Source organism: Anolis carolinensis, unplaced genomic scaffold, assembly GCF_035594765.1.
Source record: "Anolis carolinensis isolate JA03-04 unplaced genomic scaffold, rAnoCar3.1.pri scaffold_10, whole genome shotgun sequence".
Classification (NCBI taxonomy): Eukaryota; Metazoa; Chordata; class Lepidosauria; order Squamata; family Dactyloidae; genus Anolis; species Anolis carolinensis.
The window spans coordinates 12239461-12311549 of record NW_026943821.1 but is presented as its reverse complement, the minus strand read 5'-3'; the positions used below and the strand labels follow the sequence as shown (position 1 = coordinate 12311549).

Here is a 72089-nt window from a genome sequence, read left to right as displayed (position 1 = left end):
AATTCCGATGGTCAGTATGAACTTCGATAGGGAAATTGGCCCCCTCTAGCCAATGTCTCCAATTTTCAAAAGCTGCCTTTATGGCCAAGGGTTCCTTTTCCCAGATGGTGTAATTCCTCTCCAGAGCTGTCAGTTGACATGAGTAATAGGCACATGGGTGGAGATGTTCTCCCACTGTTTGCATCAGTACAGCCCCCACCGCCACATCAGAGGCATCCGCCTGGACAACGAAAGGAGTTTTAGGGTCAGGGTGCTGTAAAATTGACTGGGTCGTGAATAATCGCTTTAGCTGCTGGAATCCTTTCTTGGCTTGTTCTGTCCAGCGGAAAGGCTGTTTTCCTCAGATGCAGCTGGTGATTGGGTCAGACCAGCAGGCGAAATCTGGGATGAACTTGCGGTAGTAGTTTGCAAATCCCAAGAAGTGCTGCACTTCCTTTTTGTTAGTTGGCGTCCGCCATTCCAATACGGCTGAAACTTTTGCCGGGTCCATGGATAACCCCAGAGGCGAGACACGGTATCCCAGGAAGTCTACTTCTTGCAAATCGAAAGCGCATTTTTCTAACTTGGCGTATAGTCCATGGTCCCGCAAACGTTGTAGCACCAGTCGGACGTGCTGGTCATGCTCCTTTTGTGATTTTGAAAATATTAAAAAATCGTCCAAATATATCAACAAGAAGCGGTCGAGATAGACTTGAAAAATATCGTTGACAAAATGCTGGAATGTTGCGGGCGCGTTGGACAAACCTAAATTCATGACTAATGTCTCGTATAATCCAAATTTGGTCTGGAAAGCGGTTTTCCATTCATCCCCTTCTCTTATACGAATCAAGTTGTAAGCCCCGCGAAGATCCAGTTTAGTGTAAACTTTGGCTCCCCGGAGTCGGTCCAGTAAGTCCGAGATCAGTAGCAATGGGTAGCGGTTCTGCTTTGTGATGTTGTTCAGAGCCCGATAGTCCACACACAGGCATAGGTCCCCCGACTTCTTTTTCACAAACAGCACCGGAGAAGCGGCTGGGGATTGAGAGGGTCTAATGAACCCCTTGCGGAGGTTTGTCTCTAAAAACTCTCTGAGAGCTTCCTGCTCTGGCTCAGACAGGGAGTAGAGATGTCCTCGCGGAATTGGGGCCCCCTCTACCAGGTCAATGGTGCAGTCATAGGGTCTGTGTGGGGGTAGTTTCTCGGCTTCCTTCTCATTGAAAACGTCCCAGAAGTCTGAATACTTCTTGGGGAGGGTGATGATGGGCTCTGTGTCCGTGGCATGGCAGACCTTGGCTACTAGGCAATGGTTTTGGCAGTACTTTGAAGCAAACTGGAGTTCTCTATTGGACCAAGAGATATTTGGGTCATGGAGTGTCAGCCAAGGGATTCCCAAAATCACGGGGAAATGGGGAACTTCAGTAACGAAGAAAGAGATCTCTTCCATGTGCTCTCTTATCCACATTCTAGTGGGCTCGGTCCATTGGCTTACTGGTCCTGTCTTCAGGTGTCGGCCGTTGATGGCTTGCACCACCCGAGCATTCCTAAAGTCATGGTATTGTAGTCCCAAGGAGTTAGCATAGTCTCTATTGATGAAGTTGTTGGTTGCCCCAGAGTCTATCATGGCGTGGATCATGACGGGCCCCTTTTTTGCTGACCACAGCGTGACCACCAAGAGAAATAGGACCCCTGTTTGTGGCTCTTGAGTGGAGGTTTTGACCGGGTTGGCGAGCCCTTCTACACCCGGTCACTGTCTTCCCCCGCCGGCTTTGCCCCAGCTGCCTCAGTAGTCTCCGCATCCACGGAGGACGCTGCCGCCAGACGGGTGGGGGGCTTCTTCTTTGCTGGGCACTCCCTGGCGAAGTGGCCCCCATTGCCACAGTACCAACACAGGTTTAAACGCTGGCGGCGGGCCTTCTCTGCAACATCCAATCTGGGGCACACATTGCCTAGTTGCATCGGCTCCTCCTCGCTCCCCATGGGGGTAGAGGCTGGCTGTGGGGGTCTCCAGACCGGGCGAGGCTGGACACTTGCAGTGGAGGGGGGTTTCACCCCGGCTCTTCCACCCTGGCCCCAGAGCCACTGCCTCTTGTTGGCGAGCAGGACTTCAGCCCATAAACAATGGGCGATGAGTCTTTCAAGAGTATCCGGAGCTTCCACCTTGGAGATTTTTTCCTGCATCTCATGGTTGAGACCCTCACGAAACTGTCCTCTGAGGGCTACATCGTTCCAGTCGGTGTTTTGAGCCGGAACTCGGCTATGTACCGGGACAGCGGTCTTCCCCTTGGAAAAGGCGTCGGAGTTTGTGGCCCGCCGCCTCTTCGTCATCTTCAATTCCCCAGGTATTCCGAAAGTGGGCTAAGAATTGCTGTGCGGTGTTTACGTATGTGGAATCCACATCATACAGCGCCGTCGCCCATGTGGCTGCAGGACCATCTAGGAGACTGTAGATCGATGCCACCTTGACATCTTCTTTAGGGAACTCAGTGTGGCGGGCCTCTAGATACGCCATACACTGGCGACGAAACACATGAACTTTGGAGGCTTCTCCGGAGAACTTGGTTGGTAATGCTAAGGCAGGGAGTCGGGCTCCGCGATCCTTCAAGCCCCGAATCTCTCCCTCTTGCTCTCGGAGTTTGTTCCAGATCCGGTTGAATTCATCTTGGGAAATGGTGTAACTGGCTGGTTGCGGCCCGGCAGGGGTGCCCGCTCCGGCTCCTGGTGTAACAGACATATTGGCCTTAGGTTACTTGGTGCTTTGGGCGGCGGAGTCAAACTGTCACGCCCGAGGCAACGGAGCACCAAGAACCAAACACAGAGGCCAACAACTATCTAATATCTTTATTAAGTAAATATATAAGAATAATGAAAACAAGTAGAAAAGTTAGTCCAGAATTAGACCTTTCAAATGAGGTCAAATATAGTCCAGTAGAGTATTGTCCAATAAATGTTATTAAAGTTGATCCAATAAACCGAAACACACACTATTGCCAAGCAATAGTGTGGGGAAACATCCAGAGTCTTTCAAGGTCCAAGGTAGCTTTACAACAAGGCTGGAAACAAACTTGATTTCTTGAACAAGGTCCGTGGCTAGGAGCAAGGCAAGGTAATTCTTGAATATTTGATCAGGAAAGCAAGGAGACTGGGGTTGCGGACTTTGCGAAGTCCACACAAGGCTGGGAACACGATGTTACTCCTGGAGCTGCTGTGTTGACTCCGCACGGACCATACCGTGCCAGGCACCTAAATCGGGGTCTCGTTTTCCCGCCAAACAGGCGTCCCACGTTCTCTTTCCCTAGAGAACAGGAAACGAAACCCAACTTTCTTCAGATGTGAGACTCCTTAGATTTTCCCAAGGGAAGCATGGCTAATCAGTCTCTTGTTTAGCTGCAATTCTCAGACTCCTGCGAATCTGTTGTTTTACTCCCCTGTCCGCAGCGAAGGACTGTCTCCTAGGAAACGGGCGTGAGGAATGCCCAAGGTCTGTTTTAATTGTCTCTTGGGCAGAGACATCATCAACATCAGGCATCTGGAAAGATTCCGGCTGTTGTTGATCCGGAGAAAACCCCATGTTTTCATCCTCATCTGCCACAGGGACACTAGGAGTGGGACTACAAGGCCCATGAGTCATCACATGGCTGGACTGCTGACCCGAAGGTTGAGTTGCTGACCAGAAGGTTGCCAGTTCGAATCCACGAGACGGAGTGAGCTCCCATCTGTCATCTGTAGCTTATGGGGACATGAGAAAAGCCTCATGGTTTATTTATTTGTGACAAAAGCATTGCGTAATAAATAAGTTTAAAAGTGATAAAATAAAGGAATCACAAAAAGCTAAATAGTTTTGGACCAAAAGCAGGCAACAGCAATCGCATTGTGTTGTCGAAGGCTTTCATGGCCAGAATCACAGGGTTGTTGTATGTCTTTCGGGCTGTGTGGCCATGTTCCAGAAGCATTCTCTCCTGACGTTTCGCCCACATCTATGGCAGGCATCCTCAGAGGTTGTGAGGTACCCTTCCATACCTCACAACCTCTGAGGATGCCTGCCATAGATGTGGGCGAAACGTCAGGAGAGAATGCTTCTGGAACATGGCCACACAGCCCGAAAGACATACAACAACCCAGCAATCGCATTGTCCATAGCTTTAAACAACAATTCCTCCGTGCATGAGGCAGGGCATTGTGGGCAAGAATACATATGAGGAGTTGTTTGTTCAGCTCCACAGTCACACAAGGTCACACAAGTCACACAAGGTGTGACTGTGGTGTGACTGTAGTGCCATCTTACCAGGTTGTCTTTTGATCTGCCCACTCCGCTTCTGAGTCTGTTTAGGGATTTCCAAATTGCCTGTTCTTGGTTTGCCCCTGGAGGCAGACCCTCTTGGGGGGGCATCCAGTTGGGATTGCCAGGTTTAGCTGCCCAGAGGGACACCCTTGCTGTTGCTGAGGGGACATCAAGCGGAGTAGTGGTTCTCATGAAGCCCTTCCTTGATTTGAGTCTGTTGGGAGGAGGCTGATAGTCATGCAGTGGGTGGCTTTCACAATATTCGACCTAATTTTTCTCACAGTTAGCAGCAACTTCCCGTTGCACGTCAGGAGGGGCAATGCTAGCTAACTTGTAAAGTTTATCAACAGGTGTAGGTTTAAGGCATCCTATGATTATTCGAAGGAGCCCCGGTGGTGAAGTGTGTTAAAGCGCTGAGCTGCTGAACTTGCAGACCAAAAGGTCCTAGGTTCAAACCCCAGGAGCGGCGTGAGTGGCCCCTGTTAGCTCCAGCTCCTGCCAACCTAGCAGTTCAAAAACTTGCCAATGTGGGTAGATCAATAGGTACCGCTCCGGTAGGAAGGTAACGACGCTCCATGCAGTCATGCCACATGACCTTGGAGGTGTCTACGGACAACGCCGGCTCTTCGGCTTAGAAATGGAGATGAGCATCAACCCCCAGAGTCAGACATGACTGGACTTAACGTCAGGGGAAACCTTTACCTTTTTTATGATTATTCTACATGTTTTGTTCAGTGCTATGTCCACCTGCTTCGCATGGGCAGACTTTTGCCAGACAGGACAGGCGTACTCAACAGTTGAGAAAGACAAGGCCAGGGCTGATGTTCTTATTACTTGTGGGTCTGCACCCCATGCACTGCCAGTCAGGACCTTATGGCAGCCTATGACACGGTGCAACATAGAAAAATGCCGCATAAACTATCCAGACCCTCCTGGAAAACCGCAGCCTCATGGTGCTGTGTGCCTTAAAGTCCTGTCCAACCTATAGGGATCCTAAATGAGGTTTTCTGGAGGCTGAGAGAGTGTGACTTGCCTTAGGACATCCAGTGGGTTTTTGTTGCTGAGAAGGACCTTGGTCTCGAGAATCCAACACTCAAACCAATATACTAGGCATGGGCAAACTTTGGCCCTCCAGGTGTCTTGGACTCCAGCTCCCACAATTCCTAACAGCCTCAGGCCCCTTCCTTTTCCCCCTCAGCTGCTTAAGGGCCTGAGGCTGGTAGGAATTGTGGGAATTGGAGTGCAAAACACCTGGAGGGCCAAAGTTTGCCCATGCCTGCAATATACCATCCTGTCTTCGTTGCATGCCATCAAATCCAACAAGAATACATATCCATACTAATATTATTTTATTCTGCCTTCCCTCAGCAGTTCAGACAGGGGATAATAAAGTTGTGACTTATTGCTTGCACTTAGAATCATAGAGTTGGAAGAGACCCAGTCCAAGCCCATTCTGCCATGCAAGAAAAGCACAATCAAAGCACTCCCAACAGATGGCCATCCAGCCATACTTAAAAGTCTCCAAAGAAGGAGCATCACCACACTCTGGAGCAGGACTGTCTTTCCTTGATACAGTTTCCATACATTCATTCATTTGGTCTGAAAGTATAAATAAATATTTGGAGAAGAGCTCACCTATGTATTGACACAAATACACAAAGCAATGCACGATAGAAGCAAACAGCCTGAATTTCTACTGAGAGCAGCATGTCATCCAAAGGCCTGTTTCCCATTCAGTTCTTCATATATCCACTGCTTTTGTTTCTGTTTTTGATCCAAATTTGTCTCTTATTCATTACATTTATGGAGACGCTCAGGAGTGAATAGACCAGCTTTGATCATGCTTCCATTCAAAATATTCCAGAGATGTCTTTGGATATCTGCCAAGTGCCAACCATTCGTCTCATTCAGAAATGTCAGCTAAATATCCTGGTCTGTGGACAGCCTTTTGTCTAATTGTTTGGCTCTACGCAGGCATTGCTTGAAAGCAAAAATAATTTCTCATTCGACTGCAATTGGATGACAATCTTGCAGCAACACAAGAAATGGGACCTAGGGTGCATTTACACTGGGCTATCTGTACATTGCCCCAATACTATGCTTTTCCCATAAGCATCAACAATAACACAAAAGGGCCTGTTGTGGGACTACAGGCGGACGTGGTCTCCATGGTAACCAGATCCAGGGAAGGACCAGTTAAAGGAGTATCGATTGAACGTGGGCTACGTGACCAAGCTCTCATATCCCTGAATGGGCAGGGCCTGGAGGCGTACCTTCCTTTTCATTGGATGAGAGAACCCCGCCACCCTTCCTTATTGGCTGCTCTGGCTTGACGAGCAGTTCTGGGACATTGCTTACTGCTCTGGGCATGCTTACTGCAGCAGAGAGAGAGAAATGCAATGTTTTTGATCACTTTTCTTCAGCAAAAAGGACCCTACTTCATAATTTAATTTTTCTAAAAGCATCCTAACACTGCAGTTCTTTAGAAATTTTATATTCCTACCATTTGTAGGGTCTGTGATGGCTTTTAGTCAATGATTGATATATTGCATGTGATTTGAGCCACGGTGCATCTACACTGTAGAATTCATGCAGTTTGATACTGCTCTGACTGCCAGATTCAAAGCTACAGAGTCATGGATTGCAGTTTGGTGAGACTCTAATGCTTGCAACACACTCTTTTCAAGTTATAATTTTCTGTAAAAATTTATAGCCCAAGCATTCCCTGATTGGATTGCCATGAGTTTTCTGGGCTTTATGGCCATGTTCCAGAAGCATTCTCTTCTGACGCTTCACCCTTATCTATGGCAGGCACCCTCAGAGGTTGTGAGGTCTGTTGGAAACTAGGCAAGTGGGGTTTACATATCTGTGGAATAATGTCCAGGGTGGGAGAAAGAACTCTTTTCTGCTTGAGGCAAGTGTGAATGTTGCAATTGGCCACCTTGATTAGCATTGCAGCTTCAAAGCCTGGTTGCTTCCTGCCTGGGGGAGTCCTTTTGTTGGGAGGTGTTATCTGGCCCTGATTGTTTCCTGTCTGGAATTCCCCTGTTTTCTGAGTTTTGTTGTTTGTTTATTGCCCTGATTTTAGAGTTTTCTTAATATTGGAAACCAGATTTTGTTCATTTTCATGGTTTCCTCCTTTCTGTTGAAATTGTCCACATGCTTGTGGATTTCAATGGCTAAGATATTTAGCCATCTCTGCCAAAGCACTCTGGTGCCTCACAGAACTAAAAAAGAAAAAAAAGAAAAAAGGATTCTATAGGATTGAGCCACAGCAGTTAAAGTGATGTTAAACTGTGTTAATTCTACAGTGTAGGTGTGCTCCCAGAATGATCACAAGAACAACAATACGAAAAGCTTCAGCCAGGGGTTGCTACTACTGTAGTTGTAAAATGGAAAACACTTGCAATGATTTGAATTGAAATTCCATTGGCTGCCACTGGGTGGACAAGCTCCCATGATAGAAATGAAAGGAAATATACTAGACCTAATCAATAAAGAGCTTTTAAGGGAAGTGCCATGGGATTTCGGGCTTGTAATGGACTTGTAATGGATCTGACAAAACTGGGGTCATCATTAGCTTTGTGAGTACACTACTCTCATTTAGCTTACAGCTAAACACAGATCCAATTGTCCTTCTATGTTACCTATTTATGAAGTTTACATTTGATTTTAACTTTCATGGATCTGATTATTCATGGATTTGATTTTAAAATGTTGTCTAAAAATCTCTACATCTTCTAATGTGACTCTATTATCAACTTCCTCCAGTCATGCTGGATGACCTATAGATTTCTAGAGATGACACCTCTCTGAGAATCCCTAGGGCCCCATCTCTGTGGCCATATAAGGCAGTCTGTTGCAGTTAAATTGAATTCTATGAGTCTATACTGAGCATATAACGCAATTTCAAACTGCACTGTATGGCAGCATAGACGGGGCCCAAGTCCTCCAATATGATTCTGTGGCTTGCTTCCAGGAGAAGTTAACCATTGTGCTAGAAGACCTAGGATGTTTTTTTCCCAATTCTCTAGCAAATTTAGGAAACTCTATAGAAGTATAGCGTTTCCTAAATTTGCTAGAGAATTGGGGGAAAAAATAGCAATTCTGTTATTTGCAAATTTTCGCTTTCATGAGGTTATTCCATCTGTACTGTATTTTTCTAAATTTCCCTCTTTTTTAGTACAATAGTTGTGAAGATAAGGGTAAAATGGTCTCAGGCTTGAATATCCCAAAGGCACCAGATTCTATCTGATCTTAGAATCTTAACAAGATCATTATGTTAACCAACACCACTACCCTCCCCACAAATAAAAAAGGATTTATAGTCTGGGGATTTGTAGTTTGCAAAACAGCATCAAGCTGAAATGGTATAAAAGGAGTTAAGTCTTGGTGACCTTGCAAAAGGAGTAGCAGCAGCAAGGATCCCCTTCCCATGTTAAATCTGTGTACATTCAATCGAGGAGATATATATATATATATATATATATATATATATATATATATATATATATATCAGGAATGAACATGTGGAAAGATACTAAAATCCATGTTAAACGACTCTGCTATTGTGAACCAGTCCCAGGCAATGACTCACAAATAAATAAAGGAACTCAAATACCAGGGCTGAGAGACATTTGTATACTCTCAAAACTGGTTTGTCAAGTCAAGTTTCCTCCTGACCAGATCCTCCATTGTTCTCCTGGGCCTGGATTTCATAATCCCATCATCCCCTACTGCAGTGACGGCCAACCTATGACATGCGTGTCACCAGTGACACGCCTAGCCATTTTTGCTGACACGCTGCTGCCTGCAGATTGATTGGATGACTATGTCTTTTGTGGCCAAATTTGGTGTGATTTGGTCCAGTGGTTTTGTTGTTTATTCCATGGGAATTATGCACATTACATTTATATATATATATATATATATATATATATATATATATATATATATAATATCATTCTATTATTATTCTATTATTATTGTAGTATATTATCATATTATTACTATTATATTATTCATTATTCATGACTACATTGAAACTAGATTAGAGAGAAATCAGCGTGGAAACTGCAAGAGGTACCATAGATTGTTGTACATGGAAATAAGGGCAGTAAATAGTTTTTTGTTAGTTCATTATTATTATTTTTATTTTGTAAAGAAACATAATACATTTAAAGTGGTGGAACAATATATAGATAGGAAAGTGAGGGAGGTGAAAGGGTTCTGAAAATAGGTGAAGAGAGAAAACCGGAGGAGAAAAAAATAGAAAGAAAAGAAAAAGAAAAAAGATCATTGTACATGGAAATAAGGGTAGTAAATAGTTTTTGATTTATAAAATACAGTTATATATTACAATTACACATTTTTGTTATTTAAAATAGACATATTGCAAAATTATGGGTTTTTTTCTCAAAGTGACACACCATCCAAGTCATGCTAGGTTTTTTGATGAATTTTGACACACCAAGTGCAAAAGCTTGCCCATCATTGCCCTACTGGGTACATGCCAACCTCCCCTCTGGACTCTTCCCCACCCCCTGAGCCTAGCCCCAGCCTGGCTGGGAGGAGATTTCTAGCCACACCATTGAAGACTCAGCCAATCCCAGACCAGGGAGGGAAGATTCAAACTGTAACAATGAAACAGACTCTATTTAGCTCCTTGCAAGAGCGCATGTGGGGAGGTTTGTCTCATGGGTGTGAACCCAAAGGTCTCCTTCCTATGGCCATGGATGAATAAATCTGCCTCTGTCTTATGTCTTCAACTGCCTTTGGTGAGTTCATTCTAATCTGGGAACTTAATTAATTGCTAGCATTCCTTGCCAGGCAGGATTCTCAAATTATTGCGGTCTAGATTCAATATCAAGTCCTAGTTAGTATTTAGATGCAAGACTCCCAATAAATGTTGGCTATATTTCAGAGCAGTGGTGTCAAACTTGTGGCCCTCCAGGTGTTTTGGACTTCAGCTCCCAAAATTCCTGACCATTGGACAAGCTGGCAATGGCTTCTGGGAGTTGGAGGCCTAAACATCTGGAGAGCCGCAAGTTTGGCACCTCTGTTTCAGAGGAAGGAACTGGCAAATCTACCTCTTAGTATTCCTTTCCTGGGCTTCAAGGCACACAACCATCCCAAATACTCTTACTGACTTGAGTGCTAGATATCACACAGCCTGAGTGATATCTTGGAACCTTTGAGTCTTCAAATGGGAATGGGATCAGTTTGCACCAGCCAAGAAGAGGGTCAGGAGAGGTGAATGAAGATCACTTGGCTTTATAGGTCAGCTCCTAGGCTGGCTGCATCTTTTGGATGCTAGGGATAATCATAGCTACCCATGACGATATTCACACATTTAAACTAGTGCACAATATCACACCCTCCTGTTGCACTTTATCCCCTTACCTATATTACTTATTACAAATAGCAACTTCAGGAGCAAAATGTCACAAAGTGGATTTGGGGGACCAACCTGAATCTCCCATTTGAGCTATAGTGGACCCTTGGTATCTGCAGGGATGAGGTTCCTATATATTTATTTACTTATTTATTTACTATATTTCTACCCCGTTTTTCTCACCCTGAAGGGGGCTCAGAGAGGCTTACAGATATGGCAAAATTCAATGCCGGATTATAAATACAAGTAAACAAATACGACATATTGAGCAATAAAACCAATAAAACATATACCTAAAATTAAAACAGATTAAAACATAACATCTAGTCCCATAGTTGTCATGCGTCCCTGGTAGATCTTAATGCTCTAACTGGTTTAAAGAGAGAGATACATTCGAATAGTTAAGCTGGACCAGAACCGTTTAGGGATTTATATGCTAAAGCCAACACTTTGAATTGTGCTCAGGAGTAGACTAGCAGCCAATGAAGATGACGCAATAGTAGGGTTGTATGCTCCCTGTACGCCGCTCCGGTGAGCAACCTGTCTGCCGCCCATTGGACTTCTTGGAGCTTCCGAACAGTCGTCAAAGGCAGCCCTATGTACAGCACATTGCAGTAGTCTATTCGAGATGTAACAAGAGCATGGACTACTGTAGCCAAGTCTAGCTTCTCAAGATATGGGCACAGCTGGCACACAAGTTTTAATTGTGCAAAAGCACCGCTGGCCACCACCAAAACCGGGGTTCCAGGCTCAGTGAGGAATCCAGGAGAGCTCCCAAGCTGTGAACCTGTGTCTTTAGGGGGAGTGTGACCCCATCCAGCACAGGCTGTAACCCTATACCCTGTTCGGCATTTTGACTGACTAGGAATACCTCTGTCTTATCTGGATTCAATTTCAGTTTGTTCACCCTCATCCAGATCGTCACAGCGACCAAGCACTGGTTCAGGGCCTGGACAGCCTCCTTAGCAGTAAGTGGGAAGGAGTGATAGAGTTGAACATCACCTTCGTACAGCTAACAACAAACTCTGGATGATCTCTCCTAGTGACTTCATGTAGATGTTAAACAACATGGGAGACATTACTGAACCCTGCATGACTCCACAGGACAAGGGCTGTGGGGCTGAGTTGATGTCCCTCTCAACAACACCTTCTGAGAGTGGCCCTCCAGAAAGGACTGGAGCCACTGTAAAACAGTGCCCCCAAGTCCTATTCCCATGAGGCATTTCAGAAGGATACCGCATTCTACAGTATCTAAGGCCACTGAGGGGTCCAAGAGAACTAACAGGCAGAGGCGGTCCAACCGTGAGGCGAAGTAGGCGCCTGCCACTGATGCACACCAACAGGGGGCGCACTCGAGGCACCCCCGTATAATCGTGGTGCCGCTGTCACCCACCGCCACCGAGCATTCTTTTTTCCGCTTCAGGATCTCTGCGCATGCGCAGAGGAGTCGCATTGCCCAAAATGGCCGATGGGACTCTTCTGCACATGCGCTGTCACGACCCAGGCGGCAGAGGCACCAATAACCATACACAGAGGCCAGAATCTAACTAATATCTTTATTGAAGGAATATATAAAGTTAATAAAAACAAGTATAGAAAATAGTCCAGAATTAGACCCTTCAGGAAAGGTCAGAATTAGTCCAAAAAAGCAATGTCCAATAAGAAATATTAAGGTCCAAAGTTGTAATCCAATAACCGAAACACTCACTTTGCCAAGCAAAGTGAGGGGAGATGACAAGGTCCTTAGTCCATAAAACTTGAGCGTGGCTAGGAAATAACTTGATACTTGAAACAAGGCTTGAACGTGGAACAAGGTAACTAAGAACAAGAACAAGGTCCGTGGAATAACTTGGTAAAATCCGTGAAACAAGGCAAGGATTAGTCCTGGGAAACAAGGCAAAGTCCGTAGGTAAACAAAGGCTGGGAAGCAAGGCGAAGGCTGGATAGCAAGGCAAGGCTTGAGCTGAAGCGAGGCTTGAATCGGAGCGCGCTGTCCAGACACAACTCGCTCCGTAGGCTGACGAATTGACTCCGCGAAGTTGCTACGCGGGCAAAACACCTATATAGAGTCCAACTTTCTCACCAAAACGGTTCTCTGGGAATCAGAAACGAAAGCTAAACTCTGAGACCAGATGTTAAACTCCTTAAAGATTCTCACGAGAACCAATGTTAATTGGCAACATTCTTAGCTGCTATCCTCGCACTCCTGCGCGAAGCTGAATCCAAACTTCTCTGTTGTTTACAAAACTCCCGGCGCAAGAACACGGGAGAAGTAGGCTCTGGGGTTGTTTGACATACTTCTGGGGCACAACTTTCTTGCAGGTGCAAGGTTTCCAGATCTGCCTGGGAAAGATCTGGCTGAGAGGAATCCAGTTCAGACTGGGAAGGTAAAAAACCCAAGTTTTCATCTTCATCAGGGATTACAATGTCCTGAGCAGGACTACAAGGCCCATGGTTCATCACACTATCCCCCTCCTCAGGGCCCCTCCCAAACTGGGGTCCTCTCCCCGAGGCGCGAGGTCGCGGTTTGGTGGGATAGGTCAGATGGAAGCGACGGGTTAGATCAGGAGCATGGACTGTGGAGGCGTCTTCCCAAGAGCGTTCCTCAGGCCCAAAACCCACCCAGTCAATGAGATATTGTAGGCGGCGGCGATGAAAGCGAGAATCCAAAATGTCCTCAACCTCGAACTCCTCCTCCCCATTCATCAAAACAGGAGGGGGGGCCGGTTGGTCTGTATCAGGACGCACACCATCCGCCGGAAGGAGCAGGGAACGGTGAAACACTGGGTGAATGCGCATTGAACGCGGAAGTTGGAGTTTGAAAGTCACGGGGTTTAATTGCGCCACCACTGGATAGGGGCCAATGAAGCGGGCATCTAACTTCCGGCATGGGCGGTGGGAGGGCAGAAAGCGAGTGGACAGGAAAACCCGATCTCCTACCTTGATTTCGGGGCCCGGCTGGCGGTGTTTGTCAGCGTGGCGTTTATAGTCCTCCTTGGCTTGGTCCAGTTGCTGGAGCAAAAGTTGTTGCACCGCTGTGAGTTCCTGCAGCCAATCCTCTGCTGCGGGAACTTCTGAAGTTTCAATGACAGGGGGAAAGAAACGTGGATGGAAACCGTAGTTTGCAAAGAACGGCGTTTCTTTTGTAGAAGCTTGAACTCCATTATTGTAGGCAAACTCAGACAGTGGTAACAGAGAAGCCCAATTGTCCTGTTGGTAGTTTACATAACAGCGAAGATACTGCTCCAAAGTGGCATTGGTGCGCTCCGTTTGCCCATCGGTTTGGGGATGATGAGCTGAAGATAAGCGAGAGTCTATGCCCAGTAGTTTTTGTAGTGCCTTCCAAAAACGAGAGGTGAATTGAGATCCACGGTCTGTGACTAAACTCTTGGGCAATCCATGTAGTCTGAAAACATGCTGAAGAAATAGATCCGCAGTTTCTTTGGCCGTGGGGAGGCCTTCGCAGGGAATGAAATGGGCTAACTTGGTGAATAGGTCCACCACCACTAAGATCGTGGTGAATCCACAGGAAGGTGGTAGGTCAGTGATGAAATCCGCGGAAATTATTTCCCATGGGCGAGATGGGGTAGGAAGGGGGTGCAAAAGCCCTGAGGGCTTCTCCCTTCGTATCTTGGAGCGCTGGCATACTGGGCAGGTGTTGACATATTTTTCCACATCCTTGCGGATCTTGGGCCACCAAAAATCTCTTAGGATCAAATGCATGGTTTTAAATAGTCCGAAGTGTCCTGCTGGTTTGCAGTCATGACACAGACGAAGCGCTTTTTCCCTGCCCGGTCCGGGTGGGATATAAACATGATTTCTATAGCAGAGCAGCCCATCTTTAAGCGAAAAGGGAAAATGCAGACCTTGGCGAAGTTGGTCCTGCGCCCAGGCATCTGCTTGCTGACTAGCCCTGATTTCTTGAGCACAGATGGGTCCTGGAGTAGGGGAAGTTGAACCAATGGGACTGGATTTGGTGTTCCCCACTGTGAGCGTGGCAAAGTTCTCAGGTTGTAGCAGTTGGGATTCAAAGGTCTCCTTGCGTCCTGCAGCGTATTCCGGTTTACGTGACAGGGCGTCTGCTTGCTTGGTTTGAGCTGGGGTCACATAATGGATCTGGAAGTTGAAACGTTCAAAGAATAAAGCCCAACGTTGCTGCCTCTGATTTAGTTTGCGGGCAGTTCTTAGATGTTCTAGATTACGATGATCAGTGTGGACTTCAATGGGGAATTTGGCCCCTTCTAGCCAATGTCTCCAAGTTTCAAAGGCTGCCTTTATGGCCAGTAGTTCTTTTTCCCAAATGGTGTAATTCCTCTCTGGTGTGGTTAGTTGACGAGAATAAAAGGCACAGGGGTGGAGGTGATCTCCCACCGGTTGTAAGAGTACAGCCCCAATTGCCACATCAGAGGCGTCCGCTTGCACCACAAAAGGGGTTCCAGGATTTGGGTGCTGTAGAATTGGCTGGGAGGTGAATAGTTTCTTCAGTTGCTGGAACCCTTTCTCTGCTTGATCAGTCCAGCGGAAAGGCTGCTTTCCACGGATGCAGCTAGTGATGGGGTCGGACCAGCGGGCAAAATCTGGAATGAACTTGCGGTAGTAGTTCGCGAACCCCAAGAAACGCTGCACCTCTTTCTTGTTAGTTGGCGCCCGCCATTCCAATACTGCTGAAACTTTGGCTGGATCCATGGAAAGCCCTAGAGGCGAGATGCGGTAGCCAAGGAAATCTACCTCTTGTAGATCAAAAGCGCATTTTTCTAGCTTGGCATAAAGTCCATGATCCCGCAGTCGTTGCAACACCATTTTGACGTGGTTCTCATGTTCTGATTGTGATCTGGAAAACACCAAAAAATCGTCCAGGTAGATTATCAAGAATCTGTCTAGATAGTCCTGAAAAATATCGTTGACAAAATGCTGGAACGTTGCGGGAGCTCCGCATAAACCGAAATTCATAACTCGGGACTCGAATAATCCGAATTTAGTCTGGAAGGCGGTCTTCCACTCGTCCCCTTCTCTGATGCGAACTAGATTATAAGCCCCCCGAAGATCCAGCTTGGTGTAGACCTTGGCTCCTCGAAGTCGGTCCAGTAGATCCGAGATTAAGGGCAGGGGATAGCTGTTCCGCTTGGTGATATTGTTCAATGCTCTGTAGTCCACCACCAAGCGTAATTCCCCTGACTTCTTCTTCACAAACATCACTGGGGAGGCGGCTGGGGATTGAGAGGGTCTGATGAACCCCTTGCGAAGGTTTGTCTCTAAGAATTCCCTGAGAGCTTCTTGCTCTGGTTCAGTCAGGGAGTAGAGATGCCCTCGCGGGATCGGGGCCCCCTCCACCAAGTCAATGGCACAGTCATAAGGTCTATGTGGGGGTAATTTTTCGGCTTCTTTCTCATTGAATACATCCCAATACTCGGAGTACTTCTTTGGCAAGGTGATGATGGGCTCGGAGTCTGTGGCATGGCATACCTTGGCTACGAGGCAATGGTTTTGGCAGTACGGTGAAGCAAACTGCAGTTCTCTGTTGGACCAGGAGATGTTAGGGTCGTGGAGTGTCAGCCATGGAATTCCCAAAATCACAGGGAAATGGGGAACCTCGGTAACAAAGAAGGAAATCTCTTCCATATGTTCCCTTATCCACATCCTGGTGGGTTCCGACCACTGGCTTACGGGGCCCGTCTTGAGGGGACGGCCGTCTATGGCTTGCACCACACGGGCATTCTTGAAATCATGATATTGTAATCCCAGAGAGTCGGCATACTCTCTATCGATGAAATTGTTGGTAGCTCCAGAGTCTATCATGGCGTGGATCATGACGGGTCCCCTTTTTGCTGACCATAATGTGACCACGAGAAGGAACAGGACCCCGGTTGGCGGCTCTTGGATGGATTTTTTGACCGGGTTGGCGAGCCTCTCTACACCCGGTCGTTGGCTTCCCCCGCCGGCTGTGTGCCAGTCGGCTCAGACGCCTTCGACTCCGTGGAGGACGCCGCCGCAAGACGGGCGGCAGGCTTCCCTTTGGCTGGGCACTCTCTGGCGAAGTGGCCCCCGTTCCCGCAGTACCAGCAGAGGTTCAAGCGTTGACGACGGGCCTTCTCGGCGGCATCTAGTCTGGGACGCACATTGCCCAACTGCATCGGCACCTCCTCGCCTCCTCTGGGGTATGGGGTTGGCGGCGGGGGTCTCCACACCGGACGTGGCTGAACACTGGCGGGAGCGGGGGGTTTTGCCCCGGCTCTACCGCCCTGGCCTCGAACCCATTGTTTCCTGTTGGCAATCATGACTTCAGCCCGTAAACATTGATCAATGAGTGCCTCGAGGGTCTGGGGAGGATCCACCTTGGAGATTTCTTCCAGCATTTCAATGTTGAGACCCTCCCGAAATTGTCCTCTGAGGGCTACATCGTTCCAGCCGGTGTTGTGGGCCAGCACGCGGAACTCGGCTATGTACTGAGACATGGGTCTGTCTCCTTGAAGGAGGCGCCGGAGTTTGTGACCGGCTGCCTCCAAATTGTCCTCGATTCCCCAGGTCTCCTTAAGGTGATCCAAGAAGCGTTGTGCTGAACTTAGGTGGGGGGAGGCTTGATCAAACAGGGCCGTCGCCCAGCTAGCCGCTGGTCCGTCTAGAAGACTGTAGACCCACGCCACCTTGATGTCTTCTTGGGGAAACTCGGCATCACGGGCCTCTAGATAAGCTTGACATTGGCGGCGGAAAACATGAACCTTAGCAGCTTCTCCAGAAAACTTGGTAGGCAACGCCATGGCCGGGAGGCGAACTCCGCGCTCCCTCAACCCTTTTATTTCTCCATCCTGCGCGTTGAGTCTGTCACGGATGCGGTCCACTTCGTCCTTGCTGATGGTGTAGCTGAGCGGCTGTCCAGCCGGCGCGGCTCCGGTAGACATCCTGGCCTCGGTTAGTTGGTGCTTATGGGTGGCGGAGTCAAACTGTCACGACCCAGGCGGCAGAGGCACCAATAACCATACACAGAGGCCAGAATCTAACTAATATCTTTATTGAAGGAATATATAAAGTTAATAAAAACAAGTATAGAAAATAGTCCAGAATTAGACCCTTCAGGAAAGGTCAGAATTAGTCCAAAAAAGCAATGTCCAATAAGAAATATTAAGGTCCAAAGTTGTAATCCAATAACCGAAACACTCACTTTGCCAAGCAAAGTGAGGGGAGATGACAAGGTCCTTAGTCCATAAAACTTGAGCGTGGCTAGGAAATAACTTGATACTTGAAACAAGGCTTGAACGTGGAACAAGGTAACTAAGAACAAGAACAAGGTCCGTGGAATAACTTGGTAAAATCCGTGAAACAAGGCAAGGATTAGTCCTGGGAAACAAGGCAAAGTCCGTAGGTAAACAAAGGCTGGGAAGCAAGGCGAAGGCTGGATAGCAAGGCAAGGCTTGAGCTGAAGCGAGGCTTGAATCGGAGCGCGCTGTCCAGACACAACTCGCTCCGTAGGCTGACGAATTGACTCCGCGAAGTTGCTACGCGGGCAAAACACCTATATAGAGTCCAACTTTCTCACCAAAACGGTTCTCTGGGAATCAGAAACGAAAGCTAAACTCTGAGACCAGATGTTAAACTCCTTAAAGATTCTCACGAGAACCAATGTTAATTGGCAACATTCTTAGCTGCTATCCTCGCACTCCTGCGCGAAGCTGAATCCAAACTTCTCTGTTGTTTACAAAACTCCCGGCGCAAGAACACGGGAGAAGTAGGCTCTGGGGTTGTTTGACATACTTCTGGGGCACAACTTTCTTGCAGGTGCAAGGTTTCCAGATCTGCCTGGGAAAGATCTGGCTGAGAGGAATCCAGTTCAGACTGGGAAGGTAAAAAACCCAAGTTTTCATCTTCATCAGGGATTACAATGTCCTGAGCAGGACTACAAGGCCCATGGTTCATCACATGCGCAGAGGTTCTCTCGCTCGCTTGCGTGGTGATGTAAGGCACGCTGCGTGCCTTACGTCACCGTGCGAGCAAACCTCTGCACATGCACAGAAGAGTCACATCGGCCAAAATGGCCGATGAGACCTCGCGAGAAGAGCGGGACAAGAGCCGATGGTTCCCGCCACTACCGACGATGACGACGAAGGTATGTGTGGGACCTTCTGGGGGGCTCAATTTTGGGGGGGGCGTGGCCACTAGGTTTGCCTACAAGGCGAAATTACCTAGGGCTGCATCTGCTAACAGGGACATACTCCCCCATCCAGTTCCCTACGTAGATCATCCACTAAGGAGACCAAGGCTGTCTCAGTTCCGTGGCCCAGCCTAAAGCCAGACTGCGATGGATTCAGATAATCTGTTTCTTCTAAGAACACCAAAAGAACATAATATACACAGAAATTGATATTGGAGGTCAAATTTCCCAAAAGAAATGATTCCTGCCTAAGAAGGAAAACAATTGAAAAATAAAGTCTAACGCTTGTGTGTGTGTGTTCATTCTATGAGTCTATACTCATATATATGAACATTAGGATATGTTACCCGATGATCCAAATATTGTCTCAGAAGGCAGATCGATCTCCCGCTCTCATGTTTTGAACAAACCCTTGAAATCTAAAGAGAAAGCCATATATATTCAAGGTGACTGTAAAATGCATTTTAAAAGGAAAATAAATACACGGCGCATGGAGGAAATTAATCCAGACATAAAATACGTTTAGGAGTCCACATTGTGGCAGCACTTTTATTAGACAAGCCAAAACAAAGCACCAGACTCTCTCTGTAAGCTTCCAGAACATGTTTCCTCACCAGGCAAATATATATTTTAAAGCATTTATCATCAGGAGAAAGGAATGATGATGCCTGAGTCAGGAAGGCTTTGCAGACGATCAACGTGGGCTTATCAGGTCACCTTCTCTGGGACCTCAACTCTTTCACATTATGTAATAATGTTGTTATGATTTCACTTTAGCTGTCATGGCAACATCCTGTGAAATCCCATATCCCAGCCCTCACAGTTCATAGATGAAAACTGGAATATGTCTAATCAAGTAACATCAAAGCATGATAAAGATAGCCAAAGTTATTAACAAGAAAGGGGAAAAACAAGTTAGGAGAGGCTGCTGTGGGTTGCTTTGGTCTTAGCTTACTGGGAAGGAAAAAATCTATTATTCCCTCTCTATTTTGTTCATTGGGTGCAAAAAAAACCCTACTTTTGCAGTTTGATCCAGTAAGTGGAGGACGAGGGGGAACAATGGGAAGAAGCTAAACAAAATTGGACTTGCAAAAAAGTATGACAGCAGAGGATTAAATGGATATGTCCTCCCAGAGCCATCCCAAGGTAATTTTCAGGAGTAGGCGACCTGAATTTTGACGCCCCTCCGGAATTTTTCTGCCCTTCCCCCCAAAAATTGTTGATAAATACCGCCGGTGGCAGCGGCGGAAGACCCAGCCACCGTCCGCGTGGCCGCCCTCCTGCTCTCCCTCGCCGCTGCCTGCCGCCTGTCCGTCGACCTGGGAGTTGTAGTTCTCCCTTCCCCAGAGAGCCCTGCACCCACCCAAGGACGGGCCGGGCCCTCACCTCCCAACACAGGGCGAGAAGGCAGAGAGACCCACAAACAAGAAAGGAATGTCCCCAATCTCCCTCCCCCTCTCCCTCCCTCCCTCCCTCCCTCAGGGCTTCTCCTTCTCCTCTCCGAGGCCTCCATCTTTCTCTCTCTTGAAAAAGCCTATCTATTAGGCTTGCTCAAATAATTTGATTTCCCCGTTACCCGTTATTAATTCGTTACTTTCGTTTGTTTTGAAGCAATATACGGCCTTGATTGTCCACACGTCTGGATATCGCGGTTTCGAATCGCGAGACGCCGTTTTTCGTTATGTCGTCGTTTTTTCCGTTAGGAAAAAAAAGTTTTTGCAAATCACCCAAACTCCCACCATTCAGGCCCTTTCCTTTTGCCCCTCAGCAAAAGGGGCGTCACGGGCTCAGCCAATGGGAGGGGGCGAGGGGGAAGGATGCCGAGGAGGAGGAGGAAGACGGAGGGGGGAAATGGCCGCCTCGCCTCAGCTCAGGCCTGATACTCAGAGGTTTTGACGTCTGTGCGAAGCTAGGCAAGTGGGGTTTATATATCTGTGGAAGGTCCAGGGTGGGAGAAAGAACTCTTGTCTGTGGGAGGCAAGTGTGAATGTTGCAATTGGTCACCTTGATTAGCATTGAATAGCCTTGCAGCTTCAAAGCCTGGCTGCTTCCTACCTGGGGGAATCCTTTGTTGGGAGGTATTAGCTGGCCCTGATTGTTTCCTGTCTGGAATTCCCATTTTCTGGGTGTTGTTCTTTTACTGTCCTGATTTTAGCTTTTCTGTAGCTAAAAATGCATATAAAATTGATTCTATAGGGAGGATAAATGATTGGATTTCAACTCCTACAGCTTAGCTTTCTCTGCCAATAATGGTACCATATCAAACTAAACCTCCCAAGATTCTGTAGCAGTGAGCCATCTTGGATATTGTAAGGGATTTATTATTATTATTATTATTATTATTATTATTATTATTATTATTATTATTATTATACCTTGCTCCCAGGAAGGTGCCTTCGCTGTGGCTCCCAACTTATCTATCTACCTTTCCACATATTCTCCACATTGTGTGTATGTGTATGTATATTATATATACATGAGCCCCGATGGCGAAGTGTGTTAAAGCACTGAGCTGCTGAACTTGCAGACCGAAAGGTCCCAGGTTCAAATCCCGGGAGCAGAGTGAGTGCCCACTGTTAGCTCCAGCTTCTGCCAACCTAGCAGCTTGAAAACATGCCAATGTGAGTAGATCAATAGGTACCGCTCTGGCGGGAAGGTAATGGCACTCCATGTAGTCATGCCGGCCACATGACCTTGGAGGTGTCTATGGACAACACTGGCTCTTGGGCTTAGAAATGGAAATGAGCACCAACCCCCAGAGTCAGACATGACTGAACTTAACGTCAAGGGATACCTTTACCTTTACCTATACACACACACACACACACACACACACATATGTAGGGACTCTATATATATATATATATATATATATATATATATATATATATATATACACACACACACACACACACACACACACACAAACACACACACACACACAGTATATATCACACACACACCAATTTAACAAAGTTTCAGCCACAAAAACAAAGTTTCTGAAGTAGAACAATGACTTTCACAGTAAAGACAACCCAATTTAACAGGAAATAAGACTTTCAAACCAGGAACAGATTTCTGCAATTATTAAAAAATGGTTTATTATAAAAGCTATGAAAATTCGCCAAAAATCAGAGGATAAGGGAAACGTTCCAAATTTTGGTGAGCTATCAGTGTTAAATGTGTTCTACCACTGTACCAGAAGATCACTCAAAAAATGAGGGTGGGAGAGTCCTGTAAAGTCCTCTCCCTCTGTGCTGTTTTTGGGAATTGCACATGCGCGTCCGCCATTAACGAATTAATTTAGAAAATAACGAATTTTCGTTAATTTCGAATTTTTTGGGGGGCAAAATTCGGAAATGACATCAGAAACGAAACGCTGGCGCCCCCTGCTTTTGAAACGAGTTTAGAATCAATTTTTTTCATGGATCGCTCAAGCCTACTATCTATCTATGTTCAATTGTCTGTCTTGTCAGTGTATAAATGGCATTGAATGTTGGCCACATATGTATGTCCTGTGATCCACCCTGAGTCCCCTTCAGGGTGAGAAGGGTGGCATATAAATACTGTAAATAAATAAATAGTACGCCATGAACCTGTTGCCTTTGTTCACACTTCTGCTAGTGGATTAGAATTTGTGAATATGATTCAATCCTGCAATTTTCATTTCTTGTGATTCTTTGTAATTTCCCTGTTCAGGAATTACAATCTATGTGTCCAAGAAAATTGAAATGTTTTTCAACTGAATTTTTTTTAGTTGCCATTCTTATTCATTGGTATAAGCCCAACAAATCACCTGAGGTCCACACTTTCAGCATTTTAAAACATCCTAGTTTCTCTTTATGTAGGATCCAAATGTGCCTAATGAGTCCTTTCTCACCAAATAGTTGTAACACTCTTACTCCTGTTTGTCTGCTGTGGGTCCGTAGCTTTTCTTTCATCCATTCTTTCATTGACCTTATAGGTTTTCTTTTGAAGATATGGATATATTAAGCTCTGGGTGGTCTCTCTGTGCCTCTTGTCCTTTTGAGCACCTGCCCTTGTCCCTAAAATAATCATCCAGCCCAGCGAGGGCAAGGGATGGAATTAGAAAATGAGCTCATCTCTGCTTCCTTGGAAAAGCAACATAGCAACCAAGAACAAACTTTAAAAAATACTAATCATAAATTTATTTATAGAGCAGGGTTTCAACCAAGGTTCTATGAGAGATCATGATTGAATATGTGTGTATGTACATATAAACATGCACATAAATACACATATATAGTTGATTATATAGTTGATGATATAGGTGATTAAAAAGGAAATGAACAGTTCATCCTGAATCACTGAAGATGACACTTCATCACTCTATCTATTTATCTATTATGCAAGTGATTAACAAACCAAGCTAAAATATATTTCTAATCTGAGCCAGAACTTTTTGGCTTCCACATTCTTCAGTTATAATGTCATCTTTAGCAACTGGAAAAGGGAGGAGTTGAAATGTTTTGCTCATTTTATAATTTAGTCCTTTTAATTAACTGTTTATACTGTGTATGTGAGAGGGAGTGGAAGAATAAATCACGAGGAACATATGGCTTACTAATGCTCCATGCTGCAGAGATGGAGTGATTTTAGTTCAAGCTAAAATTTGTCAACAAATATGGAAAACTAAACAATGGTCCACAGATTAGAGATGGTCAGTATGCATTGCAATCCCTAAGAAAGGGAAAACCTGTGACACCTCAGGGCAGCGTGAGCACTGGGAACCAGATACGGAGGCCAATAAACAATCTAATATCTTTATTAAAGAAATAAAGGAGACAACTAAAAATAAGCAGAGTATATAGTCCAGCGATAGTCCTTTCAGAAAAGGTCAAATATAGTCCAGTAATGTATAAGTAGATGTCCAGTATTAGAGTTCAAAGTTTAAAATCCGATAACTGAAACACACTCAAACTTCTAGGCTGTTTGAGTGGGGATTAAAGCAAGATCTGTCAAAGAGTTCCAGGGTTCAATTCCGAGGCTAGGATACAAGGCAAGGCAAAGTTAGTTGTGGTAGAGCTGAATCGCTGTCCAGGCTTGGCAGGGAGATGACATGCAACACTGGTCTACTCAAGAGTAGCGCGCTGCAGAAACAAGAGTCGATGTGAATTCCTCAACTGACACGTTGACACCGCAAAGGTCAGTCGGCGCCCAGAACTTTTATGGGACTACAATCTCCCTTCCAGCCAGGTGTCAACAACTTGCCAGATGCAACCCTCCCAGGAAACTCTCAAGGGAACTGGCTCAATTAGTGCTTGCTCTCTCCGCTAATCTAGCGCTTCTTCTCGTATTCTGCTTCTCCGAGCGAGATGTTTGCCAAAACAATCTTCGGTCAAAAGGAGCGCTCTCTGGAGAACTGGGCTCTGGCTCAAGGGCCTTTTTAATTAACGGTGGGCTAAAACTGTCAACAGGGGACATCTGAAAGGGAGCAGAATCTTGCGGAATTGGCACAAACCCCATATCTTCTTTGGTCTGATCCATAATGGCGACGGGGTCATGACTCGGGGGTCTCTGAGACACTACAAAACCAGGGATTGCATTGCCTTTCTTTCCCATCCAAGCAAAGTGATGCTCAAAATATGACAACATTTTCTTACTGTTACATGGAGCAAGAAATGCCAAGAAATTTCCCAAACTGGGAAAGGAAGAGGCACCAAGGAGTATATTGCAAACAAATGCTGTGTAATGCATTGCATCCAGAAATTTCCTCCCTATGTGGAATGTCATAGAATCAAAAAATTGTAGAGATGGAAGAGACTGCATGGGCCATCTAGTCCAAGCCCCTGCCATGCGGGAAAAGCACAATGAATGCACCCCCAACAGATGGTCATCTAGTTTCTGTTAAAAAGCCTCCAAGGAAGCAGCTTCCTCCACACTTTGAGGCAAAAAGTTCCACGTTGAACAACTCTTACAGTCAAAATGGCAACATCAAGGGTTGCTTTTTGCAACTTTGTGGGGGAATATTTTCAAGCTGCGAATGGTCGACTCTGTGGATGTGGAATCTATGGGTATGGTGAGCTGACCATTATTTCAAGAATACCTTTAGGGTAATAATGCTGAGAAACACTGTCTGAGAATACAGGCTAGCATCCTTTATCCAAAATGCTTGGGATCAACTGTGTTTCGTATTATCTGCATGTATGTATCATTAAAACCTGGAATTGGAGGAGACCACATGGGCCATGCAGTCCAGCCTCTTTCTGCCATACAGGAAAGGCATAATCAAATCACTCCCGACAGATGGACACTCAGCCTCTATTTGAAAGCCTCCAAAGAAGAAACCTCAATTTCATCAAAGTTTCATACACACCTTATATGCAGGGCCGGCCCCACCATAAAGGCCATTGACGCCGCCGCCTCGGGCGCAGGTCCCGGGGGGCGCCGTCAGGCTGGGAGGGAGGCGGGGCACCGCTCTGACGGTGCCCCGCCGCCCGACCAGTGCGCCCTGGCCTTGTGGCTCCCTCTTTCGCCGCCCGGGGAGGGGAGGAGGGATCGCCTCCTTCCCTCCCCGGGCGGCGAAGCCTGCTTCTTTCGCCGCCCGGGGAGGGGAGGAGGGATCGCCTCCTTCCCTCCCCGGGCGGCGAAGCCTGCTTCTTTCGCCGCCCGGGGAGGGGAGGAGGCGATCCCCCCTTCCCTCCCCGGGCGGCGAAGCCTGCTTCTTTCGCCGCCCGGGGAGGGGAGGAGGCGATCCCCCCTCCCCTCCCCGGGCGGCGAAGCCTGGTTCTTTCGCCGCCCGGGGAGGGGAGGAGGCGATCCCTCCTCCCCTCCCCGGGCGGCGAAGCCTCCCTCTTTCCAACCCTGGCCGCGCCTCCCACGCTGCGTGGGAGGCGGGGCCAGGGCGAATAGCATGGGAGGCGGGGCCAACCCTGGCCCCGCCTTCCACCCAGCGTGCCCTGGCCCCGCCTCCCACGCAGCGCGGGAGGCGGGGCCAGGGCACGCTGGTTGGGAGGCGGGGCCAGGGCGCAGGAGGCGGGGCCGGCGGGGGGCGCTTTTCAGCGCCCCCGCTTAATATTTAAATTTATCTCCGACCGGCCCTGCTTATATGGTAATTGTATACAATCTCTTTTTAATATTTTTGTGCATGAAACACAGGCTGAATCTACACTGCCATGTAATCCAGTTTCTCAATCCAGATTATCTGCTTTGAACTGGATTATAATGAGGGGTGGATATAACCCGATATAATCTAATTCAAATCAGATAATCCGAATTTAGTATGGCAATTTGGACGGGGCCTAAATCTACACTGCTATATAATCATGTTCAAAGCAGATGCCAGACACTGGAAAGAAAGTATTATTCCATCTGTAAACAAATGGTTGACCAAACTGCTAAACTTTGCAGAATTTGATACATTCACTTGTCTTTTTAGAAATAAAACAATACAATGTTTCCAGAATAATTGGAAGCCTTTCGCAGAATTTATTGGTAGAATATTTAGGCCCCTTCTACGTGGCCATATAAAATCCAAATTATATGTGTTGAACTGGATTATATGGCAGTGTACACTCATATAATTCAGTTCAAAACAGAAAATGCAAATTATTTGCTTTAATAATCTGGATTGTATGAAAGTGTAGAAGGGGACTTAAAGACTGGCCCATAATAGCGCTGAATGATGAAAAATACATTGTCAGAAAAAATAGCAAGATTATGATAAATGTTGTACAATTTGGTCACCTTTGAATATGAAATATTATAATATAATATATTTTTATAATATAATATATAACGGCATATGATACTATTATTGTATTATTACAGGGGGAAATCCATAACAGTAAGTTGAAAAACAATATATTGGGTTGTTGTGCATTTTCCGGGCTGTATGGCCATGTTCCAGGAGCATTCTCTCCTAACGTTTCACCCACATCTATGGCAGGCATCCTCAGAGGTTGTGAGGTATATTTTAATATATTGTTTGTTAACAACTTTGATAGGACAAATATGATAAGACTCTATCTCAGGCCCTTTCTACACTGCCATATAATCCAGATTATCAAAACAGATAAATCTACAGTCTCTGCTTTGAACCAGATTGTATGAAGCCCCTTCGTACACTGCCATATAAAATCTAGATTATCTGCTTTGAACTGGATTATATGGCAGTGTGGAGCGCCCAGTAAACTGCTGAGCTGCTGAACTTGCTGACCGAAAGTTTTTTATTATTAGAGGGTTGTTGTATGTTTTTCGGGCTGTATGGCCATGTTCCAGAAGTATTATCTCCTGATGTTTCGCCCACATCTATGGCAGGCATCCTCAGAGGTTGTGAGGTATATCCTCTGATGATGCCTGCCATAGATGTGGGTGAAACGTCAGGAGAGAATACTTCTGGAACATGGCCATACAGCCTGAAAAACATACAACAACCTTGTGATCCCGGCCATGAAAGCCTTCGACAACACATTTTTATTATTATATTATAAGCCCAAATCTAGATGTTTATCCTCAGTCTAAACCAGGCATGGGCAAACTTTGACCTTCCAGGTGTTTTGGACTTCAATTCCTACTGGCTGTTAGGAATTGTGGGTGTTGAAGTCCAAAACGTGGAGCCCCCAGTAGCACAGCGTTTTAAAGCACTGAACTTGCTGACCGAAAGGTCGGTGGTTCAAATCATCATCATCATCATCATTTAATTTCTTATTAATCGCCCTCCATCCAAGATGCTCTAGATAAAATTGTAAAGGATAAAAACATACATACAAATATTGATAAAATTAACATAGATAAAAAGCTCTAGTAAAGAGCCAGGTCTTGAGTGCTAGGGTAAAAGGCCCTAACTCACGCATGGCTCTCATATAGGGCGACAAGGCATTCCATAGGCAGGGGCAGAAATAGAAAAAGCTCTGTGTCTGGTCCTTTCCAAGTGCACTTCTCTAAGACCCGGTATATAAAGTAAGTCGCGTTGGGATGGTCGTTGCAACCTCCGATGATGGGAGAAGGAGAGACGGTCCCTAAGGTACAAAGGGCCCTGGCCATAAAGAATTTTAAAGGTCAGAACTAGCATCTTATATAGACCACGGTAATCAGTTGGAAGCCAATACGAATGCTGCAGCCCTGGTGTTATGTGGCATTTCATGGGTGTTCTTGTGAGTAGCCTGGCTGCCACATTCTGAACAATACGGAGCTTTCGGGTCGTGGACATCGAAAGGCCAACATACAGGGCGTTGCAATAGTCCAGCCTAGACGTGACCGTGGCATGGATGACTGTTGCCAGAGCCTCATCAGATAGATAGGGTGCCAGTTGCCTCGCTTGTCATAGGTGGAAAAAGGCCTGTTTGCTGGCAGCAGCGACCTGAGCTTCCATTGTCAGCTGCGAATCCAAAACGACACCCAGGCTCTTAACGGTGGGCGAAGGAGATAGGGCAGCACCATCGAAGGTGGGTAGCAAATGGGTCAGACCAGTCGAACGGCCATGCCAGAGAATCTCAGTCTTCAACGGGTTCACCTTCAGTCTAGCACGTAGCCAGTTCGACAGAGCCTCCAGACATGAGGTGAAATTGTCTGGTATTGACGTTGCTCCAGGCTCCAAGCGCAGAAGGAGCTGGGTGTCGTCCGCATATTGATAGCAGTCTAGGCCGAAACTCCGAGCCAAACTAGCAAGGGGTCTAACGTAGATGTTGAAGAGAAGAGGGGAGAGAATTGCACCTTGGGGTACCCCACATAGGAGGGAAGATCTTTCAGAGACTTGATCCATATACTCCACGCATTGGCTCCGGTTTCGGAGAAATGAGTTGAACCAAATCTGGGAAGTGGGGGTGAGCTCCCGCTGTTAGCCCCAGCTTCTGCCAACCTAGCAGTTCGAAAACATGCAAATGTGAGTAGATCAATAGGTACTGCCCTGGCGGCAAGGTAACGCCGCTCCATGCAGTCATGCCGGCCACAAGACTTTGGAGGTGTCTACGGACAACGCCAGCTCTTTGGCTTGGAAATGGAGATGAGCACCAACACAACTGGACTTAATGTCGAGGGAAACCTTTTCCTTTACCTATCTATCAGTGTGTGTAGGTTTTCTGTAAACAGTGTGGCCCAATTGTTGATTTGGTTTAGTAGGGGTCCCTTTTTCAGCCACCTGAAGGGACAATTGGGGGAGTGTGGGGATAAGGGATCCCCAAAGGGATCAGCAGTGCATGCACTCTGCCAAAGCAATGCAGCCACCCATTGCAGGGCCTTCCCCCCCTCCCTATTTCCCGTCCCTGCTTGAAAGTTCCAGGCTGTGCTCAAAGCCCCGTCCGCACTAGATAGAGCGCGATCCCGCCCCTTCTGCCGCGTCGGGGCTCGGGATTGGACGAGGGGGAGGCCAAGTCCAGAAGCTTCTCCAAAGTGTCAGCGGTGGGGGGCTGTTTGGTTATAAAAGCCAAGCCTGGGCGAGGCGAGTACGTCGGAACGCGCGTGCAAGAAGAGTGTCAGAGCACGGCACCACTCTAGCGACTGCAGTGTACAAAAGGCGCAGGTTGGAACTATTTTAATATTTATTATTATTATTATATTTGTTATACATTATTTATATTTATTATTACATGAATTTTTAAAAAGATGGGTAATCCGTGTTGGGGTCCCTACTGTGTTGTTGTTTACATGCAGAGGAGGTTGCTTTCTGCAGAGATCTCTTGTTTGTTTGCAAGCTGCAAAGTTTAGAGTTGTTACTGTATTTTTCTCTTCTTTCTGTTCCCCTGATCAAGAGTGTCTCAGAGCACAGTGCAGAGTGTTTTCTCGCCTCCTTCTTGAACTTCTTCAAGTTTGGGGGGCGGATCCTGGGATTAATTTAACACCATACTGTAGAATGGATGTGGTTTGATACCACTTTAAACCGCCTTAAGTCTGGCAGAGAAGCAGACCTTGGGGAATTATTATTATTAATAATAATAATATTAATATTATTGTTAATATTATTCTTAATATTATTAAGTATTATTATATTAATTGATTATATTATATTTATTATCGTATTATTACTACAGTAGAGTCTCACTTATCCAACATAAATGGGCCGGCAGAATGTTGGATAAGCGAATATGTTGGATAATAAGGAGGGATTAAGGAAAAGCCTATTAAACATCAAATTAGGTTATGATTTTACTAATTAAGCACCAAAACATCAGGTTATACAACAAATTTGGCAGAAAAAATAGTTCAATACGCAGTAATGCTATGTAGTAATTACTGTATTTACAAATTTAGCACCAAAATATCACGATGTATTGAAAACATTGACTACAAAAATGCGTTGGATAATCCAGAACGTTGGATAAGTGAGACTCTACTGTATATTGTATTATATTTATTACATTAAATTTATTATATATTTATTATATTTATTTTATTTTTATTACAGTAGAGTCTCACTTATCCAACATAAACAGGCCGGCAGAATGTTGGATAAGCGAATATGTTGGATAATAAGGAGGCATTAAGGAAAAGCCTATTAAACATCAAATTAGGTTATGATTTTACAAATGAAGCACCAAAACATCATGTTAGACAACAAATTTGGCAGAAAACGTAGTTCAATACATGGTAATGCTATGTAGTCATTACTGTATTTACGAATATAGCACCAAAATATCACGATATATTGAAAACATTGACTACAAAAATGCGTTGGATAATCCAGAATGTTGGATAAGTGAGACTCTACTGTATGTACGTATTCAGTCTGTTCTGTCTCCTATGAATAGATTATTTCAACTTGAATGTTGCCAACTTTTAAAGGGTTCTCTGTTCTTCTGCATTCATAATCTAGATCAGGCATGAGCAAACTTTGGCCCTCCAGGTGTTTTGGACTGCAACTCCCACAATTCCTAACAGCCTACCGGCTGTTAGGAATTGTGGGAGTTGCAGTCCAAAACACCTGGAGGGCCAAAGTTTGCCCATGCCTGATCTAGATTATGAATGCAGGAGGTGACTCAAAAGATGAGGGGAAACTATCCAAAATAAGATGGAGCAAGTCCAAAGACTGCAGCTCCCAGAATCCCCCCAACATAACCATTAACCAAAGATTTCTGGGGTTTATATCCCCAAACCCTATCTTTTCATACTCTTTATGTATCTGTTGATGTCTAGAGGAGGTAATTATGTATCCGGAATCTCAACCTTTATGCTCAGACTATGCCCTGTTGCTTTCTCCCCCAAGTCTGTAGTTTTATTTTAAACTTTGCCTATATAAATGTGAAGGTTTGTGTTCTCACTTGGGGAAGAGACATGATAAATTGTCAAGAGCGAAGACACCCAAGTTTCTTGGAGAGGTAATGCGTAGTGGGTGGTTTGGGCAGCAATATGTTGGACAGCCATCTGCTGCTCTCCCTGTTGACAGGGATGATAGGCAATTTTTTTGGCAAGCCCTGCTGCAAGGTTTGGCTCTGGCGTCGCTGCAGATGCCAAACTCTTGGAGGGGTTGACTTCTAGAAAAATCTCTTGGAAAAGCATATCTAGCCAGCACCTCCACCCCCTGCCCTTTGTCAGCTCTTGATTCGGGGCCAAACGGTGCAAAGTGCAGAGCCGCCAGGGTGGCCTTGCCTTGGGTGGGTGGCTTCGGCTTATCTGGAGCTGCAGCTGTGCCCAGCTAGACTTTTTCCTGCCATGCAGATTGGTGCCAGGTCTGGTGTTTCCTTTTGCCAAGATCTGATCCTTAGACCCACCCATAGTTCAGCCCCAGAACTGCTTAACGCAGCTCGCTTTGCATTGAAAGTAGCCCAATGTCGGGTGCATCTACACCAGGCATAGGCAAACTATGGCCCTCCAGGAGTTTTGGACTTCAATTCCCACAGTTCAGCTGTCCAAAACATTTGGAGAGCCAAAGTTTGCCCATGCCTGATCTACACTGTCACATTGTGTGCAGTTTGAAGCACTTTTAACTGCCACGGCTCAATGCTGTGGACTCCTCAGTATTGAGATACCCTCTATGGGACTTGCAGTCAAAACAGCCTTTGGAAGGATAGGAGGGAAGCATTGTTTAGATCAGGCATGGGCAAAGTTTGGCCTTCCAGATGTTTTGGTCTCAAGATAAAGGTAAAGGTTTCCCCCTGATACTAAGTCCAGTCGTGTCTGACTCTGGGGGTTGGTGCTCATCTCCATTTCTAAGCCGAAGAGCTGGCATTGTCCGCAGACACCTCCAAGGCCAGGTGGCCGGCATGACTGCATGGAGTGCCATTACCTTCCCACCAGAGCAGTACCTATTGATCTACTCAAATTTGCATGTTTTCGAACTGCAAGGTTGGCAGAAGCTGGGGCTAACAGTGGGCGCTCACTCTGCTCCCCGGATTCAAACCTGTGACCTTTCGCTCTGCAAGTTCAGCAGCTCAGTGCTTTAACATGCTGTGCCACCGGGGGATCCTCGTTTTGGACACCCACAATTTCTAGCAGCCGGTAGGAATTAAAGTCTGAAACACCTCAAAGGCCAAAGTTTGCCCATGCCTGGTTTAGACTAAGAATAAACATCCAGATTTGGGATTATAATATAATCATAATAAAACTTTATATACCACCCTATCTCAAGGGTCTCAGGGCGGTTTCCAGCATAACAGAAACCATACAACAACTTAAAAACCATACAAGAATTAAACATAATACAATAGTGAACATAAGTACACAAGACATACCATCAATCAATTAACACAGACATAAGAACTAATGACAGGGGACTGCAGTTCCCAGCATGACTGACCATTGGCTGGTAACTGGTAACTTTGCAAGTTACTTGGCACTTAGCACTGCCCAGATCCCACTAAACTCTTTTTCATCTTTCTTCCAATCTGTTTCATATTATCTTGTTTTTAATATTATATTGCTGGGAGAAGTTTGAAACGTGATACTCTGGAGGTTCAAATCCTTCTTGTTAAGGCTATTTCTTTGTTCTGTGTTAGTGATGTTTTTCAGGACAGCCTGTTCTCCTTCCATGGATCTTGTGAGTTGAACTTGAAAATGATCCATAATAATAATAATAATAATAATAATAATAATAATAATAATAATAATAATAATAATACTTTATTTATATACTGCCCCATTTCCGCAAGGGACTCAGAGCGGTTATTTTGGACTGCCTTACCCAGCATAGAGTCCAATTTCCAACTCTAGACCAAAACAAGACCTTTTCCAAGTTGTCCCTATTGGATGCTTTGGTTTTTCTCAGTCTCCAGGTCTGTTGCAATAGGCACAGCTTTCCACCAAAGTGATGTGCCCTATCTCTATGAAGGTTGAAGTCTATTTCAATGAATAAAAAGTTTTTCATGGATATCAGTAGACTTCCTAGGATGAACTAAGGAACAGACTAAGATGGATATTTCTTTGAAAATGTCTTTTTAAGACCCCCTTTGGGTCTTCTGACTTCATCTGGGGAGAAGGTTGACATGCACAAAGATAGCAGAAAGGCAAATTCCAGTCTTACGGGTTGGACTGTGGAAAATTGTTTTGTTATGTGTAGACTGGCCTGGCTTTTTCCAAAAGCATAACACCAAGGGCTGCAGTACCTAAGGTTTTCCAGTAGGAGGCTATGTTTACGCTATACACGTAGCAGATTTTCTGCGCGATTGCCCACTTTATTTTCTGCACTGCCAAGTCAAAACTGTGATTCCCAACCTTATGAATGTGCTGATTCTGTACCACTCCCATGGTTTTTATTGATATTACTGTTCTCTTGCTGTAGTGACGTTCGTGAAACCATCTTAATTGTGTGAATGATTTTTTTAATACTGATTTGCTCTCGAGATTTTGAAAACTGAGTAAATATCCCATGGCCCTTGAAATGCAGATGTTTCAGAAAGTGCAGTTTCTCTTCTCACCAGCAGAGGGCAGCCAAACCTTGCGGTTCGCAAAACATAAAAACCAGAGACATATCTGAATGCATATTTTGTCTGCAGGAGATCTTTGGTTCAATTTCCAAACATCAAATGAAAGGATTTTGTGGGGTAGCAGATCCAGAAAAAATGTCCACAGATCTGGAAACTGGCTGCTAATCCAAGTTTCATATGGAGATGTATAGGCACCAGACAGGAAGGAAGGAATAGAAGAGAAATGAGACTGATGTGTTGTAATTCCATCTCATAAATTCTTGTTTGTGTCAGGATAGGAAATCAGTGGTCTTCTAGATGTTGTTGTTCAACTTTTCACAGTTTCAAATGGGAGCTTTCTACCCGACTGGAGGTAGCAGGAATTGAGCCTGGGACCTAAGTCGGAGTTATATAACGATAGCTTTCTGCTGAGTCCTGTACTGCCATTTGCATTCATGTTCCTTATATGTCCTCTTACAGCCAAAATGTCCAAGGGTCCAGCAGTAGGAATTGATCTGGGGACCACCTACTCCTGTGTTGGGGTCTTCCAACATGGGAAGGTGGAGATCATCGCCAATGACCAGGGCAACCGCACCACCCCCAGCTATGTGGCCTTCACAGATACCGAGCGCCTCATTGGTGATGCTGCCAAGAACCAAGTGGCCATGAATCCCACCAACACTGTCTTTGGTAAGGACCAACCCAGACCATCTGTAGTGTGGTGGTTTCTCTTCTAGGTTCTGGATGAGAAATTGTGCTGTGTCCTGGTTCTTTTTTTTCACCAGAGAGGAGTTACTTGTTGGGCGAGTGGACTTACTAACAAAATAGCAGCAGCGTGACCCAGCACCAGTAGCCAAAAGTGATAAAAAGAACAAAAACACACAGACCAATGTTATCTCTTCCTTAGGAGGCTTTTCTTTGAAGCAAAATAACACAGTTGCATTATTTACAAAAACAAGGTTTTTGTAAACAAAACAAAAACAAGGTCATAACACAAATACAGTTCTTTATACAGTAGAGTCTCACTTATCCAAGCTAAACGGGCGGGCAGAAGCTTGGATAAGCGAATATCTTGGATAGTAAGGAAGGATTAAGGAAAAGCCTATTAAACATCAAATTAGGTTATGATTTTACAAATTAAGCACCAAAACTTCATGTTATACAACAAATTTGACAGAAAAGGGTAATGTTATGTTGTAATTACTGTATTTACACATTTAGTACCAAAATATCATGATATATTGAAAACATTGACTACAAAAATGGCTTGGATTATCCAGAGGCTTGGATAAGCGAGGCTTGGATAAGTGAGACTCTACTGTACTTCCTTCTTTGCTTCCACGCTGGGCTTCTTTCTCAGCTTTTGCTGAGTCATTGCATCCATTTAACTCTTTCAGTGCTTGACTCACATTTTTGTTATTAAAAACTAGTTAATTTTAATATTTCTGACATTACTCTCTCAGAATATATTAATGGTTGAATTGGGCCACAATTAGGGTTTAATGTGTTGTCGAAGGCTTTCAGGGTTTATCTTGAAGTAGGAAGAGCTACAAGTCCTATCAGCTCCTAGGCAGAATTGGTGGGACTGGCGGTCTCAATAGATCTAGAGAGTACCAGGTTCTAGAAATCTGGGACTCATTCAGATTATGATGTTATAGTATGGTGATTCCACTTTAATTTCCATGGATCCCGCCTATGGAAACCTGGGCTTTGCCATTTGGTGAGGTACTGGAATTAGCAGTCCTCTGCCCTAAATAGCCAATCCAATGGAACAGAAGCATAGCAAGTAAAATGGAGTAATAGCACTATAATTGTGTAGTGTGAACAGGCTCTTGATAGTCTTTGATCTCCCTTGGTGGTAACCCATCCAGACACTAACTAGGGCTGACCTTGCTTAGAGTCTGAGATAAGCCAGGATCTGGTACCTTCCGGGTATTTACCACCATGTTTCTAATCAGTAGCCCAAGTTGGTGCATTGATTAGTCTTTTTAACATGGGAGAGGATCAGCTCACTGTACCAAGTCGCTCCTCTTTTCCAGATGCCAAACGCCTTATTGGCCGCCGTTACGATGACCCCGTGGTCCACTCAGACATGAAGCATTGGCCATTCCATGTGATCAATGATGGGGGCCGTCCCAAAGTGCAAGTGGAGTACAAAGGCGAGACAAAAACCTTCTATGCGGAAGAGATCTCCTCTATGGTCCTCACCAAGATGAAGGAAATCGCAGAAGCCTACTTAGGCAAGGTGGTTAACTGTAGACAGCGGCATCCTATACTTTGTCAATATGATGGTCCCTTATCTTTTGGTTCTTGGGATGTTTTAGACTTTGCACTCCAGAGTTTCTGCCCATTCGCTGTTTTAGCTTAGGCTTCGGAGTGTTGAAATCCCAAACATCTGGAAAACCAAAGGTTGGAATGCTCTGGGAGAGTAGGAGACCTTGTTGGCAAAGAGAAAGATTGGACTTGAAGTATGGATAATAACATGAATGTATCTATTTCTAATTGTGCTTTCTCTCCATTGCAGACTGTTACCAATGCAGTCATCACAGTCCCAGCTTACTTCAACGATTCCCAGAGACAGGCTACCAAGGATGCTGGTACCATTGCAGGCCTCAATGTCCTTCGCATCATCAATGAACCCACAGCTGCTGCCATAGCCTATGGGCTGGATAAAAAGGTCAGGAGGATTTCCTTTTAAAAGCATGGTTAGCTTTAAGAAGAGGTGTGAGGCTGTACAGCAGAAAAAGCATGCCTCTCAAGACCTTTGGAAAGCAGTCAGGGACATACACTCTTAGAGCTGCTCTTCAATTTTACTTCTACAGTCACAATGCCCAAGCCACAGCATAGACAGTGACTTATGTTTTTTCTCAGCCTGGCTTCATGCAGTATTTCAGATATTTAATAGCCTCCTTCATCTTCTTAAGTTATAGATGTCTATTCAGGTATTGTGGGTAGCAGATGAGAGATTATGGAAACTAATTGAAAGCATTATTTAGGAGGGACACTGGGGTCCTCCATATGTGGCTATACCATGCTTCCCATAATTCAGGAGTGTCAAACTCATTTTCATCATTTTCATTCATTCTATTTTTATAGCATTTTTACTCTTTGCCGTATATAGTCTTTAGGTGTATGCCTCCTCCAGCACCTTAATGGGATAATAGTCCCTGGTACCTACCTCTTACCTAATCTGTACTGTATAAAACTATTTGCACTTTTCTGGCCCACTACCCTTTTAAGGAGCCAACCCAGGTTTTTTTTATCAAAGTGTGCTTATTGGTATATGTGATTTTATTTGTTTATGATTTGTTTTTATTGCTGAGTTTTATATTGCTTATTGCCTGGGCTTGGCCCCATGTAAGCCGCCCCGAGTCCCCTCGGGGAGATGGGGCGGGGTATAAACATAAAATTATTATTATTATTATTATCAATATCAACTTTATGGTTGCCTTCAAAGGGCCATTGAATCTATAGATGGAGGATTTGTGGATACAGGGGGCCAACTATAATTTTTAACATAGTGATTAGGGTTCTTAATTTTGTACCCAGCTTGGGTCCTCAGCTGTTATTGAACAACAAGGGCCATCACTTTTGATTCTCCACCATGCAAACTACATATAATAGTTATTGCAGCCCAACAGCACTTATAGCTCTCAGGTTGGGGAAAGGTTTAAGGGAATTTTTAAGTCTAACATCATATTCACAAGCCTTGTGTCTAATTCAAACCTGACTAAAGAGAACAAATTGAAGTATTCCAGATGTTACTGTATCACAATTCCCAACAGTTCTAGTCATGATGTTAGTCTTTGACACAGGACATGGAAGCCCTTCTGAAGAGGTTGTGGTTCTCACACTGTTGGTCTGTTGCATTTATAGGTGGGTGGCGAGCGCAATGTCCTCATCTTTGACCTGGGCGGTGGCACCTTTGATGTGTCCATCCTGACCATTGAAGATGGCATCTTTGAGGTTAAGTCAACCGCTGGAGACACTCACTTGGGAGGCGAGGATTTTGATAACCGCATGGTGAACCACTTTGTGTCAGAGTTTAAGCGCAAGCACAAGAAGGACATCACAGACAACAAGCGGGCGGTCCGGCGCCTGCGCACGGCGTGTGAGCGGGCCAAGCGCACCCTCAGCTCCTCCACCCAGGCCTCCATCGAGATAGACTCCCTCTACGAGGGCATTGACTTCTACACCTCCATCACCCGAGCCCGCTTTGAAGAACTGAATGCCGACCTTTTCCGGGGCACCTTGGAGCCTGTAGAGAAAGCCTTACGCGATGCCAAGCTGGACAAATCCCAGGTGCACGACATTGTGCTCGTGGGGGGCTCAACCCGTATTCCCAAGATCCAAAAGCTTCTGCAGGACTTCTTCAACGGCAGAGAGCTCAACAAGAGCATCAACCCTGATGAAGCGGTGGCTTACGGAGCAGGTAAACAGCCGTGGCTAAAAGAAAAGAGCTAACAGGTTGGGATAAAATTGTTGTGTTGGAAGAAACCAGAAAAGCTGTCCATTCCAGTAGGAATGTTGTACTACAATCCAGGATATGGCTGGATTTGTAGTCTTCTATCTGGGGTGTTGAATGGTTTCCACCCTTTCTGAAGGGGATTTAAAATCATAGAGTTTGTGGAGAAGAAGGAAGAAACAAGGAGATGCAGGAAAGCAGCTGCTCCTTTCTGCAGGAACATACATTGTTAAAGAGACTACATTGGCCACCCAGTCCAATTCCCTGCCATGCAGGAAAAGCATAGTAAATAGATAGCAGTGGTTGATACCTGATCCAAAGAAGATCACAATGTCAGTATGGGGTGAGCAACAGCAATCTATTTTTGCTGATGGGCAGCTTGAAACTCATCAGGTGTCTTTAGAGAGGTATTGTGGGCAAGGCATGGTTTCTCTTGTCAGGCAGCTTCTTGACTCCCTTTCATTGCTCCCCCAGCTGTTCAGGCTGCCATCCTTTGTGGGGACAAATCCGAGAATGTGCAGGACCTGCTGCTGTTGGATGTTACGCCGCTGTCCCTGGGTATTGAGACGGCTGGCGGAGTGATGACAGCCCTCATCAAGCGCAACACCACCATCCCCACCAAGCAGACACAGACCTTCACTACTTACTCCGACAACCAACCGGGAGTTCTCATCCAAGTAAGTGGAAGCTGAATTCAGCAGGGCTGGTGTGATAGTGCAATAGATTTTGACAACACTGTGCTTTTAAAATAGTTTAAAGGCCTAGAAACTTTTAGCAAAAAATTGGGCTTTTTTAACATAAGTTTTCAAACAACCACCATTTCTAAAGAAGGGAGATAATGACTAAAAGTTTTCATGACTTACACTATGTAACATAATTTTTGTTCCTGCAGGCTTTTGAGTTCTGTTGCTGATGTTTTAAAAGGTGCTTTTAGGATGTTTTTAAGATGTTTTTTTTAAGGTGTTTTTAAAATGTTTTTTAAATTGTTGATTTTAGCCAGTTCTTGTAAGCCGCTCCGAGCCCTAGGGGAGTGGCGGCATATAAGTTTGAGAAATAAATAATTAAATAAATAAATAAAATATCATTTCCTAATTGGTTCTCTCATAAAAACATGGGGAACGTTTATTAAACTGCAAAAACTTTGTTTTTGTGGGACAGCCTGCAGCACATTTTGCTATAGTTTTTCAGTGAATATCTCATTGGGTCCTAACCAGTTCAACCTAGTTTGTAGCAGCCACAAAAACAAAGTTTCTGGAGTTTAACAACTTCTTTCAAAGTAACTACTGCACAATTAAACAGGAAATAACCATTTCAAATCAGGAACAGAACATTTTTTCCAATTCTTTTACTTAATGTTATCGGTTATCTTTGCTAATTCTAAATACTTATTTTAAAAGTCAGCTATTTAATGAATTAATTATGATTAAGTCCTTCACATTCATTCTTTATTTGTTTATTTGTTTATTGTCCACCCCTCCTTATGGTTCAGTCAGGTTGCAGGACCCCCTGAAAAATAGAAAAGTCATGAATAAAGCAGTTTATTCACCTCTCTATGAATCTCTAGGGCCTCCAGTGTGATGGACTTATAAATATTTAGAGAAGTATTCTCTCTAGACTAGAGATCTCTGGGTCCTCCAGCATGACTTCCATTGGAAGTTTATATTAGAGTCATGCTGAAACTTCTACACATTCCTAGAGAAAATCTTGCTCAAATCCAGAAAACTTGAACCCACACGTTTGGAGGGCTGATTTGCACCACTTCACAAGTTTAAATTGCTTTGATGCTCAAGTTTTTAATGCTACAAAGGCAATTTCCAAGTTTACCATAAAAGTATGGATGGGATCACAAAAATAGTAGCCAGAAATAAAGTTTATTCTCAACAAAGTTTAGTTAAAAGTCCGATGTGCTGAGGTTTTTGTTGATCCATCACTGGATAGTGTCCCAGTCCAGTGGAGTGTAACCTCCCAAAAAGTTCCTAATATAGAAGTCAGCCAATGGTTCCTTAGGTTTTTTATGGGGGGGTCTCTAGCATTGCTTTCTAACCCTCTGATGCGTCTTCTCTTCTCATCCTACAGGTTTATGAGGGAGAGCGCGCCATGACCAAAGACAATAACTTGCTGGGCAAGTTTGAGTTGACAGGGATCCCCCCTGCTCCTCGGGGTGTCCCACAGATCGAAGTCACCTTTGACATTGATGCCAATGGCATCCTCAATGTGTCTGCCATTGACAAGAGCACTGGGAAGGAGAACAAGATCACAATCACTAACGATAAAGGTGAGTGTGGATGGAAAATTGGGTTTTACCCAGTGATGGACTACAATATCTTCTTTATTCATTTCTGGAAGTTGCAGTCCAACATTATCTGGAGCACTACATGATTCCCACCTTTATATTTTAGCATTTGGTTCTTGGCATGAACGACCCTATATCCCAACAGGTGGGCAAGTCTACCTCTCAGAGGTAGGACTATATGCCAATCATCGTCACCACTGACTTCTGGCTAAAGCAGATGGGATTTACAGTCCCAACAATATCTGGGAGGCTGTAACTGACCCAAGCTGGGTTTAAAAATGGTCTCCTTGACCAGATTCTCCTCCTTGCTTCAGGCCGTCTCAGCAAAGAAGAGATTGAGCGCATGGTGCAAGAGGCAGAGCAGTACAAGGCGGAGGATGAAGTCCAGAGGGAAAAGATTGCGGCCAAGAACTCCTTGGAGTCGCTGGCCTTCAACATGAAGAGCACCGCAGAGGATGAGAAGCTGAAGGACAAGCTGTCCCCGGAGGACAAGCAGAAGATCCTGGACAAGTGCAATGAGGTCATTTCCTGGCTGGACAGGAACCAGGTGAGTTTACAAGAATAGTTGAAATAGCAGTAGGAGGGGATGGGTCCTATGTTTAGAGTTATTTCCTGTTTGGGAAAGGCAATACAATCTGAAGTAAATACCAATAACCTAAGGAATTCAAAAGCAATAATGCCTACCGGTACGATGTTAGAGGAGGTGTCTTTGTTATGTGCATGTAAATCATTTCTGACGTATGATGACCATATAAGGGTTTTCTTAGGAAGACTTAGTAAGGAAGTTTCTTGGGAGTGTGACTATGGAAGCTTGTCATGTTGACTGCCTGTGCTTCAGCAGTTATGACTGTGCTGTTGATCATTCTCAAGGATGAGGTGGCTTGTAGTTATCAGGCACATCTAGTCAATAATGTGACCATACCTAAGAAGTGGCCATCTGATCTCTACTAAAAGACCTCTATCCTCCAGGTAGTCTAGTCTGCTACTGACTTTTTAGGGCCTGGACATTCTCCCTGATGTCTCCTCAGAACCTCACCTGTCCTTTAGGTAGGGTTTTCCTCTAGGACAGTGGTTCTCAACCCGTAGCTCCCAGAAATCCTAGCCAGTTTACCAGCTGTTAGGATTTCTGGGAGTTGAAGGCCAAACATCTGAGAACCCACAGGTTGAGAACCACAGATCAAGGAGCAATTCTGGAATAGTTTCTTTCAGTTCTCCACTAGGGGGCAATTGAGGCATCCCAAATATGGGTCTCCACAAGAGTGTCTGAAGGCCTACGCCAATCTGCTTTGGCGCAATGCAGAGAAAAGGTTGCTTTTCCAATAGATACAGTCTTTTCTTTTAGATTATAGAGTTGGAAAGCCCATCCAGTTCAACTCCTTTCTGCCAAGCAGGAACATCCAATCGGAGCCCTCCCAACAGATGGCCTTCCAACCTTCTGTTTAAAACTTCACCACACTCCAAGGCAGTATGGTCCACTGTTGAACATCTCTTACCATCAGGAAGTTCTTTCTAATATTTAGGTGGAATTTCTTTCCCTGCAATTTGAATCTATTTCTCTAGAGCAGCAAAGAAACAAGTTAGAACTTAGTGGTCCTCTTGGAAGAAAATATCCAACACCTTGATGGAACACAGTCTGACACCTAGCCCCATAGTGCTTGTCTCTATAACTCCAGAATCTGTTATTTCAAAGCTTTGTCTTTTCCTCACCCTGCAGATGGCTGAGAAGGATGAATACGAACATCAGCAGAAGGAGCTGCAGAACGTCTGCAATCCCATCATTACCAAGCTGTACCAAGGAGCCGGGGGGATGCCCGGAGGGATGCCCGGAGGGATGCCTGGTGGCTTCCCAGGAGCCGGAGGCGCTGGGGGCGGCTCTTCAGGCCCCACAATTGAGGAGGTGGATTAAGAGCCTCCCAAACCCTGCATGGTGGCAGAGGGGACTCTGTGCAAGTTGTCTTGGAAGCTTCCTTCCCATCCTGCTTCACTTCAGCTGCCTCCTTTTGCCCGTCTTCCCCCTCTGCACGAATGGGGCTTCCTCAATCTGTTCTCTTCCTTCCTGCACATTTCTTCTACTCTGTTACAAAAATGGGCATGTTTCCTCACTGCCAAACTGAGACTCTGTTGTCGTGTCCACATGAATAAATTATTGCACTTTTGTCATCCTCTGGTTTTGGTGCCTGTGTGACTTGTGTTTGTGCGTGTCCTCTGGAAAACATTGTAGTTCACACAATCATGGACTTGCTTTTGGGTCCCCTCCCTCACATATTAGTAAATCAGTATTTATTCCATTATGGCACATTGGTCGCCTGTTGAGGGCTGAGTAGGAAAGCAATCAAAACAATATTTGGTCACCTGAAAGGTATTCATATTTGTGAATACAACACAACCTCTATATCCATAGGACTTCAGTTCAGACTGCCATCACATGCTTCTTATGGGTCTCCCTCTAAAATGAGATCTAGGCTGCCATATAATAATAATAATAATAATAATAATAATAATTTTATACTTCTATCCCGCCCCATCTCCCCAGAGGGACTCGGGGCGGCTTACATGGGGCCATGCCCAGACACGACAGCACAAATCAGATAAAACATTAAACTGAGCAGTAAAACTTCAACATGATTAAAAACAGTCATAAAAGTCAATATAGACAATAATATTAAAATCCCGATTTGGGTCAAAAGATCCAGGCCAAGGTGCAAAGCAATATAAGTTATCAGGGAGGGATAATTATACAGCAGGTGTAATACTTAAAGTGCTGAATGAATCCTAAAAACAATCCAGAGGGTCTACTGCTTAATAGGTAAATAACATGATCCCACAAGGATCAATCAATGAAGGCCTTCTGGAATAGCCAAGTTTTCAGGCTCTTCCTGAAAGAAAGTAGGGTAGGGGCCTGCCTAATCTCCCTGGGGAGCGAGTTCCACAGCCGGGGGGCCACAGTGGAGAAGGCCCTCTCCCACGTCCCCACCAACCGCAACTGCGAAGTTGGTGGAAGCGAGAGGAGGGCCTCCCCCAACGAGCGAAGAGGTTGTGCGGGTTCATAGGGGGAAATGCGGTCTTGAAGGTAGGTGGGTCCCAAACCATTTAGGGCTTTGTAGGTGATAACCTGCACCTTGAATTGGGCTCGGAAAATAAATGGCAGCCAGTGGAGCTCCTTAAACAGCAGCGTTGAGCGCGCCCTGTAATCTGCCCCAGTTAGAAACCTGGCTGCCGATCGTTGTACTAGTTGTAGTTTCCGAGCCGTCTTCAAAGGCAGCCCCATGTAGAGCGCATTGCAGTAATCCAGTCTAGAGGTAACTAAGGCATGGACCACCATGGTCAGATCTGATAATCCACATTATCTGTTTTGAACTGGATTATATGAGTCTACACTGCCATAGGATTCAGATCAAAACAGATAATCTGGATCATATATGGCAGTGTAGAAGGAGCCAGAGACTTCAGCGGGCCAAGAACTCTGCAACCGGATTGTGGAGACAGGTTGCCTAATCTCAGGGCCTGGTTTTAGGTCTAGTTTTCAGGAAAATCTGGGTGCAAATTCTCCAGTTTCAATGGGCTCAGCTCCAGACGAGAGGAAAGAACTCTGCCATTATTTAGTGCAGTTAGAGTGGTAGCTTGGTAACAATTTGCAATACTTAATTCGATGTGTTGCTTGTTGGTCTGTGCATTTATTTAACTTCATCCTTCCTTGCTATTTGTTGTGATGCCAGAGCTCAACCCTCTGTTCTGCATATACTTTCTGGCTAGGATAGATTAAATGTTCATTAGCTTCCTAATTAGGTGAGAAAGAGGGATCCCTTCCATTTAAGATTTATGGCTTTGTTTTTTGCTTCCTAAATGACCAATCTGAGGCATCCATCACAGTTAATGCAATGTAAAGGGTCCTAGGTGAAGGAAACAACAGGAGTAAAAGGAAAGAGTTGGAGCAGTAGAGGCAGACGGCAACAGGTGAGTGAAAGTAAGAGGTTAGTACAAGAGTTCCTTAAGTGCAAAGTGTGCTGGCATGCAGTGAATTGTTGGCACAACAGGAATAGTGATTGCACAAACTTTTAATTTAGTGGTGTTTCCTCTTTAAAAACCAAGTGGAAAGATCTTGATTGCTTATTATAGAGTGAGTATGACCTGCCCTTGATACACAACATGCCTCAGACCTCCGATATATAATAGATGAAAACATAGGTGTGGTCAAGACAGCAGATGGAACTGATGAGGAACAACTCACAAGCCAGGAGAATTGCAGCAGTTTGATTTTGCCTGAATCTACAGGGGAAGACATGTCTTATTTTCTCCCTCCACTTGAATTAACATGAGGGTGAACTACTTTGTCATTTGAACTCCATTTGCAGCTTTAGAAGTAAGCCGTGAAATGTTGGAGGATATTAATTTAAAAATCCAGTCTATAATATGAGAATTATAGAGAATTTTTTATAAATTCCGTACAAAGTAGGTAATTACTTTCTTGAGTTTATCCTGACTCATATAATCCAGTTCAAATCAGATAATCTGGGCTCAGATACTGGATTATATAGTAGTGTAGATCCAGCCTAGGACTCTGGAGACCAGGGTGATTCCCTGCTCGGTCATTGATTATCTGCTTTGAAAATCTGGATTATATGGCAGTGTAGATCCAGCCATAGTCTCATACTGTCCAGTGGTTAGTCCAGCTCCAATGACATTTAATCATTTAAAAATGTGTTACAATTCTTTCTTGATAACTAAGTCCACTGTTGATAAAATAAGTGTGTATATTATTTATGCCGAGTTCAATATCCTCCATTGACTGGTTGCCAGAGTACCAGACAAACATAAGAAGGAATGATAATCTCTGAAAAGGAGGACACCTGTGTGAGTCAATAAGTAATGCCAGAAAAAACATTGTAAAGTTCCTTATAATTAAGCTACAGGACTCATTGCAACAGGATGTGGCAGAAGTTAAGGATTTGGCAAGAGTTTAAAAGAGGAACTGGATTTTTGTCTCGGCAATTGTGTCCAGCAAAAATTTTGGACAAGCTAATTCTTGCAAATTTTGGACAAGCTAATGCTATTTCACACGGAAACAAGATGCACAAGAATTTCAAAAGGAATCAAAGCTGTCTAAAAATGCAAGAAACATATGGTTGCCTTTTGATGGTGTGTTAATTAATTTGATACTTGTAGGTGTTAATGGTCGGACGATACCAGCTGTCCTCCTAATCCAGTGTGGGAAGAAATGTGCAAAGACTGCTGGTGCCTCATCAAACTACAACTCCCAGGCAGCTAAAATGGTGTCAAACTGCATTCATTCTATAGTATAGATCAGATATGGGCAACCTTTGGTCCTTCAGGTGTTTTGGACTTCAATTCCCAGAACTCTCAGACACCTTGCCAGCTTTAATGAAAATAATGAAAGAATAATAAAGAAAAGGCTATATTCAAGAAGACATAAGTTACATCTGCATTGTCAAAGAACCATGACTCAAGGTTATGAAATCATGAGAATTGTTATTTTATGAAGTCTTTAGCCTTATCTTCCAAAGAGTGCTAGTGCCTCACCAAACCACAAATCCCAGGTTTCCATAGTATTGAGCCATGGAAGATAAAGTAGTGTCAAGCAGCATTCATTCAACAGTGTAGAAGATGAAAGCCATGGGGACACTGAAGGAGACACTCAGACACACTCAGAAGAACAGCCACGAACAATTGTGTGTTACAAATATGAAATGCAGCCTGGTATACTGAGATCACTATGTTGGAGACATAGACAAGGCTTGCAGGTTATGTTAACCTTTAAACCTTGTCTTTTACCTACAGGGCCATGACTGTTTAGCATCCAGATCCAATGAAAAGTTAGGTGGAATCTCTATAAATGTCTGTTGGGTTGAACACATGCTTCACCCTGTTGTGAAATATCAGTGGAAATTCATGTGGGAAGGGAACGTGATCCAAGCCAGATATATCAAAAACCCAAGTCATGAAAGTAAGGCTGGAATGAGATCCAACCACAGCTAAGTTCTGCCTGAGTCAAAACACCTACGGCCAACTCTTATTGCCATGAAACAATAACCAGCTGCCCACATGCCAGCAGAATCCTTTCTTTCCACCACATTGGAATGCAAAATGGATTGTAATCCAGTTTGTGGGCCTCTCCATTCTACAGACCTCAGACAAATATTTCACCCATTGGAGAAAATTGCCATCCACAAAAAATAACTATGGATCAGAGTTTGGGAAAAGCCACTTTTTAAACTACATCTCCCAGAATATTCCAATATGACCAATGTCATGTTGGGATGTATAGTCCAAACTCTGGTCTAAGGCCCCTTCCACACAGCTGTATGAAATCCACATTGAACTGGATTATGGCAGTGTGGACTCAGATAATCCAGTTGGATATTGTGGATTATCGTCCTTTATATGCTGGGTTATATGGCTGTGCCTATAGCACATGCTGATCAAATCCCATCTTGTTATTATGATCTATTAAATTGGATTTACTAGCTGACTGATATTCAAGGAGTGATCCAAACCTAATTGCATGATGTCATTAAAAATAAATCAGGACCCACTCCCTTTGTTGTGGCAGCTCATTAATCACCTGCTTTGTTCTTGATATTGTTGTTTTTGCAGTTTAATTAGCTATGGGTTTAATCCAGACTGAGACCTGCTTGGGCAGAGAGTAGACAGAAAAAATAAGGTATATATTTTTAAAGGCTTAGATATCTATAGTGATTGCTGTGACTCCATTCCAGGTTTTACTCTGAAGGGTTTCTGGTAAGTCTAACTATCAAATGATTCGGCAAATTCATGGACAAGAGGTGCTCAGGGTCATCTTGTCTAATTTTTCACATCTATTTACTTCTTGGAGTCCCTGTTTTGCATCTGTCAACATTTGCTCCTCGGGATTCTAACAAAATACATAGTAGATCCAATAAGCCTGAAGTCTTCCCACAGGCAATGGTTCACTTCTGATCTATAGTAGTATTCATCCCCTTGTGAATTGCTATTGTCTCATCTGACTAATGGTCCTACCATTAGGCTAGGTGAGGTAGCCTTTCTTGGAAGATGCCCAGACAAAGCATTCGCCACCCTGTGTGTATGTGCCATACATCCTGTTTGGTATCCCTGCATGTATACTGCAGAGATCATCAGTAGGGTTGTAGGTCTGTAGAAATGCAAGAGGGAGGGTGAATATAGCTGACAGAGGAATGGAATGGACCATGCTAGAAAAGGTTCACTACCTGTAGTGACCTGCTGTCTTGAACTGGTTAATCTAGAATTAAAAGTGTGCAATCTTGTCCATGCTTCAAACACCTTGATTTCTGGTATGTGTCAACTCCTCTTTATGTACCCACTCACTTTCAACCTTGCATCAAAACTGGCAAAGGTTGCCTATGCTTTTTGGCAAGACCTTGAAACACCTTGAAGGAAGGCAGCTGACAGCCTGCGGGCCCAATACAAGGGTTTTCAGAGTGTAGACTTCCATTCCTTTTCTGACATACAGTTTCCAGAATATCTTCCCAGCACCAGCCATGTTGGCTAAGGGATTCTGGGAGTTTTAGTCCAATAAAGTAACTTTCACTAGCTTAAATAAACCTCAGGGGAGGAGGAAGAAAAGAAACTTAATAATTCAAGTGAGCCTGCCCAGATTTCAAGATCATCAAGAGAGTCCCACCACTTTCATAAACCATTTTTGTCCTGGTCATAGGTAAGTGAAACTGTGGATATCGGTTCTGCAGTTATGTAGGAGGAGATCTTGCTATATCTTTACTACACAATTCAATACTTCAATGTAATGCCATCTCAATTGCCATGGCTTCATCCCAGTACTCATAATAGTCAATGTGTGATAGGCTAATTGAGACATATACCTTTTCTCCGTCTCAATTCCTCTCACACATTGATAAAGGTTTATGGGCCCAGCATACTTCCGCTGCGCAGTGGAGATAAGGCTGATTTGGTGATGATCAGCTGTGGCCAGGAGTGCAATTGTTTCAGCCGGTAAGGTGACCCAAGACTCCAAAGACCAGAGATGCTGCCGAAGATGTGTGACTGCCATGAATCTGTTCCAGAGATGCTGTGTGAGTAGCAGAAGAGCTTAAACCCGGGGCTCCGAGGGTCACAGTGCAGTAGTTCATTTGAGCCGGGTGGATTGGATTACAGTATCTCCAAGCAGGCTGAGAAGGGGCCTGGGAGAGATTTGAGCAGAGATGGTGAGCAGAAATCCCATCAGTGTGATGGAGAGACTCTCGGATTCTAACTATTTGCAGTGGTCCATAATGATGGAGAATCTACTGGCCCGAGAGGGACTTGAGAGGACTATTACTGGGGCTGATGTAGACCAGGAAGGGATTAAGAAAGCACAAGATACTTAAAATTAATGACGAGAAAGTTCTTATGCTCTAGTTTAGAGGCATAATCCTGAGAATTTGACATTCCTCGTGCAATTACAGACCCTAAAATTCTGTAGGATAGAGCCATCATATTTAAAGTGGCATGAAACTGCTATGATAAGGTAGAATAATTATACCCAAAGGAAGTCTATGCCAAGAATTAGGTCACATTCTGAACATCTCAAAGACGACAACAACAATGATTTATACCCCGCTTTTTATCTCAACATGAGATTCAAAGTGACTAAAAAGAAGGAAGTCTCTTTGGGGAAAGTCTCTGAAGAAGACTCAATCTTCTCACAACATTTTTGGACAGCTGTTGTTCCTACTATTTGAAGCAATGATATAATCCAGTTAGAAGAATGTGGCATTGGAATGCAACCAGCTTAGAGGTGGAGCAAATCAGCTAGTAATAAACAGGTCTATTAGCCTTTCATTCTATATTAGGGTCCCACTTAAGAGTGTTTTACTTCAGTTAAAGACCAGTGATGCCCAACTTCATTGGCAAGCCATGTGACTCATTTTCCCAGCCTTGCAATTACAGGAACATTTTAAGAAAAATAATAATCACGTGGTGCTAAGGATGGCATTCAACTCAAAGCAGTCTGGCACACATAGTGTCATACATGTGCATGTGTATGTGTGTGATTCAAGTTGCCTGTCGATGTCAGATGACTCCATAAACATCATAGGGCTTTCTTAGGTTACAGAATGCTAACAAATATCTGTCCTCGAAGGTGGTTTGTCAGTTCCTTCCTCTGAAATATAGTCTGCAACATCTGGTATTTGTTAGCATTCTCCTGTGTACAAGTAATAACCAGGGCTAATCTTATTTAGCTTTCAAGATTGGATGGGATCTCCAATCCAACCAGGGCCCACAGATTAAACCCTTCTGCTGCTGACCTGAAGGTTGGAAGTTCAAATCCGTGTGGCAAGGTGAACCCCCGCTGTCAGCCCTAACTCTTGCCAACCTAGCAGTTCAAAACATGCAAATGTGAGTAGATAAATAGATAGGCAACACTTTGTCAGGAAGGCAAAAGACGCTCCAAGAAATCATGCTGGTCACACACAAACATGAGGTAATAACACAGGCTCATCTTGAAAATGGAGAAGAACACCTCTCCAGAGCCAGAGATTAGCACTGCCTCCAAAGCTGGAAATGAAAGGAGAAGCCTTTGCCTTGTCTGTGTTGTCTGTCTCATTATATGCGATTATAACTAAGGCATTGAATGTTTGCCTCTGTTTGCTCTCTATATACCGTAATCTGCTCTGAGTCCCTTCGGGGAGAAGGGTGGAATATAAATAAAGTGTATTATTATTATTATTATTATTATTATTATTATTATTATTTCTGAGACAAACACTAGGACATGTGTGACAAAAGTTAAATGGCAAAAATTATTAATGACAATAAAAATCATCTTAAAGTGTGACCCAAATGCACTTCTCTCTGATTCATTTCTTCATCCATTGAAATGAAAGAATATCAGTTAATGCACCCTTGCAAGCTGGAGCTCCTGTGGTATTTTTCATGTGTCCTAAACCATGCTGCAGTCAACTCGAATGCTCTGTTGTGTAGGTTGGACCTAATGCTGGCTCTGTTTATTGACCATAATCAGAGAGAGGAAAGGCTGGGCAGGGTACACACCCAGTACAAGCAAAGAACAAACTCTTGTAGAGACCAGAAAGTCTCTGACACAACTGGATGCCAAAACAACAGAGGCGTCTTGACTCCCATTGTTTTGTTTTAATGAGCCAGCCCTGCCTAGTTCCAGAGCTGCAAACAGAGAACAAGTGTCTATATACCTGCAAACTCCCAACTACTTGACCACAAAGCCTTTCAGGAACTCGAAAGCTGGGAGCTCAGGATGAGTCCTTAGCCCCTGGTTCTATTATTGCCTCCAAGCAGAATGCTCCAGCTATAATCTGGAGACCATGCACTCTCCAGCTGTAGTTCAGAAATGGCCCGATCATTTAAAAAAAACAAAAAACAAGGCAAGGCAAGAAAGACAATGAAGTTATCTCCCGCCCTTCCTTTGCTAATGGATTTTGACACTTTTGGACATGACTTCTGGACTACATGTGAAAAAGATCTTGGAGTCCTCATGGATAACAAGTTAAGCATGAGCCAACAATGTCATGCGGTGGCAAAAAGGCCAATGGGATTTTAGCCTGCACAAATAGGAGTCTAGTGTCTAGATCCATGGAAGTCATGCTACCTTCTATTTTGCCTTGGTCAACCACATCTGGAATACTGTGTCCAATTCTGGGCACCGCAGTTGGAGATGTTGACAAACTGAAATGTGTTCAGAGGACAGTGACTAAAATGATCATGGTTCTAGAGAACAAGTCCTATGAAGAGCCGCTTAAAGAGCTGAGCATGTTTAGCCTGCAGAAGAGAAGGCTGAGAGAAGACCATGATGAAGGCCATGTATAAATATGTGAGGGGAAGGGAGGATGGAGCAAGCTTGTTTTCTGCTGCCCTGGCAACTAGGACGTGGAACAATGGCTTCAAACTCCTTCTTTGGAGGCTTTTAAGCAGAGGCTAGATGGCCGTCTGTCAGGGGTGCTTTGAATGAGATTTTCCTGCTTCTTGCAGGGGGTTGGACTGGATGGCCCATGAGGTCTCTTCCAACCCTGCGATTCTATTATTCTATGAAAGGAGATTCCACCTGAACATGAGGAAGAATTTCCTAATAGTGAGTGCTGTTCAGCAGTGGAACTCTCTGTCCCGGAATGTGGTGGAGGCTCCTTCTTTGGAGGCTTTTAAGCAGAAGCTGGATGGCCATCTGTCGAGGGTGCTTTGAATGCTTCTTGGCAGGAGGTTGGACTGGATGGCCTGTGTGGTCTCTTCCAACTCTGTGACTCTATTACTGTAGTTCAATAAAGCAAGACAGAGTTCTCTAGTGGACAGATCTAAATATCTCAACAACAGGGATGTGAACAGGTTTGGACCCCTGTAAAAAATGAAAGGAGGAACCCCCATCCCCACCCCAACCCCAGGGCTACAGTTGACAGACTGGGATTGTCCTTTCTTAGGCATATCAGCTCAAGACATATGCTTGCAATAGGTTAAGCTATGCTTTATTGAAGGACCATATGAAGCTACCCAAGCTCTGAAGTGCAAGTGTCCCAAGATGAGACAGAAGCATGCAGAATTCATCAGAACTTCCTTGGAATTCTGGAGAAAGAAGGGGAGAAAAATGTACAAATGTTTTCATTGACTACTTGGAAAATCCTTTTCCAGTTATTGGTTTCTGATGGCAGCTAGTTCTTCTCACTTTCTTTACAGATTCCCTTTCAGTGGGACTGTAAATCTGCTCCATGTATCAGTGTGAATTTTGAAGGAGTTAGTCAAAGTGGGAAGCATCTTTCTTTCATCTTCTCTCTGGCTTCATCTCTCTGTCTCTTCCCTCATCTTTCTCTTTCTCCTTCCCGCATATTTTCCCTCCCTTCCCAACCAGATTGGCTGGATTCCTCAAGCCTGACACAGCCACCTTCCCATCCATATTTTGAGATGCTCCCAACGGTTCCCTCTGAAATCCCAGCCATGATTCATGTTGATACTGGGTGGGTCTCATCCAATGTGTCCTCCTGGGTTATTGTTTTCAATCACGTGGAGAGCAAACTTAATAAGCATTGTCCTCTTCCATCCATTGGGAAAGAGGTGGATTCTCACTTAGGACCAATGGAAGCCCAAGAGGCACTTATGTTTAGGGCTGGCTCTTTGAGAGAGAAGGCTTGGCCAAAGGCATGTAGAAGGTTATTAAAGGTGGTGCCCAGGACTTGGTCAGAGACAAGGGCACAGGAAACACAAAGGGGGAAGACAGCAGTGTCTCAAGATGGCCAGGTTTCTGGCAGTTTTGCTCCTACCTGCACTCTTCAACCAAGGTAAAAAAAAGAAACTTTAGGGTGAGATATAACAAATAATAATGCCAGTTATAGTCATAATAGCATCAATAAGAATAGAAGATTGGAGAACTCCACCTGGGAGACCTCATCAGACTTGCAAAATTGTGCATTCTGAGTAACTCTTGAATATTAGATGGAGGAGAGCCCTATATAAAGGTAACTTCTGGGTATGGCTTTCATTAATTGTGTGGCTCCATCCTATCCATGTGAGTTCCTAGAAGTCAGTTCTGTTTGCTCAAAATGTGGTTTACTCCCAAGGGAGTATTTAAAAAATAGATCTCATGTGTGAAAGGAAAACTCATTGAACTCCATGAGATTTTTCTTCTCACTAAACATAATGAGATTACAATGTAGGTGCCACATAGAATCATAGGAAAGTTACTTTGTAGGGCCACTTGGCCATGCTGGCTGAGGAATTGCAGGAACGGTTGTCCAAAGCTGGTACTTCTTTGGACTCTGAGGTCACCACAGTCTTTCTGTTCCATCAATCTTAACAGGGCAGCTATTGGACTTGTAGATCTTTTTTTGGTTGCTGCTATCAAGCTGTGGCTTTCGGCATAATAACGCTTCCTTTAAAAGGAGTTCTTCAGCTGCATTGTTTTTCTGGTTTGTTGCCAACAATAAGGAATAGCCTTAAGAGCAAGAGGAAATGAGTGGTTTGCTCAAGGCCAAGTGCAGGAAGGAAGTAGCAGAGGGAAAAATGGACTTGAGTTTTGCAGATGTGATCCTGAATGCTTCTCCATCTCTCACAAACCCATGGCACTTTTCTTGCATCACTTATCTCCCTCTTTGGAGTAGGTGAGCTGGCAAAGTAAATATCTTTCATAATTTTTGAAGCAAGTGCTTGTAACCCCATAAAAAAGGAATTTTCCTAAGTACTTCCTACCATTGCTCAATTATAGATGGCTTTGATATGATATTGTCCTTTTCCTCCTCCTTCTTTTTAAAGCAAGTGCTTGTTCTACCTTACATACACACCGTTGGGATGTAAAGGACACAATATTGTCCTACCAGACTGGGAAAAATATTTTGGACTGCAACTCCCAGAATTAATGAGAGGATTCTGATGGATTCCATTAGATGAAGATTTTGGCTCTCTTCCCCTGAGAAGAGAGCATGGATCCACTTTAAATTCGGATTCTGTCTCCTGCAGAATTCTGGGGTTTGTAGTTTAGTGAGGAACAAGATCTGCCTGGCTGAGCAGTTTAAAGACCCCTCCCTAAACTACATGCTTCAGAATTCTGCAGAAGGCAAAAACTGGATTTCAAGTGAGTCCATGGTGTGACAAGGTTATTAATTAGGGCTAAGATCTTGCCAAGATCTAGCTGAGGAAGTCAATGCTTTCCTCTTTGATTTATCAGTACATTCTGAGTTACATGACCTGTTGTAATCCAGATATTTTCCACTATAGTATCCATAATCCCTGGTCATAGTGAAATCTAGGTTTATGGGAGTTATTATCCAATGCATAGAGAAATTGCAAGTTTTTTGTGTTATTGTGGTACTTTAAAAAAAATCTGAAATGATAAAATATAGACACATGAAAATATGATATGCTAAAATATCATATAGTAAAAGCAAGCATAAAATAAAGCTGGGGTTAAGACAAACAATGTGTGATAGAGAGTAAATGCAACATTTTCAAACCCTAGGTTAAAAATGGAGTTTAATCTAGCAACTCTATTGTTCTGCAGTGTCTATCACCTGAGGCAGTTGCCACAGTTTGCCTCGTAATATTGTCAACATTGCACTTAAGCACTAAATTGGAATAAGCAAGATGAAAATGCTCAGAAAATGCAATTCTTACTATGAGGTTACATTTGTTGTTTTGTTGGGGAGAGCAGATCTAGGAATCCTGTGGTCTTCCAACTGTGGTAGGACCACTATTCCCAGCATCCTCACCACTGGCTATGTTAGCTAGGGTTAATGGGAGTTGCAGTGCTTCATCTGGAGGACCATGCAATCCCCATGTGTAGGCACGGAGGAGGGATTCAATAAGCATAGACTGCCTTTTGTCCTCTTTCTGGACTTTCCATAAGCACTGTATATAAGGGACAGCACTACATACAGTCTTCTTTCAAAATACTATTATGAAAACATATGGGTTGGGTGTGTACAGTCCTCCTTCCCCACTTTGGATCAGCTCCATCCTGAGACTTGCTTATCTCCCCTTTAATATAAACATCTCTGCCTTCCACCTCCTTCAAGGACAAGGAATGTGCAAAAGGCTTCATGCTGACTTTCAGAAAAACTGTTTTTTTCTTGGTTTGCTCTTAATACTACGGTTTTGCTGGATTAGGATCATCCCAGGCTCTGAGGTTTCTGAGCCAAAACCTAAGACTTCAGGGAAGTCCCTGTTGAAGTCATTTGTGTTATGCATTAAGTACCAACCACAATTGCTCACAGTTTGTCATTCAAACACACAAGCACAGAGCAAATACAGTAGAGTCTCACTTATCCAAGCTAAACGGGCTGGCCGAAGCTTGGATAAGTGAATAACTTGGATAAGGAGGGATTAAGGAAAAGCTTATTAAACATCAAATTAGGTTATGATTTTACAAATTAAGCACTAAAACTTCATGTTATACAACAAATTTGACAGAAAAGGTAGTTTAATATGCAGAAATGTTATGTTGTAATTACTGTATTTACAAATTTAGCACCAAAATATCCTGATATATTGAAAACATTGACTACAAAAATGGCTTGGATTATCCAGATGCTTGGATAAGTGAGGCTTGGATGAGTGAGACTCTACTGTACTATGTAGAAATTATGCTGGAACTTTTAACTAAATGGCTGATTCTCGGACTAAATTAGAATGAGGGGGTTATTCATTATCACCTACTCAGGGAGTCCAGATAAACAGCATTCGATCTGGTTTATTCACGTAATCAAAGTTATCCACAAACCCATGAAAAATGCACTTTAGGGTCACTGGCAATGTCTCCTTGGTTTGGGGAAAGCTATATCTGATGAGAAAAGCTATTCCTATTGACTATTTCTAAATGATTTTCTATACGCTTATATTCCATTTTACCACCACCCCAATCAGTGTAAGGTGGTGTATATAGTTTTTTCTTCCTCACTGTGAGCTAGGTCAGACTGATTGAAAATAATTGGCTCAAAATTCCCTGTAAATTTCATAACTCATTGACTTTAGAACCTAAATCTTCCCAATTTATTAATTTAATTTAATTTATATCTAGCTTTCCTTCCAGCATGGACTCTGGGATGTAATAATATGGTTAAAGTAATATACAACTAAAACAGTGGCTCCCAACCTTTTTTTGACCAGGGACCAACATTAGAACCAAAAGGGTTACAAATCAATTTTTGGTCAACTTTAGATTTGGTTTGGTTATTGGGGTGCTGATTCAGAAAACTGTATTGGATAGATGACATCAGCTCTAGTTTCTGATACATATGCCATTGAGCAGTCACCATTTGCTCACCCACAGAAAACCATAATTAATAATGTAGAGTGGATGTTGTCAATCCAATGCAATTTTCTGAATCACCACCCCAAATAGCCACAAGAACAGGCCTAAAAATGAAGACATCAATGTTCCCCTGCTTCCAGGCACCACATGGAACAGCTCCGCTCAGAGGGAGGGAGGGAGGAGGAGAAGCAGCACTCAGGAGGCTTGTTATCGTGCCTTTCATAGGTAGTTAGCCTCTCCCCTCCTGACATCCCCATTGCCTTGGCACTATAAGAGAGTTTCATGAGACCAGTCGCTCTCATTGCAGCAGTGTAGTAATGGTGAGGCTGCTGACCATATTTTAGTTCATGGGGACCACGGACCACAGGTTGGAAACCACTGACTAAAAGCTGGATGATCAAAAGTAACAGAAATGCACACAATTAAATCAGCTGAAATGTTAAAACATCTACAATGTAAAACAATGTAAAATAATTTAGAAACATAACTGTAAAGATTAAAATGAAGATGTCCCCATTAGAAAACTCTTCCGCACAAAATATTAAACACTCCAAGTACTACACCATGATAAAAACCATGCACATGGTAAAGCTATTTGATCCCTTTTTGTTTGGCTAGAATGGTACCATGAAGCCTATTTTCTCTTCCTCTTTTGCCAGCTTTCTGCCTGCAGTGCAACACATGCCATGGAGAGTACAACTGCATTGGAGAGAATGTGACCTGTGAAAACCCCTACGCCAGCTGTACCACATCTGTACGAAAGGCATACGTCTGTAAGTAGCATTTTTAGAAATGGGAACTGGTGATTCTCTTTTCAAAAGGCCAATGTAATCAATGCTTCAGACAGATTGCCAGCTGAGTTATCCCATTACAAGAAAAACTAAGAGGCAGGTAGAGTGGAAGTACAGCAGGACAACAGTCAGTGCCTTGGTTGTGGCTTATCCAATGATAATTTTAAAATAAATTATTTCTTCTGATGGTGAGAATCTGTTAATGACTTCCTTCACTGCTTATGTTGTATCATTTACTGTACAAAAGTTTAATTGATATTTTATTTTTATTTTGAATAGATTGGATTAACGTTTGGGAGAACATCAGGGTTATATTCCTATAAATCTGCAGTGCTATAATGCCTTGGTGTCTTATGTTTTGTGGGAGGTGGGGCATCTGAATATACATGTGTATGCATGTGCAATTATGTATGCCAAACAGTGGAATTTATTGGAGAAGTAGTAGGCAGACAGTCCAAAATGCTGTGTGTAACACAATTTTAGCACAAACAGATGCTGCAATCCCGTAGTGATTCTGAAGGTACAGTGGGAAAGAAAGAGGTCCCACTGGAATCATGTTTTCATTGACAAATCAATTGTAGTGGGACATGAGACTGGTGTGGTAAGGCTCCAAGTTACTTAGTTTTTATTGTTATTGTGTTCCTTTCATGTCTGACGTACATAGTCCTGAAGATGAACCTATAATGGGGCTTTCTTAGCAAGATTTCTTCAGAGGGAGTTTGCAATTGCCTTCTCTGTTGAAAAGGTGTGACTTGCTCATGGTCACCCAGTGAGTTTCTGTGGCTAAGCAGGTGAATGGATGTGAGGGTAGGGAAGAAGACGGCACTATTATTACAAGTCCTTATAAAGCCGCAGTGATACATTAAGATTTATTATTAGTGCGTGCCAAGGATAAGCCAAAGTATCTCCATTATCTCTGGGCAAATAAAATAAAATAAAATTAGAAGAGATAGCTAAAAAGCAAAATTAACATCTATCAAGCAGATGCAGCACCTACCAAAGTATAATAAGTCTAACTTATTTTCATTTCCAGCCTTTCTGGAATTCCAGTCTGTGAGGAAAGGCTGTGCCCAGCAGCTGTACCCTCCCGAATCCATTTCGATCAAATCGCACCTGATGTCTCTCTCGTATCAGGCACGCTTTTGTGCTGAGGATGGTTGTAACAATGAGACCTACTTTGGTGAGTCCTTTTTCTGGTGATTCCGATGCAAGATTCTGTGTGAATAGTTCCTGATAGGCTCAGCCTAGGCAAAGGAGGGATATTGAGAAGAGCATTTATTTCTATTAATCATTCCAACAGACTAGTGTTAGCAAATATGAAAGAGAGATGTTTGCATTTCATGCATTTTTGGCAGAAATGAGCAACTTTTTTCAATGTGAAGTGCATATTGATTGCCTTCTTTCTTCTTCCAGTTTCTCATCAGCCGCCGGCCAACCATATGCGCTGCCACACATGTGCTTCTCAAGGAGCCTGGTGCCCCGAAATTGCCCGCACTCAGATCAGCTGCTCTGGACATCAAGACCAGTGTGTGGATCTGACTATCCTTGGAAAACTAGGTAAGTCAGATTATAGTAGTTGAGTCTAGAAGTCTCTGACTTCTCTGACTTCCCTTCTGGAACCAAGATACTGTACAAAAAGGTACAAGAAACCTCCTCCACAATGTTTTTAAGAATACTCACTTTGTTGGAACTAACATCCACACCAGCAACCTGCAGGGACTAGCCTATGTTCCTGAATGTCATTCAATTTCAGTTTTCCTCCATCCAAGGTATAAACAGATTGCTCAATTCCAAAAAGGTCTGATGGAATGCCGTTTCCCTTCCTCCATTCTGCCGACACAGGTCAATACTCCAATCTGAAAATAAAGGGTTGCTCCAGTCTCAAACGCTGTGAAGACACTTTGAGCTTCTACTCCGGCATGCGCACCATCCATGCTTCCTGCTGTAATTCACCTCTCTGCAATACCTTCAGCACAGGTAACCAACACCTCAACTTGGTAACAAGCAGGGGATAGATGCTGAATAACTATCTCAAATATTCTAGCACCTATAGAAAATACTGTGCTTCAGAATATCCCTCATTAGAGAACGTAATTCATTCAAGATAAAGCAAGATCAGAAATCGCACACAAAACATTGCCTTGCACTTTGGAAGGCACACTGCTATCTGGATACAGTGGTATCTGCTGGGGTTTAGTTTAGTTGCATTGCCTCTCCTGTGGATGCCAAGTCTCATTACTCCTCATGAGAGAATGCAACTTACTATGCCTTAGTAAAATGGCAAAATCGGGGTTCTTTTTTGAAGAGAAAAAAATTAGTGGGGAAATTTTCAAGCTGTAGTTGATTGATTCCATTATTATTAACAGCATTTCTATACCGCTTTTCTCACCCCTGGGGGGACTCAAAGCGGTTTACAACATACCGTATATACCCGAGTATAAGCTGACCCGAATATAAGCCGAGGCACCTAATTTTACCACAAAAAAACTGGGAAAACATTGACTCCAGTATAAGCCGAGAGTGGTAAATTTCAGAAATAAAAATAGATACCAATAAAATTACATTAATTGAGGCATCAGTAGGTTAAATATTTTTGAATATTTACATAAAGCTCAAATTTAAGAAGACTGTCCAACTCTGATCAAATCATTATTCTCATCTTCTGCAATGTAAATGTGCTTATGTATCCTTTTAATAATAATAAAGTAAAATAATACATGTAATAATAAGTAGAGTAAAATAATAAATGCAATAATAATAATAAGGTCAGAGTGAAATAATAAATTAATAATAATAATAAAAACAGAGTAAAATAAATGTAATAGTAGCAACAATAATAGAGAAAAAAATAAATGTAATAATACCAATAATAATGGAGAAAAATAATAAATGTACCATATATTCTCAAGACTTATATTCCCAAATATAAGTCAACCAGGATCCTCACCCGAGTATAAGCCGAGGGGGACTTTTTCGGTCTTAAAAAAAGGGCTGAAAAACTAGGCTTATACTCGAGTATATACGGTAATAAATGGCAAAATTCAATGCCTAACATATATATAAAAATATCACATATTTAAATCAAAAACATACAACTATAGATTAAAACAATTAAAACGATAAAAACATCAAACATAGACATATGTATGAAAAATATTAAAGCAATTAACATAGATCCCTTCTCTTCCCCCACCACCATCCCCCATCTCCCTTCCATGGATTCATAATTCATGATGATGGTTTCCTTGATTAAATCAAACTATCAGTAATGGAGTCTTCCTCTTCCTCTATAGCCTTTCATTTTATCCTGTTTGATCATTTTTTCCAGTAAATAGTAGTATGTCAAGATCCAGGGTATTGTAGTGGTTTGAGCATTGGACAACAGCTCTGGAGACCAGTGTTCAAATCCATGTTTGGCCATGAAAACCCACTGGGACTTTGGGCAAGCCATATTCTCTCTGAGGAAACCCGCTCTGAACAAATCTTTCCAAGTTTACATTTAGGACTTGAAAGCACTCAATAGTAAGAAATATCATCCCATGATATGCCCAAAGTACGAGAGTCTCATTTTAGCCATTTTGATTTCTAGGGAGAGTTGAGGCTTAATTTACTCCATGCCCCGTTGACTTGACTCTTGGCCAGAAGTTAGGGGTACAAATTATGACCATGGTATATCTCAAGGTTGCTTTTCCTGCCCACATTTCAGATTTCCATGTGCTGAGTGAGGCACCAAATGGGCTGGAATGCTACAGCTGTGTGGATGATGATGGCTCTGGACCTGGCTGCACCACTCAAGCCATGTCCAAGGTGCAGTGCACAGGCATCCACAACATGTGTTTGGAGGGTGTCGGCAACAGCCGTAAAGGTGAGTGCCTGTAATCTTAACTACTGAACATATAAATTCAACCTGAAGTGAAAAGTTTTCAGAAAAATAGGTTTCTCAGTCCTGAACTGCTGAGAATCTTCACAACCTAGAGATTCTTCTGTCAAAATTCACATGTTATTTAGTTACACAGGAAACAGGAAAAAAATGTATTGGTGACATGACTTTGTGCAAAGAAGGCTTATTTTCTTGGCAATAAATGCCGGGCAGTTTCCTGCTATGTGCTCATAAATGGACTTCCATGTGTGAGAAACAGCTTTGCAAAAATGTGTGGTGTTTGTAATCTATAGACCGATGCGCAATGGGACACTGGCAAGCAGCTTCTGGTGCACATCATGCACTTCCCATTTGTGCATCATTTGCAATTCCATATCTTCCCAGCGCTATGCAAGGATAGGTGAAACCATGGGTAAAAGCGAAACAATAAAATCTGGTGAAACACATTGCTGGCATCTCCAGCTCAACTCTATAAATCAACCTTTGGAGGAAAGACACCATAGAATTGCCTGGAGGTCTAAGATGTCTAGAGATATTTTGTCAGATGCATGTAAATGAAACCATGGACACTAGTGTAGTCAACAAATGTGAGAATTTTTATGTATAACCCTATTTGTGGCAGCTAGTGGCTCGTATGTCAGAGGGCACATGAATCTACTATGGGTTTAATCTGAACTTCAAAGGAGATCTCCAAAGCGCTGAAGTCTATTCCTCCCTCCCCCAAAAAATCCTGGGGTAGATTCTGTGCCCCACTGATGTGGAAGCCACTGACCACTAGTCTTCTTACAATTAACATTTGAAGTTCTGTATCCCTCAAACCTAATAAGAAACAGTAGGAGATGTTTTGACTCATAGCTTCTATTGTTTTCATTTCTTTCCCCTGCAGCTGGAAAGGATCTGGGCCTTGTGACATTTAAAGGCTGTGCCTCTCCAGCCATGTGTCAAAGCTCTCTCTTGGGGCTGGTGCAGGAGTTGGACAACACTGACATCCTTTGTTGCCAAGGAAGCCTCTGCAACAATCGTATTGTGAATGGAATAGTGACAGAAGCCAGGATCCCTGCTGATAGTATGGACATTGCAGAAGCTCCTGAGTGTATCAAGCCCAGCCAAGCACCATCTGGAGTCACTGCAGTTCCTGACTGCGCATACACAGAAGAGAAGGAAAATGACGGTGTAGTGAGTGTACATCCCTCTGCTGGGATTCACATTGAGGAAGAAACCAATGTAAATGAAAGAGAGAATAATGGGAAATTAGTAACTGAGAACAACACAATGTCACATTTTCCTCATCATGATGACCACTCAATTACCCACAAAGACACCATCACTGAGAACATTTCTGAAGGATCTTCCCAGGGAAATGCAGCCTCACCTTCAGGTGCTCCAGGGTCAGACCTCATCACAGGAGATGGTTCCTCAGCCGCTACAATCTTGGATAAGAGCAATCCGGGAGCCAGCACCACCTCTTCGGGTAATCATGGCAATGTTGTTGTGCTGATTCCTGTCGTTGTGTCCAGGAGGAACAACACCACTTCCTCCTCCACAGAAACAACCACTGACAACAGGATCTTGGCAAGGTCGAACACTAATGATGAAATTGATTATGAGGAATGTGAGGAAGAAGTGGAGGGCATGACTACTGGGGAGCACTTCATGGCTGCTAAAGAGAGTAACCATGATGGTTCTACCTCCACCCCAAGGAGCACGATTGTCCCTGTTGAAGCTCATTCTGATGCTGGCATTTTTGTTGAAGGGATGAACCGAGATGAGTCTGCATACCTTCCATCTTCCAATCAAGGTGGCCATGGTGCCGGTATCTTCACTAGAGAAGGGTCTACTCATGCTTCTGCCACAGACCCTGCAGGAAGCTCCAATGTCGTTCATGGGCATAATGTCCATGCCCATGGTAGAGATGATGGAAGATTCACTGTTGATGAAACCACTGCCAACCACGCTCCAGGACCTGGGGATTCCACAGTGGACAACCATGGAGCCACCAGTGGTGAAAACTTCTTTGGTGGCAGTCCTCCTCTGCAGCCAGGCCGTGTTTCTGATACCATTATTCCCATACCCTTTGTTGTGTCAAAGGATAATGACTCTTTCATCACCGAAGGCAACAATGTGGCAAATACCAATTCACCCGTTGCCACCAGTGGCCCAGATAGAGACATCCTTGTTTCAGGAGCAGGGGCTGGCACCGCACGTCCCAAGAACAAGATTCCATGCAAACGCCCAGGATCTCAAAGACGACAGGGTGCAAAGTTGGTGTCCTCAGATGCAACTAACAAGCGGGTCTCAGAAGAGGTTTTCACTAGAGATGGTGTTACCTCATTGTTCAGTGACACTAAAAATCCATCACACAGTGGAGGAGGAAAGGTCAATCCTAACAGTGGGTCCTTGGGTCTTCTCAACAACCTTAATCTCTTTTTGCTCTCTCTCCTGATGGTTGCTCTGTTGCACTGAGCCTGGAGAGATGGGATAGTGTGTGTTATTTTATTTTAGAACCTAGATGTCCTGGTTTCCACCTCTAATTTTGATCTGACCCTACTTCCTTTCTGACAAGAACTCTTTGGACGTCTATAAAGATTCCTCTGTCCAAAGACTTCACTGAAATAGAAGGGAGCATGTTGTAATCAAAGTGCTAGACATAACTTTGGGATATTTGTTTGTATGAAATGTGACAGTATTTTTTTTACTACGGAGTACACAAATAGTATATTGCTCCCTACTGGTAAAAACAGGGACAACACTCCATATATTTTATAAACCTTGCTTTGTTCCTAAAATGCACCTATCCCTATAGGCAAAAGTTTCTATCTGATCTTGGAAGCTAAGAAGGGTCTTTGTTCATAATGCTCATTAAATTGTACAGTTGTGAGCATAAGAGAGAGACATGTTACATATAGTTAAAGTAGTCTTTGCTCAGTTGCACCAAAGGAGGATGTAAAATATGGGCAGCTGAAAGAATCCTTTGTTATGCATTATTATTTTTGTGAAAGAAACAGGGGGATATTTATTTTTACAACTGTATACAGATATCACATTCCAAAAACACAGATTGGATCCAAAACACATGAAAACTGCAAATATTTAGGTCTCAATCCTACTGGTACTATCAACTGGAGGAAATCAGGAAATTACAACACTTACATAATTTCCATTGATTCAGTGTGTTTTCTCTGTAATAGGATCCAAATTGGAAGACTCCTCCAGGTCTAGGAAGTAGGCTTGGCATGCTATACTTCTTGCATCACTGTGAATTTTGCAAACAAAAATGAGTACTTAGAGTTTGAAGAGGAGGGTGGGGCTATTAGTTACTTAAAAGTAACTTTTTGAAGCTCTGGGTGTCTAGCACTGAAATATTTGAAACTCTTCTAAAGTGACATTCTTACAGAATACAGATCTCTTAGTCCAGCATAACCTCATCTATCTGAGGGTTAAGATGGTCCCAGGATTGACTAAAGTATAAATAGGACTTTTGCTCTGAAAGGCAACATAAAAGTCCTAAAATAAAAAAATAAAAGGAATACAAAAATATGTCTTGATTTATATTTCTTTGCATTTTGGATCTTCTTTTGTTTTGTATTCCAGACAGTTTCCCCACCTGACTGTTCTCAGATTCAGTGGAATTCATTGGTTGATCTCCTTGTGGTATTTCATCCTATTGTGCATTGAATCTGTTCCCCCATTCTTTGTAGCAGTCTGTGAACTAGAAATGTGCAAATACTGGCAATTATGGGGCATATTGGAGGCAGGTGGAGATGTCCCATGTCCCAAAAGCCCACAAACACAACCTAGAGACAATTTTGGACATTTTTTTTTTTGCCCTCTCTGACAATTTTTATTCCCGGAGAGATCTGTTTCCAAACAAGAAATGAGTGGATGTTGACTTTGTGATTACATATTGTTAAAAAAGCTTAGCCAGTACATTTGTGTGTGTGTTAACAGGCGAAAGCATCTTTAATTTGCCTGTTGACTTTAAGTAATCTTACGAATACCTTCCCAGGATCCTTGGGGCTGTATCAGATAAGTTATAAATGGCATTTGAGAATTCTATTTTGAGCTAGTGTCCTAAGAATGAGGCATACTCTTGAGCCCTGAACAATTCCTGAAGCACATGAATATGTAGTCTAACCAGACCTTGGATGAAAACAATAGCATTGTGAATCTGTTCTGGATGTTAGTCTGGCATTTAGAGTAGCTATACATAGTACTGAATCTATTTTAGAGATGGTTTCGAATACTTTGGATAGCTCTTAAGCCCCAGACAGGATTCACAACCCCACTGACATGGAAGCCACCCAACTGCAATTGAACAGGAATTCCCTAAATAGGGTGGCACTACCAAGACATTTCTGCCATGTGTGGTAGTGTTATAGGCCACCAAAAAGGAGCATCAGTTAACAAGTCTTCTTTGAAATCTGTGCAGGATAATCTCATTGAGAAAAATAGAAATACAGACTAGGTGGAGGAGTTTTTGATATATGCAAAAAGGCAAGAGTGGGAATCAGCTGTAAACCCTTGTGCTGGTTGAACTGCTGATCTGAAGGTTGGGCTGCTGACCTGAAAGCTGCCCATTCAAATCCGAGAGATGGGGTGAGCTCCCATCTGTTAGCTCTAGCTTGCGGGAACATGAGAGAAGCCCCCCAGCTAACACATCTGGACATCCCCTGGGCAACGTCTCTTTAGACAGCCAATTCTCTCACACCAGAAATGACTTGCAGTATGTTATCAAGTTGCTTCTGACATGATAAACAAAGCTAGGAAGACCAAAGAGTGAGCATAGGGACTGCAGCCGGCCCCCACTTTGTGGCATTAGGAGTGCAGGACCCTCACAAAAGTGGAGGAAAACCTTTTCCTAGCATGTGTGTTATTTTTTAAATATGTTTATAGATAAAAGTTGAAATGGGGAACCTAGAGATTCCTAGAAAGAGACTAAATTAATCAAATCCACCAATAATCAAATCTGGAAAAGTTAAACCCGCAAATGAGACAGGCCAAAAAATATTTCCCTTATCAAATTATTGGATGGCAAACATTATCATTTCCAGTCATACTTCTTGGCTTCCCCAGGAAGTTGCCACCATAGGTTTATTCATGATGTTGAGATTAAAATATGAGCAGAATTGGTGGAGGGAGGAGGACAAAAGGTTTTCAGGGATATGCATATTTATAGTATTGACCAAATGATAAGTGAATATAAATCTCAACATCCTTATCCCTGGACAGCATTTTGAGGCCAAAGCTTGGGAGAAAGATTTTTTAAAGGATGACAATTCACATGGCATTGTTGACTTGGAAGTTATGACAGGTTATGGCTCAAAAAAGTAACTTGCCCAGATCTCAGGCACAAGGAAGCCTTGGAGTGGGGAGGCAGGCAGAATGGGACAGATCTCCTTATCTCTTGTACCTTCACTCATATACAGTGGCTTCAACTATCCTAAGATGGAGAAAGACTGGACACGTAGTGCCCTCAGATTGTCATCATCTCCAGGCTGGATTGGCTTGGTTGTTTGTGGACACATTATTCAGGAGGAGGTACAAGTCAAAGCGTAAATTCAGGAAAGTGATCAAGGGGTGGAGATGCTGGTTGTTGTATATTCCATTCCTCAAACATTTGAGGAACCTTAAGATAATGAAGTTCTGACTCCAAATACCATTTTGCTGGGTCTCAAACCCATTCTCAGCAGCCTTGGATTGTAATTCAGATGCCACAGAACACGCTGTTCATTGCTTGTTAATGGACAGCATTATCCCATTTCCCCTGTAATTATGAAATCCACTCTTAACAATAACATCTCAGCCTTGCAATTAAAATCTTGCATGCTAATTCGTAAGGTCATCAAAAATAGCTATTATAAGTGTGCAGGGTTCAGTCAAAGTCTTGCCTGGAGCAGAAACCACTTGAAATGAACTTCTCTGACTAGTTTGAACGGAATGTCTTCAAACCGAGAGAGCTTCCAGGCAATCTATTTTAGTACCAAGAAATGTGATTCACTTGTTTGCAGTCCAGCATCTTCCTTCAAGGACACCCTTCTGTTAGTATAGGTCTTCCTGTCCTGGGAGGTGCTATATTTGAACCTGGGGAAAGATGGCTTTCCTATTGGGATCCATTCGATGTTGCTTGCATTTCCTGCCTTCTTTGTATGTTGAGCAATTACTGATTCTTGAAAAGGTTTGTTTGATTTTGGGGAACTGGATAAAATTAGGTAAGCTTTGTAGTTTCATGGTCACTATTGTTAACTGTGTTCGTTTATAACTTTCAAGGCTTTTGCTTTATGGAATAAGCTTGAATTAAGGAAGGGGGGGTCCAGCTAAAGTCAGTTTGGCACAGTTGTTAAAAGTGCTGGATTTGGATTTTGGAAAGTGAGATTCCAGTTCTGACCGAATGATTTCTTGGGCGACCTTTCAACCTGGTCTACTTTAGAGAATTGTTTCTATGAAGATAAAGTGAAGAGCTAGAGAGGAACCTTAAAACCACTGGATGAATATGGGATGGAGATATATACAGTCAGCCCTCCAGATTCACCAGGGCTAGGGGCATAGGACTCCTGGGAAAGTCAAAAAACATGAATTTAAAAATGCTATTTCTTTATCTGAGAAAGGTATGAGCTGCATTGGTGCAATTGGTTAAACCTTTGTGCTGGCTGAACTGCTGACCTGATGATTGGATTGCTAACTTGAAGGTTGCTGGTTTGAATCCGCGAGATGGGATGGGCTCCCGTCTGTCAGCTCTAGCTTGCAGGAACACGAGAGAAGCCTCCCAGCTAACACATCCAGGTGTCCCCTGAACAACGTCTCTGTAGATGGCCAAATATTTTATACCAGAAGCAACTTGCAATAAGTTCTCAAATCACCTGTGACACAAAAAATCTGAGAGAGGACAACCTTTGATAGAAGGTAATCATATAATTGCACTAGAGGAACTGAAGATTTCTAGATATAACATTTTCATCAAGTCCATTAATAATAAAATAAAAAAATGAAACTTGAAAATGTGGAGGGATGACCAAACATACTGAATTAAGGAATAGTCCATATGCTCATTTTCTGTATCTATGGATTCAATTATCCAGCTCTATAAAATATTTTAATCCTAAAAGCAAAACTTGATTTTTCCCATTTCATATAAGGGATGACATTTTACTAAACCAATGAACATAATGGCACTTGAGCATCCACAGATTTCAGCATCCACAAACCCAAAAGCAACCAAACCCCAAAAGATACCAAGAATCCAATTAACACAACTTTCTCTGAGTCCAAAGAAGACAAGGTAGGATTACAATGACAGAAGTAATAAGACTATGTAGAACAGTGGTTCCCAACCTGGTAGGGGAGAGGCTGACTACGCACAAAAGGTGCAACAACAAGCCTCCTGACTGCTGCTTCTCCTCCTCCTCCTCCCTTACTATTTGGACTACATCTCCCAGCCATCATGGCACATTGAACAGCAACAGGTCCTTCATTTATGTGTGGCTACACAGGTATTTCTAAACATACTTAGAATTCCATGGTCAATGTCACTGAACAACTCATTCCCTTGAATGGCTATGTGAAACTCTGGTCTCATTCTTCCTCTTTTCTAAGAAGAAGAAAAAAGATGTGGTATGATGATTTGTTCTTTTACCTTAAAGCATGTGTGTGTGCCTTCAAGCTGCCTGTTGACTTATTGACCACATGAATTCCACAGGGTTTTCTTAGGCATGGGGTCCTCAGAAGTGGTTTCAGTTCCTTCCTTTGAAATACAGCATATACTCCTAGTATTACAGTAGAGTCTCACTTATCCAACACTTGCTTATCCAATGTTCTGGATTATCCAACGCATTTTTGTAGTCAATGTTTTCAATACATCGTAATATTTTGGTGCTAAATTCGTAAATACAGTAATTACTACATAGCATTACTGTGTATTGAACCATTTTTCTGTCAAATTTGTTGTATAACATGGTGTTTTGGTGCTTAATTTGTAAAATCATAACCTAATTTGTGGTTTAATAGGCTTTTCCTGAATCCTTATTATTCAACATATTCACTTATCCAACGTTCTGCCGGCCTGTTTATGTTGGATAAGCGAGACTCTACTGTAATGGCTTTGCTGTGTTTCCAAGACCACACATAATTTGTCCTTTTAGGATATTTAGGCTGCTTACAGTAAAACAAAAGAGATCATTATTTCAAGCTGATTTATTTGAAAAAAGATTGGGTGTATTTGAAAAAAAAACAAACCAAGGCAAGGTTAAACATGCAAGCAGTCCTGCCTGTGCCAACTCGGTGAGAAGACTGCTGGCAAATTCCCAAAACACTGGCAGAAACAACCATTGTCATTATGACATATCTGAGTAAGACATTTGTAATTGCTCTGACTCATTAAAAGAAAATGGGATTTACTGTTAAGAAGGATATTTGAAAATCAAGGTGGAACTGCCTCATTCTTCTGGATATTCGGATTAAGTCACACTGAGTTTCAGGAACAGAAATTTCTTCCAAAAATAGAAATGCTCTACTGATGTAACTGGAGGGAAGACATCTACAGGAGAAAACACTACTATCAAGGGCCATTTGCCTTGACAGTAGAACAGAACTTCCATGTTCAGCTAGATTGATCCAGTTAAGTCCCAAGTGATAGCCATCCGGATGCAAACTGCATGCTATCAAAAGCAGTGATTCCCAACCTTTGGTCCTCCAGGTGCTTTGGACTTCAACTCCCAGAAATCTTAGTTAACTTTCCAGCTGTTAGGAATTGTGGAAGCTGAAGTCCAAAACCACTGGGAGAACCAAAGATTGGGAACCACTGATGAAATGGATGCAAAGCCAAGGTCAATTCTACACAATTGCTGCCTTATCCGCAAACCAACACTTCATACCATTAAACCAGTGGTTCTCAACCTGTCGGTCCCCAAATGTTTTGATAAACTGGTAAACTGGCTGGGATTTCTGGGAGTTGTAGGCCAAAACACCTGGGGACCCAGAGGTTGAGAACCACTGCATTAAATGGACTGAAAAACAGAGCTCAATTCTATGCCACAACTGTCTAGGCTGCAGACTAAATATAATTCCATTAAACAGGCTGTAAAGCAGGGCTCAGTTTCCTGCAACTCATGCTCCAAGTAAAAAATAATTCAATGGAATAAATTGCAAAGCAGAGTTCAGTTCCATGTGGTGGTAGCCCAGGCTGCAAATCATTTCTTTGAATGGGCTTCAAAATAGGGTCAAATTCTGTGCAGTACCTTCCCAGTCCTTACATAATTTCTTGTTGGTTTACAACCCTGGAAACCAGGGTCTGAAGCCCTACTCAGCTATAGGGACCCACTGGGTGACCTTAGGTATGTCACACTCTCTCGGCCTCAACCTCATCTGAACAATTATTTCATAAGAAAGTCAAAAAAATGACTCAAAGGCACAGTATAAAAACTGTTATATTATATCACTGATTGAAAGGAACAGCAGTCCAGATGGGTATTCCATAGTATGCCATATTTGGCTTGCAGACCAACCTTCCACCATCCCTGGGTTAGACTATTTTTACCTTTGTGAATTCAGGAGCCCCCATTCTTTTTGAATGACCTTATCCTGCTCTTTCTGGATTCAAGCCACATCTCTGGAAACCACAGAGAAGGTGTTTTAGGGCTTGGCGCTCTGATGAAGCGAATTCCTGAGATGCTTTGGAGAGGGGTGAAAGCATCTCTCTGTTTCGCCTCAATCACATCACTACCCTTGTCACCTGCCTGTTGTAAGCCCAACCTCTCACTCTATGGCCCACCTTGTTGACTTTTATATCAGGAATGCTGCTTATAGTTCTAAAGAGGTGTGTACTGTACTGTAAGAGTAAGGAAGAAAAGAAACAGATGGCAGCATGGAAAAAGACCTGTCGTATTCACTAATCTTTCTGTCTCATAAGATTTAATAAGTGGAGAATATGAACCAAGTGATTTGTGTTACTTCTTAAATTGCTGGCTTCCAGATCAATGTTTTGCGTTCAAACTAAGTCAGTCTCCAAACATACATTCATAGAATCATAAAATCAGAGTTGGAAGAGACCACATGGGCCATCTTGCCCAATCTCCTGCCATGCAGGAAAAACACAATGAAAGCACTCCCAACAGATGGCCATCCGGCCTCTGTTTAAAAGCCTTCAGAGAAGGAGCTTCCACCACACTCTGAGGCAGCAAGTTCCATTGTGGATCAGCTCTTCTTACAGTCAAGAAGTTCTTTCTAATGGTAAATTGGAATCTCCTTTTCTGTAATTTGAACCCATTCATTTGATTCAGTCCAACAGGTGCTTCTGAACCAACTCTAACTATTTTCTACTCAATGAGACTCTCCTCAAAACAACCTGGATTCTCCTCACTCTAATTTCTAAACCCAGCTTTATCCAAATTCTTTTAAACCCCTTTGATTAAACTAAGCTTAGCTTCCTGAAAACAATGAAAGCACCCCAACAGATGGCCATCCATCTTCTTTTTTAAAGCCACCAAGGAAGGAGCTTCCGTTACACAGAGAGTTCAACTCTTGAACAGCTCTCACAGTCAGGAAGTTCTTCCTATTGGTCAGGTGGAATCTCCGTTCCTGTCATTTGAACCCATTGCTCTGGGTCCCAGTTTCCAGGGCAGCAGAAAACAAGCCTGCTCCCTCTTCCTTATGACATCCTTTCAAATACCATGGTGACGATATTACCTCTCAATCTTCTCTTCTGCAGCCTAAACATACCCAGCTCTTTGATGAGTGTTTGAGCAGTGCTCTTAATACGATTTCCAGTATTTGTCAAGGAACTATAAACATTTACAGCACTAAAGCCACATTCAGCTAAATATAAAGTTGGGAACGTATAATGGCATTCCTTTATGCTTGTTTGTTTTACTTTGGGATAGGTTATAGCTCTATGATTGTTTTCCAATCATGAGGCTCAACATACAAAGTTTCAGTGGCGCCTTTATGGTATATTTACCTTGCTATAAAGTTCAAGTTCATCTTGTTGATTTCCTATGTTCTGCACAGTAGTGCACAGACATCTAGAACGATGTGTCATTCTTTCTAACAACTTATTTAAAGTTTGTGTGTATTTTTGTACTTTTCACTCCTTAAAAAGCAGATCCACTTTTTCTGCTCTGAACTCAAACAGCTTTAAGCCTCCTTTTATTTCTTTTTCTCCCTTATATTTTCATCTAGCTTCTCAAATTAGGGTTGCAAAGGTAGCCACAGTTTCTGATAACATTCAAAACCGAAGCTGCCTGGCAAAATTCCCAGCAAAACCTTCACTGGCAAGGACTCATCTGTACTGCATTAAGATTTTCTTGAGGCCAAAGTGAATGATTCAGCATGACTTGTCTGGACCTCAAG

At 43.4% G+C, this 72089-nt stretch overlaps 2 protein-coding genes across 2 annotated transcripts; both read left to right on the top strand.

Annotated features, from left to right (window-relative positions):
- Nucleotides 1-29118: 29118 nt before the first annotated feature.
- LOC100554364 (heat shock cognate 71 kDa protein) lies at nt 29119-42515 on the top strand. The gene is made up of 9 exons (XM_003222829.4): nt 29119-29275; nt 34071-34280; nt 35630-35835; nt 36115-36267; nt 37467-38022; nt 38530-38732; nt 40132-40330; nt 40663-40895; nt 42063-42515. Exons 2-9 carry the CDS (start codon nt 34076-34078, stop codon nt 42252-42254), a joined length of 1947 nt encoding a protein of 648 aa, XP_003222877.2. The 5' UTR covers nt 29119-29275; nt 34071-34075; the 3' UTR covers nt 42255-42515.
- A 9990-nt stretch (nt 42516-52505) lies between these two features.
- On the top strand, nt 52506-64286 carry LOC103279306 (uncharacterized). The gene is made up of 7 exons (XM_008113789.3): nt 52506-52614; nt 56738-56851; nt 57903-58049; nt 58283-58426; nt 58712-58846; nt 60576-60734; nt 61636-64286. Exons 1-7 carry the CDS (start codon nt 52566-52568, stop codon nt 63210-63212), a joined length of 2325 nt encoding a protein of 774 aa, XP_008111996.2. The 5' UTR covers nt 52506-52565; the 3' UTR covers nt 63213-64286.
- The last annotated feature ends 7803 nt before the right edge of the window (nt 64287-72089 follow it).

What these genes read in the sequence shown, in the direction of transcription:
- LOC103279306 (XM_008113789.3), top strand. Translation starts at nt 52,566, where the DNA reads ATGGCCAGGTTTCTGGCAGTTTTGCTCCTACCTGCACTCTTCAACCAA. An exon ending in TAACAATGAGACCTACTTTG is followed by an intron (nt 58,050 to 58,282) that starts GTGAGTCCTTTT and finishes TTCTTCTTCCAG; the next exon opens with TTTCTCATCAGCCGCCGGCC. An exon ending in GACTATCCTTGGAAAACTAG is followed by an intron (nt 58,427 to 58,711) that starts GTAAGTCAGATT and finishes CTGCCGACACAG; the next exon opens with GTCAATACTCCAATCTGAAA.
- LOC100554364 (XM_003222829.4), top strand. Translation starts at nt 34,076, where the DNA reads ATGTCCAAGGGTCCAGCAGTAGGAATTGATCTGGGGACCACCTACTCC. An exon ending in CACAATCACTAACGATAAAG is followed by an intron (nt 40,331 to 40,662) that starts GTGAGTGTGGAT and finishes TCCTTGCTTCAG; the next exon opens with GCCGTCTCAGCAAAGAAGAG. An exon ending in CCTGGCTGGACAGGAACCAG is followed by an intron (nt 40,896 to 42,062) that starts GTGAGTTTACAA and finishes CTCACCCTGCAG; the next exon opens with ATGGCTGAGAAGGATGAATA.